The sequence below is a fragment of the Loxodonta africana genome, chromosome 1, assembly GCF_030014295.1.
Source record: "Loxodonta africana isolate mLoxAfr1 chromosome 1, mLoxAfr1.hap2, whole genome shotgun sequence".
Taxonomy (NCBI): domain Eukaryota; kingdom Metazoa; phylum Chordata; class Mammalia; order Proboscidea; family Elephantidae; genus Loxodonta; species Loxodonta africana.
Window position 1 is genome coordinate 142,751,433 of NC_087342.1, and position 72,089 is coordinate 142,823,521.

The following is a 72,089-nucleotide window of genomic DNA, read 5'->3' on the forward strand; positions in this document are numbered from 1 at the left end:
GCTTCTATAACATTTTGCCCCTCAAACCCACTGCCGAAACCCACTGCCGTCGAGTCAATTCCGACTCATAGCGACCCTATAGGACAGAGTAGAACTGCCCTGTAGAGCTTCCAAGGAGCACCTGGTGGATTTGAACTGCTGACCCTTTGGTTAGCAGCCGTAGCACTTAACCACTACGCCACCACGGTTTCCATTTTGCCCCTATATTTATTAAATTAGCTTTGTGTAACTTTTCTTTTTTTTTCTCACATTTATTTCTTCCATTAGTGCTTTTGTAAACTACTGTTTCAAATATTCTGTTGTCTGTAAAAACAAACAGCTAATCTTGCTGGAAATGTGATCAAAGAAAAGGTAATACACGTTGATTAAAAGCAAAAGAACTGGGTATGAACACAGTAGGTGAGATTTAGTGCTCGATATGTCTGTCTCTTTTTTTGACCCTTCTGATGTCTCAGAAATTGTTCTGTATATGAAACTGAATTTTATTCAACAATCATTTGTTGTTGTTATTGTTGTCAGGTGCTGTCTAGTCAGTTCCAACTCATAGCGAACCTATGTAAAACAAAACAAAACACTGCCTGGTCCTGAGCCATCCTTACAATTGTTGTTATGCTTGAGTCCGTTGTTGCAGCCACTGTGTCAGTCCATCTCATCCAGGGTCTTCTTCTCTTTTGCTGACTGTACTGTACCAAACATGATGTGCTTCTCCAGGGGCTGGTCCCTCTTGATAACATATCCAAAGTATGTGATACACAGTCTCTCAATCCTTGCCTCTAATGAGCATTCTGGCTGTATTTCCTCCAAGACAGATTTGTTCGTTCTGCAGTCCGTGGTATATTTAATATTCTTTACCAACACCACAATTCAAAGGCATTGATATTTCTTTGGTCTTCCTTATTCATTGTCCAGTTTTCACACGTATATGAGGTGTTTGAAAACACCATGGCCTGAGTCAGGTGCATCTTAGTCCTCAGCGTGACATCTTTGATTTTTAACGCTTTAAAGAGTCCTTTTGTAGTAGATTTTCCCAATGTAATGCATCGTTTGGTTTCTTGACTGCTTCTTCCATAAGACACTTTTTGGCGAAGCATTATGTTAGGCACCATGAATGATGGAAATGTGACAAAAGCAATCACACAAAAGGCTTATGATGAGGAGAGAGACAAGCTTTCTTTTCAATAGAACATTTACGGAGTTACTGTAATGTGTAATACCTTCTCTCAGAGGTCACAATCTAAAGACAGAAATGTCTTTTATCCGCAATACAGAAATATTATAATAGACATAAAATACTGTTAGTATGAGAGGGGAGGTAAGTCGGAAGATAAGCAAGTGAGAATTCAAGATATTTAGTCATTTCTAAATTCAAAATGAAAAGCAAGGATATTTTTAGTTAGAAGGATTAATTAAAAAATTCATAAAAACTGTCTAATCAATGTGCAATTGAGCTTTTTAGGGGTGTTTATACCGTCTCTAAAGACTACAACTTGGCCATCTTTTTTACAAACCTTAGACTATTCTGTAAGTCTGTTTTTGTTATGGAGATTAACTCACTCCTATTCATTATAATTATTCCACCTAATGTAATATTTTATTTATTATAAATTATTTCATACTTTATTCATTTCTTATATTGTTTGAGCAAGTTTCTTTCTATTACTTGTATATCTACTGATTTGGAAATTCTATCATATACTTCCATTTGTATACTATCATGCTATCTTTAATTGAATATTTAAATCTATATCTCTCTACTATTATATTAAATTCAAAGATTTAGTTCACCTCCATATTATGTTTTATTTGCCTTCTTTCCTCTCTTTTCACTGTTGAGATGAAACCTTCTACGGTTTTAATTCTCCTAGTGCTGCTTAATTATAAGAAATTTAGAGTTTTTGTTCTAAGCTATCTTTCTTCTCTTACCTTAGTATATGTGTGTATGTATAATCTTTAACGCATTTTACCAGTCCCCAGTTGTGTTATCATTGTTATATTCATAGAGATTAAATTATTACAATATTTACTAATCACTTTCTATTATGATCTTCTGTCTTGAGAATTTGTTCTGATCTACTTTTAATTTTATTAGGGTAGTTTTTCAAAGAATTTCCTCATATAGACTTTATAGACAGCATACATTCTGAATCCTTTTAGGTTGAAAATATTTTTCTTTAGCACTTGCATAGGACTACTTTGGGTATAGAATACTTGGCTCACACTATTTTTCTTCATTAAGGCCTATAATTTTTATTCTTTTAGTTTCTAGTGTTGCAGGTGATAAGTTAAAACACTGGTTTAACTTTCTTAAATAAAATATTCTTTCTCCATGGAAGTGATATGTATCAGTTACAATAAGGCTCAGCTTTAAGGAGTATAATACTAAAAATTAGTGGCTTAAATAAGGAAGAAGCTCATCTTTTCCTCATATAAAGGAAGTTCAGGGATAAAGAGTCCAGGGTTACTTTGGGGGATTCATGTAATTGTCAGGGACAGAGATCCTTCATGTATTGCTCCAATATCCCCTAAGGGACAGAACTTCTCCTCATGATCCAAGATAGCTGTTAGAGTTCCAGTTATCACATTCCCATTCCAAGAAGCAAATGGAGAAAGAAGAAGGAAATGGTACTTCCTTTCCCTTTTTAAAATCAAATTTGTTAAGGTATAATTTACATAAAACACAATGCACCCATTTTAAGTTTTCAGGTCAATGAAATTTGATATATGTATTTACTTGTATATGGGTTCCCTGGGAAGCACAAATGATTAAGCACTTGACTACTAGCTGAAAGGTTGGTAGTTGGAACCCACCCAGGGGAACCTCGGCACAGGCTTGGCAATTTTCTTATGAAAGGTTACATCTCATTGGCCAGAACTTAAACACATGGCTATACCTATGAAAAAATGAGTCAAGGACATAGAATAATATATGCAGGTCATAACGTACCCAGTTTAAATACAGAGTTCTATCTCTTAAAGAAGTAGGAATAAGTGGAAATTAGGAGGAAACCAGAAGTCGCAATTATAGGAAACCTATATGATTTTCCCTTTATTTTTGATAATATATAACAGAAATATTGTCAGGAAAAAATACATATACCATTGAGGAAATGGAGAGACAAATCACAGAAGAGGCAAATTGGTGATATGCAAATAAAAGAAAGCTCAACTTCCTTAGTAATCAGGTAAATGAAATTAAAACTGCATCCATAAAAGGGCAAATATTAAAAATTCTAGCAATAAAAATGTTGGCAAGGATATGAAGCATTGTAAACTTTTATAAACTGCTAGTTCAAGTTCAAATTAGTACAACCACTTTGAAATGCAATTTAGAAATATGTAGTACAGATGAAGATATATATAATATATACCTAACCATTTCATTTCTAGACCTTTACCTTGGGGAAACTTCCACAGGAACACAAGGAGGCCTATGTAAGGATGTTAAGAGAAACATTCTTTGTTAATAGTAAAAAATTGCAAACAAAGTGTGCAAAAATAGGTATAGAAATTTTGGTACATTTATGCAATGAAATGTTTCTTAGCAGTGAAAATGATCTTACATAGAACATAAATCTTTCTGGTAACTCGTGTTAGTGCATGAGGGACCTCTCAACATGGAAATCTAACTGTTGGTGTCTCTTGGGTGTTAGGTTGGTAGAAATTGTGATAAAACTTTCTTCTCCAGAGGCCCAAAGATGACTGGTTTAGCAAGTTGTATTAAGGCTGCCCTGCTCTCAAGTTCAATAAGTGTGGGTTGTTTTTACGCAGGTAGGGTAATTCTGCTCCAGTGCTTCCATTTCTGCTAAAAGCTAGCAAAGCTACAGAAGTAACATCCCATCCATGTTCCAAATATATTTTCACACTGATCAGCTCATTCCTTTCCCATTCAACATTGACATAATGGCTTCGTGTATAACCTTTGCCTCAGACTCCACTGGCAGTACGAGACTTTTTGTCAAGTATCAGAGGTTTTTCTAGGTTCTATCTAAAAAAACAAACAATGAACAAACAAAAAAATATCGCCATCAAGTCAATTCCTACTTACAGCAATCCTTTGAGTTCTGGACAGAGTAGAACTCCCCCATAGGTTTCTAAGGCTGTAAATATTTACGGAAGCAGACTGCCACATCTTTCTCTCAGACAGTAGCTTGTGGTTTGAACCACCAACGATTCAGTTAGCAGCCCAGCACTTAACCACCACAGCTCCTAGGTTCTAGCTACTGAGGCCTTAATTAAAGGCAACTCTACTTTGAAGGGAAACCCTGGTGGTGTAGTGGTTAAGTCCTATGGCTGTTAACCAAAGGGTCAGCAGTTGGAATCCACCAGGTGCTCCTTGGAAACTCTATGGGGCAGTTCTACTCTGTCCCGTAGGGTCACTATGAGTCGGAATTGACTCAACGGCACTGGGTTTGGTTTTGGTTGGTTTCTACTTTGAAGATCTCAGCTATATGCAAGCTCTCCTTCAGGCTCCAACAATCAAACATGGTTATTTCATTGTATGAGTAGCAGAGAATGGTAAGGGACAGGACAGGCTCTTGTTGAGGTGGGTACCCTTCCAATGCTTACAGATTTATAACTCTTAATCTACTTTGAAGTCTAGATATCATACCAAAAAAGTAAACTATTAAGGTATTACAATGAGGAATTATTATTTTGAAAGTATTGATGGTATTCATTTAAGATTTAGACCTTCCTAAGAACCTATTTGGAAACCCTGGTGGTGTAGTGGTTAAGTGCTATAGCTGCTAACCAAAGGGTCAGCAGTTCAAATCCACCAGGCGCTCCTTAGAAACCCTATGGGGTAGTTCTACTCTGTCCTATAGGGTTGCTATGAGTCAGAATCAACTCGACGGCACTAAGTCTGGTTTTGGTTTTTGGAAGAACCTATTGGAAACCCTGGTGGTGTAGCGGTTAAGTGCTACGGCTGCTAACCAAAAGGTTGGCAGCTTGAATCCACCAGGCACTCCTTGGAAACTGTGGAGTAGTTCTGCTCTGTCCTATAGGGTCACTATGAGTCAGAATTGACTCGACGGCAACGGGTTTGGTTTTTTGGTTTGGAAGAACCTCTTACTCAGTGGCAAAGGGTTTATGGGTAAGAACCCATTAAACTGACGACATACTCTCACTTTATTGTTGTGTATTCTCGGTCATACCCACTGCCAAGTGACATCAAAGTCCCTCTTTGTCCAAGTAATTGTACACACAGAGCCTTCAATGATCATCTAATTATTGCTGTTTTCTCAATTTAATCTGCCATGCTTAATCATTCAAAATTATAATTTAATGTTGAGAGTGAGATATATTTTCATCAACAGTGGATTACATAGTTCATCCAAATCACTACATTCTTTGCAGGCTCAATACAGAGTTTCCTGAACAAAACAAATCAAAATAAAATAAAACAGAATTTCTGAGATTACGAATAACTTCCCCAAAACAATTCCAAACATAGACAGCAAGACTTTTTGTTACCTACGTACTGAAAATGATCATTAGAGAGAACAATTGAAAATTTTCTGTTTTGCCCATTACTGAACAATACTGGAATTGTTAAAAAAAAAAATTAAGCTGAAATATTTTTTTGAAAAAGAATGTTTATTGGCATTAGCTTACCTGAATCAACCCTTGAAATTTCAAATCAAGCAAGCAAAAATAATAATGCAGATGAATTGGCAATAGAAATTACGTAGTAAGTCTGTTTTTAACATTGACAGCTCCCGATACTTCTATTTTTCTGAATAATTTAGATCACAAATGTGCTAACAAGGTAAAACAAAATTAACAATGCCGTATATGTAGACAAAATAGACTTAGGAAGGAATGGTGAGTTGTGTCTCCATATCTGGGGCAATAATTGAGTCCAATAAGTTTGACATATTGCATTCTGAAAGCTTCCTTTTTAGAGGTCTTGGAATAGCTATATCTTACTTTCATATTTCTCATGTATAATTATTATAAAATAGTAACATATGTAAGAAACATTCCTTACTAAAGTGGCTCCAGACTTTACTGCACGTTAATACCACCTGAGGAGGTTTAAAAATTCCAATACCCATGTTGTAACTCATACTAATTCAATCAGAATATCTGGAAGGGGATCCAGGTATCAGGAGTTTTCAAAGATTCCCCAGGTGTTTCCAATGTACTGTAAAATTTGGGAACCCTGGCCTTAGTGTCCTATCATGTAGTATTTTGTATAACTATTATTTTATTTACTTTAAGTACACATTGTTGAAGCTTTGGTGACACAGTGTTAAGAGCTATGGCTGCTAACCAAAAGATTCACAGTGGAAATTCACCAGCTCTCCTTGGAAACCCCATGGGGCCATTCTGTCATATAGGGTCACTATGAGTCAGAATTGACTCAATGGCAACAGGTCTTTTTTAACGCATTGTTACTCTAACAATGTTTCCAGGAATGAAAGAATTGTTCTGAGGCAGAGTCCAGATATCTGTATTCTTTCAAAGCCCCCCAAAGTAGTCTGATTTTTCAAAACTGGGCTCAAGAACCACTAGCCTAATGGCCAGCAATGTGCTCAATAATACCTTCTAAGTCTACTTGAATGACCAGATACAACTAAATGACCAGATAAAACTCATTTGTAATTTGCCGTGTTATTTTCATACAGCTAGTATACTAAATTAATTTCAAATATTGTCTCCCTCAAAATGTCTCCTGAAATATTGTTAATGTTATCAAATACTTATATGGTTTCATCATCAGTGGTAATACAAAGAAATTTCAATTCAGCACAAGATAGATTATCACAAGTAAAAAGTGAAGATTGTATTGAGAGAAATATGGAGTGAAATATTGTTTATAACTGCTTAGCTTTCTTTAACTTTTATACCATCTCCTCTTTCTGTCTGGTGGAATTTAAATGCTAATATCTAAACAGTAAGACAAAAATGCAAAGATTACTAATCTGAGCGTGGAATTTTGTGGTTAAAAGTTTGAAATCAGTTAAAACACTGAGTTTTCAGCCTTTGACTAAAAATTCCCCTATAACGTTGGGTTAAAGTAGCATAACAAATGAAAATTACCTTTTTTATACTGAAAGAAAATCTGGATACGGCATCTAAGAAGATCTGCCTTAATTTCAAATGCATTTTCTGTCAAAAAATTTAAAAATTACATGACTGTTTATAGATTAGTAATTTGAAATCCTAAGTTTTGTAAGCAAAGAAATCAAAGCCCTGAAGATATGATTAATCTGAGAGCACAAATTTTATTCATGGCAAAGTTGGGTCTGGAGCCCTGACTCTATGACTCCCCACATGACAGTACATTTGTAGGCCAGACAACGGACAGTTATAAGTATGACACAATCTAAGAGAAAATGGTGTCCTCCACCACTAAGGTTTACCGTAGAATGGCAAGAATTTGCGAGGCCTTGTGGAAACAAATATGTAGAAATAATTAAAGATTAAAGAAGTAAGCTTTCAAACGTGTGAAATATTTAAGCAAAAAAAAAAAAAAAAGGGAGCTTATGAGCTGTTTATATATTTTTTTTATTGTGGCAAATATATATATAATACATTGTTTGCCAGCTTGCATTATTTTTATGATGAGGTTAAAAAGTAATCCCATTTGATAACACAGGATGCTAGAACACATCCAAGCTTTTACATCTCAACATACAATATTAGTGGTGTCTGAAAGTCTGTGAAATATAATAAAGTATTCTGACCCTGAATAATTACACTTGCAAATATATTATATAATAGAACATTTATGTGCCTTGAATGAATTTCTGTTTTATTACAAAGCTAGTTCACTCTATTGTTCATTACTCAGAAATTTTACTTTGACTTTACAGTCAGGTTGATTGTTACAGATTGATTATTCTACACAATGAATGGTTGATGAAACATTTTTAAGATCAGAAGAATTTAAAACAATAATTTAGTATTGTTCAACAAAGTCCCAAGCTAATCAGGAGTAAATGGGAGCTCTCTAACTTGACTTCTTTCTATAATGTTATAATATTATTTGCCATGATATAATTAAATGACTTTAGTGTGACACTTTGAGGAAAAATGTGAGATCACAATTGGCACTGATAAATATTTACAGATATTGAAGGTTAAAGAAGGATCAGCGTAGTTCAACTGATAAGAAATTTTGAGCTTTACAAGGATTTTTCCACACTGCAGTGATGTTGCAGTGTTTTCAGGTTGTATCCTTTGATTTTTAGATCAATCAATCAGTGCCTTACTATGACTAAGTGAAAACAGACTTAAATTTGTTGTTTAATTGACTTTAGAGTAATATGTAGTAAATATGTGCTCCATGAAATGCCTCTTGATTCCAATACCCTTGTGACTTAAAGGGCCTCCAGTCATCTGATCCTCTATTTATTGTTCATTTGATGACTTGTTCTTAATGCAGACTTTTATTTGTGAAGTTCAATCAGTTGAATTAAACTAAAATGAGAATAAAATGATACCCATGGTAAGAATGATGTTCACAAATACAGAGCTGATGATGATGAGTGGGAAGATTAAACAGGGATTATCTAGAAGTCTCAGTGGGAATTGTAAAACACATGTTGAACCTACTCATAATTTGGATTTTCCAGAAGCAATAGTGGACTGTTTCAGCAAATTTGTGACAGATTTCATCTGTTAATCTATCCAGCAAGATACTGAAATGGGTGATGAGACAGTGACAAATCATACATAGAAAAAAGCAGTATTTTCCATTCAAGTTCACTTCAATTAAGCCCTCCTTTCAGATGAAATGTGTAATTTTTAAAATGAAAAACCTCAGATTGAACTATCTTGTTGGGCAGCTAGAAAATGTGTGCTTTTTGCCAATCTGAAACACAAGAACTAAAAAAACTCAGAATTTGTCCAAGTGATGTACTTCCCAAATTCTCAAACATCACCACATGCTTCAAGATCCATGGTAGCATTCCAAGCAAGGTCAAGGTAGGATATTAACTGGAAGAGAAAATGGAGTGATGCCATCCCTAGTAGAGGGAATGACACAGAGAAAAGCCAAGCCCAGAGATAGGAAAATGCAAAGTGCTTTTGAAAAATGAGGTGCAATTCAGTAGGGTAGGGTTCTTGTGGTAAGACATAACGCAAGAGCAATTTTTATATTAACAGACATGCAAGCCTTGCATGTGAGGCTTAGGAATTTAGAGTTTATTTTCTGGGAAATCTGAAGTTACTGAAGGTTTTTTTTTTTTTTTTTTCTCTTAAATAAAGTAAGGGAGCAACTCTGAACAAAGCAGTGCTCTATAGAATGATCAGATTGGCTTGAACATGCATGAAAGATCAAAGGAAGAATCTTATATATTACTTTTGTTAAAATTTTGGAAAAAGTTTGAAGCACTGAATAAATGTACAGCAAAAGCATTACCTCCAGTGGGAGGATATGGCCCATCTTTACTCAATCTTTCACATTCAGAATCACTATGTACAAGTGGGCTCTGGAAAAGAGTGATTAAAAAAAATTCCAGTTTAGTATCAACTTAAGGTTAATCCTAATACTGAACACAACTGTGTCCTTTCAGATTTGTGACTCTAATAGCAGAAACTAATTAAAGAATTTCTAAGACAACTTGATTTATAAAACTGTTGTTATTCAGAGGCACTTCAAAATATATTTTCTTCTTCTTTTTCCCACATAAGAAATTGTCATTTCTGGAATGGAGAGAGGAAAACAACAACAACAACAATAACAACAAAAATCAAACATCTTTGGACTTTGAAAATTGGGAATAAGTGATTATATCTTGAAAAACAAAAACATAAAAACTCCATTTTCATGCAATTTTGCATCCAAAGATGCCTCTTAACCAAATTTTATTTTTATTTATTTATTTTTACTTCTTAAAGAGTGAAAACATTGATAATGTCTAATACATATGGGCCTAAGTTTTAAGATTAGGTAATATTTCTGTGACCTCTGAGTAACTGGTCAATTTAGTAGAAACCTTAAAAGAAAATATTATGATAAGTCTGTGCTCTGCAAATTCAGTGATGTTGATTTGATTTCAAAGAAACTGACACCCATTGCCAAAAGTTACTGGCCTTTTTGAGGAGGCAATGTGATTTGAAGTCCTAAGACTCAAAATTAATATTGCCACATTTACTAACAAATGCTTCTTTCTTGGTTAAAGGACAGTTGTTAATATCCTACTTTACCAACAAAGTGTTGAGAGGATAAAATGCCTTATTTAATATGAAAGTGATATTTCAAGTGTTATATATTTTTTGTAAATATTAGGGCAAAAAAGAAGGATCAGTAGTTGGAAAATATGGCCTTGCTGATAAAAATAATGCTGGAGATTGCATGATAAAATTTTGCAAAACCAACAATCTACTCATTGGAAATACCTTTTTATTAACAGTATCAGTGGCAACTATACATGTGGATACGGCCAGATGGAATTCACAGGTATCTAATCAACTACATCTGTGGAAAAAGATGATGGAGAAGCTCCATAACATCAACCAGAATAAGGTCAGAGGCTGACTGCAGAACAGACCATCAATTGCTCCAATGCAAGTATAAACTGAAGCTGAAGAAAATTAAAACAAGTTCATGAGAGCTAAAGTATGACCTTGAGTATATCCCATCTGAATTTAGAGACCATAACAAGAACAGATTTAACACACTGAACACTAATGATCAAAGATCAGATGAGTTGCAGGATGATATCAAGAACATCATACATGAAGAAAGCAAAAGGTCATTAAAAGGACAGTAAAGAAAGAAAGATGAAAATGGATGTCAGAAGAAACTCTAAAACTTGCTTATGAAAGTAAAGCAAAAGGAAGAAATGATGAAGTAAAAGAGCTGAACGGGAGATTATAAAGGGAGGCTAGAGAAGACAAAGCAAAGTATTGTAATGAGATGTGCAAAGACCTGGAGTTAGAAAAGCAAAAGGAAAGAACGCATTTGGCATTTCTCAAGCTGAAGGAATTGAACAAAAAAATTCAAGCCACAGGTTGCAATATTGAAGGATTATGTAGACAAAAAATGAATGACCCAGAAAGTATCAAAGATGGAAGGAATACAAAGAATCACTGTACCAAAAAGAATTATTCAACATTCAAGCACTTCGGAAAGTTGCATATAATCAAGAAGGTACCGAAGGAAGAAGTCCAAGCTTCACTGAAGGCACTGGTGAAAAACAAGGCTCCAGGAATTGACGGAATACCTATTGGGATGTTTCAACAAATGGATGCAACACTGGAAGTGCTCGCTTGTGTATGCCAAGAAATTTGGAAGACAGCTACCTGGCCAATCGACTAGAAGAGATTCATATTTGTGCCCATTCCAAAGAAAGGTGATCCTACGGAATGCAGAAATTATCGAATAATACCATTAATATCACATGCAAGTAAAATTTTCCCGAAGATCATTAAAAAATGGTTGCAGTGGTACATTGACAAAGAACTGCCAGAAAGTTAAGGTGGATTCAGAAGAGGATATGGAATGAGGGATATCACTGCTGTTGTCAGATGGATCCTGGCTGAAAGCAGAGAATACCAGAAAGTTGTTTACCTGTGTTTTAATGACTATGCAAAGAAATTTGACTGTGTAGATCATAACAAATTATGGATAACATTGTGAAGAATGGGAATTCTAGAACCCTTAATTGTGCTCATGCACTGCCTGTACGTAGACCAAGAGGCAGTCATTCTAAAAGAACAAGGGAATACTGTGTGGTTTAAAGTCAAGAATGGTGTACATCAGGGTTGTATGTACCCTTTCACCATATTAATTCAATCTGTACACTGAGCAAATAATCCAAGAAGCTGTACTGTATACGTCAGAAAAACATAGTATCAGAATTGGAGGAAGACTCAGTAACAAGTTGCAATATGCAGGTGACACAACCTTGCTTGCTGAAAGTGAAGAGGACTTGAAGCACTTATTGAAGAAGATCAGACTACGACTTCAGTATGGATTACACCTCAACGTAAAACAAAATCCTCACAGCTGGACCAATAAGCATCATCATGATAAACAGAGAAAATATTGAAGTTGTCAAGGATTTCATTTTACTTGGATCCACAATCAACACCCATGGAAGCATCAGTCAAGAAATCAAATGACATACTACCTTGGGCAGATCTTGTGCAAAAGGCCTCTTTAAAGCTTTAGTTAGAAAGCAAGGATGTCATTTTAAGGACTAAGGTGTGCCTGTCCCAGGCTGTGGTATTTTCAGTCGCCTCATATGCATGCAAAAGCTGGACAATTTATACGGAAAACAAAAGAAGGATTGATGTGTTTGAATTATGGTGTTGGCAAAGAATATTGAGGATACCATGGAGTGCAAATAGAGGGAACAATTCTTTCTTGGGAGAAGTACAGCCAGAATGCTCCTTAGAAGAATGGATAGCAAGACTTTGTCTTACATTCTTTGGACATGTTATCAGGAGGGACAAGTCCTTGGAGAAAGAAATCATGCTTGTTGAAGTGGAAGGTCAGTGAGAAAAAGGAAGACCCTCAACGAGATGGACTGACACAGTGGCTGCAACAATGGGCTCAAACATAACAAAGATTGTGAGGTTGGTGCAGGACTGGGCAGTGGTTCTTTGTGTTGGACACAGAATCACTGTGAGTTGGAACTGATTAGATGGTACTTAACAACAACAACAACACATTTTTTATTGTAAATTAACGCTATTCTGTAAAATATCCAAAAAGAAAATAATATTACTAGTGTTAATAATGTTTTTGTTGGGTGCTGTGGATTTGATTCCAACTCATAGCGGCCTCATGTGACAAAGTAGAACTGCTGCATATGGTTTCCTAGACTGTCATCTTTACAGAAGCAGATCTCCAGGTCTTTCTCCTGTGGGTCCTCTGGGTGAATTCGAACCACCAACCTTTTGGTTAGCTGCCAAGTGCTTAACCGTTGCACTACCAGGGGTCCTTAATAACAGACATAAAGTATATGCTACATAAAATCCATTATGTATTGAGTGCCTGTATTATGGCAGTATCAACTAAAAATATATATATATCATTGTTATAATTCTCAGAGTAATTAGTTAGGTCTTATTATCCTCACCCCATTTTACAAATGAAGACTAGGAGTTTCAGAAACTGAAATTAGGTTGCCCACCCTCACATGGTTATTCAGTAGTAGAGTCGAGCTTCTACTCCAAGTCAATCTCCAAAGCCTTCACTATAGTGACTTAGCTGTATTGCTTCTTTCTAATGAATATAGGGATGGTCTCTTCTGACCTCTTCTGATATGTGGCCTGCAAAGAAAGCATAATATTTTTGTTTTTCTTTTTAATTTAAAAGAAATATGAGGAAAGCAAGTATGTACATTTGTAGGATGGTGGCTTACCAAATATGTGACTGACTCAAATCTAGGAAGAAGATCTAGTTTGTCAGTGCTGGAATATTCACAGCTCTTGCCAGGTTGAAATGACGGGACCCCTTAAAACAATGTAACTTATCAGTATTGTGCTGCTATCCTGACCGAGGTCCTATACACAACCTTACAAATAAGGGATTGGGAAAATACCATTTGGTTACAAACTGTGTTAACAAATCATTAAATCATGTATCACGTCAGCTAAAACTGGATTATTCCTCTCCTGCCACTGCTTAAACATGTACATATTCAGATCTATTCACAATTTGCACTCCATTTGCCTTTGTATTCTCACTATTTTCTATATCCCTCCAGCCTTACTAAATTAACATGACCAATCCCTCCTTTCTCAGAAAGGTATGCCTTTTCATTCTATGTTCTTTCCTTTTGTTAGTCTGCCAGCCAGAAGGTATATTTCTCTTCATTCTGTGCTTTAAAATATTTATTTTCCAAGGCCTAACTCAAAGGCAAGCTCTGTCCTTTCTGATTAACCCATGCTATTGGTGACTTTCTATCATTTATATCATTGTGCTTTTTTAAAATAATAAGCAATTTGCAAACTATACCACTCTCTGCTCAATGTCTAGTATAGTCACTTGTTTCTTTCTCTGCCTGCAATAATGTTTGTTTTACATAACCAAATATTTTCTAGAACAAATTGATGATCCCAATTTTGTCAGGTCAATTCACGCCTACATTTGCTTTTGAGTATAATATCTTACTACAAAAGTTGATATGAAGATCCAGAAGCAGAGAAACTGGTAGACCAAGGGATTTAAAAAAGAAAATAAATAAATAAAAAATTGTTGAAAAAATTGTTAAAAGAAATTGAATATTGTTAGGATGGAAGAAAATAAAGAGATCAAATGGTTTGGTTTGTTCTATCCAGTTTCCAGAATACTGAGAAATAGACATGAATCACAATTACAGGGGGCAATGATACAAAAGGATATTCTAAAATAAGTAGTGTCCAAATTGGAATGGGCAGGATCATTCAGTAGAGAGTGTTCCAGCCACAGTGGTTTTAGCATGTGTTGAGGTATTGTAGAGGGAATTTCTATATTTAGCAGGCATTTTTGAAAAGTGGGGAGGGGTAAATACAGATGTTTTAAAAGACTTTTTAGACAGATATTGCATTGCATTTCATTCTTTTCTCAAATAATCAAGAATGTTCACAGTTTCAAACATCATCAACACCAATATCTATACCACCTTCAGAATCTTGACTTCAGATAACCTTCATACTCTTGAAGTTTATTTAAATGCTTTTTATGATTCATCGAGTACCTTATAAGTGGTCAACTTTAACAATTTTGTTTCCTGGCGGTCTGCTTCTGTAAAGATTACGGTCTCGGAAACCCTCTGGGACAGTTCTACTTTGTCCCATAGGGTCACTATGAGTTGGAATCGACTCAACAATTCAACACACAAAAAATGTTTCCCGAAGAGGAAATCAAGGGAGAAAAAGTAGAGCAAAATGTTTTTCTACCTTTACCACATAAAAAAGTGGCAATACTCCAGGCTTAGAAAAGTTCATAAATTAAACAACAAACAACCCAAAATAGATAAATAAAAACCCAATTGCCTTTGAGTTGATGCTGACTCAGGGCAGTCCCATCTGTTTCAGAGTAGAACTGTGCTTCGTAGGTTTTTTCATGACTATGATCTTTGAAAAGTAAATCCCCAGGCTATTCTTCCGAGCCACCTCTGGGTGGATTCAAGCCTCCAACCTTTCAGTTAGCAGCTGAGTGCTTAACTGCTTACGCCACCCAGAGACTCCTAAAGATAGGCTTTTTATTTGTTTTCTCTTTTTTTTTTTTTTTTTGAGTTTTTGGTGAAATTTTACACAGCAAATTAGGTTCTCATTTAACAACTTCTACACATATTGTTTAGTGGCATTTGTTACATTTTCCACATTGTGTCAACATCCTCATTATTTCCATTCTGGTTGTTCTGTTTCCATTATTCTTGAAGTCCTCCCCTTCCCCTCAACCTTCTCATCTTTGCTTTAGGGCAAATATTAACCGTTTGGGCTCAAATAACTGATTGTTTTGTTTGTTTGATATGAAAGGAGAACAGCACTCATGGTGAGATTGTTCATTTTATGGGATGATCTGCTATTTAGTTCAAATGTGACCTTTGGGAGAAGTTTCAGTTAAAAGTTTAAAGCATACCTCAAAGCAATAGTCTTGGGGGTTCCCCAGCTCTCTGTCATCCAGTAAGTCTGGCCTTTTGTTTTTTTTTAAGACTTTGAGTTTTGTTCTGCTATTTTTTCCCTTTCTGTCTGGAACCATCTATCGTGGCCCCAGTCACAAAAGTCTGTAGTGGGGGCTGGGCATCATCTAGTTCTCCTGGTTTCTAGATAGGTAAGGCCATGGTTCATGTAGGCAATCGGTCCTGTAGACTGGTTTCTTCTTTGAGTCTTTGGTTTCTTTCTCTTTTTCTCCAGATGAGTAGAGACCAGTTGTTGTAACTTAGATGGTTATCACAAGCTTTTAAGACCCCAGATAATACTTACCAGGATGTAGAACATAAACTTTATAAACTATGTTGTGCCAATTGACTAAGCTGCCGCACAAGAGTATGGTCCTAAGCCAGCAAACCCAGTAAAACAATCCTGTGAGGTGTTTGGTTATATCTGGGAAGTATCTGTGACTGTGCCCTCTATGTGCTTTATTATATGTTTGAATATATATGGAACTCACAAATATATATCTATATATATGCTTACAGATATACCTGCATATATGAGCCCTGGTTTTGCAACGGTTAAGAGCTCAGCTGCTAACCAAATGTTGACAATTTGAATCCACCAGCCACTTCCCGGAAACCCTGTGAGGCAGTTCTACTCTGTCCTTTATGATCAAAATGAGTCGCAATCTATATAACCACTCACATATTTTTTGATTGTTACCATTGTTATTGCCAAATTGTGTATGTTATAGCATTTACCAGTAATGTCCCTTATTTGTGTGTATTTCCTAGTGTCATCCTTTACCTTGGTTAAGCTGTGCTCACTTCACTGACATTTGGTGTTGCCTTTCCCACTACGAAAACTAACAACTGTCTACTGTCTAGACAGTGATTCTTCCTTCCTCCCCTTCCCATCCCTGGTAACCAGCAAAGAATGTTGATTTCTATATGTATACCTATTTTTGTCCTTTTATAAACCTGGAATAATACAATATTTGTCCTTTTGTAGCTGACATATTTCACTCAGCATAATGTCCTCTAGATTCATTCATGTTATGTTTCAGAGACTCATCAATTATTCTTTACCTGCTGCATACTATTCCATTGTATGCATATACCACATTTGTTTATCCATTTATTCATTAATGGGCACTTAGGTTATTTTCATTTTTTGCTATTGTAAATAATGCTGCAATGAACATAGGCGTGCACATGTCTATCAGTGTCACTGCTATTAGATCTCTAAGGTATATAGATTATACGGTATATCTAATTTTAGCTTTTTGAGGAAGCACCATACCATTTTCTATAGTGGTTGTACCATTTTACATTCCCACCAGCAGCTGATAAGGGTTTCAAACTCCTCACAATCTAGCCAGTATTTGTTGCTTTCTGTTTTTTTGGTCAGTACCATTATTGCAGGGGTGAGACTATACCTCATTTTAGTTTTGATTTGCATCTCTCTGATGGCTAATGATCAATAGCATCTTTTTATGTGTTTGCTGCTTGAATGTCCTCTTTGGCTAAGTGTCTGTTCATGTACTTTGTCCATTTTTAAATTGGATTGTTTGTCTTTTTGTTATTGAGTCGAAGTTTTCAAATATTTTAGAGATCAGATCCTTATCAAATATATCATTCCCAAAGATATTTTCCCAATCTGTAGGTTCTCTTTTTACTCTTTTGATAAACTTTTTCATGAGCATAAGTATTTGATTTTTTGGAGGTCGCAGTTATCTAATTTGTCTTCTATTGCTTATATATTTGTAGTTGTGAAGATAGACTTTTGTCATGATTACTTTTTATGTTGTTAAAGGCTTCACCAAAATGGTAGACAATTGTAACTACATTCAGGTAGTTTAAATCAAGAAATTAAAGATTTCAACATATTTAATTGTAATTACTGATACATTTTAATTTCTGTATATATTTATTTTAATTATTGTGGTGAAACACTTATAATCTTTTCTCAAACATTTTGGAAAAGAGACTTTGCTCAACAAACTATTATTGTATATAATCTCTGATAAGTGTTGGATCTTCAGATGTGTGTACAGAGATCAGAAAATTGGATAAGAGATTTAATAAAACATTTGCAAAGTTGAATTTGATAAGTATCTGCTTTTAATCACTTTTTTTATGTTTAACATGGATAACTTCAACTTAAGACATGAAAAATATCCATCACTGCTGCTGTCTTGAGTTTAAATGCTGTCTCCATACAAATAAACAGGCATATAATAAGTTCTTAAAAATGATAGCTGTATTTATTATTAGTTTTCATCATGTGAAAGTGAACTAACAGTTTTGTGAGAATTTTTATGAATATACCTAAATTATTATACTGTGCACCTATTTAAATTTATATACTAAAATTCCTTTTTGAAGACTTTCTGGTGTTAAATGTAAAGATGGTAATATATTTGCACACTTGATATATGTATACTACATTTTTAATGATTAAAAGACAAGATCATTTCTATAATATGTAGTTTAATTTTTAAAAAGAGATCAAAATACCTCGTACATAGAATTTTAAGTAAAAACAATTTTTTAGAACTCAGTCTCCATTTTTCCTTTTTGAAAAAAACTAGATCATTTTAAAGCGTTTTTGGGAATTAATGAAACAAATATTTATTGAGCTTTCATGTTATATTAAGTTCTTTACTAAGTAACTGTAAGTAATTTGAGTCCATTTATAATTAATATCTTAAAGAAAATTCAACTACACTAAAAAAAATAACTCTGTTGTAACCGTGCACATAAGGGAACAGACCACTCCCCCATTGTTTCTCAGCACTTCGTGGAAGTTACCACTGTTATATCTTCCAGACTTAGTCTAGAAATCCTGGGACAAATCTAAGAAGGGTAGAGAAGGTACGTGGAAAAAAAAAAAAAATTGGATTAAGTTGTTGCAAGCGTAAGAATTATAGATTACTTCTTTCTTGTACTTTTTTCTCTATAAATTTTCTCTAATAGTTCAAATTAGAAGAAATAAGAAACTTCTCCAATTTCCTTTCCTCTTTCCTCCCTTTCATCACACCTTTGTCATCACATACTCTTATTTATTTCATTATTTTACCTTATTTGCAATTCAAAGAAGGAATGCTTTGTATAACCATCACAGTTCTAACTAAGATCTAAATGAAAACCATTTCTAAAGTGCCTTAGTAATCATCTGAAGTTAAAAAATTCTGGACAAGTGGTAATCACAGTTCTAATAACATGAAGTCTATGTGTGTAAGTATAGACTTACAATCTGCTAAATCAGAAACAGAATCCTCTGACTTTATCTTGTAATTTTTCACAAGATAGGCAAAAGAAATGCTTTACTAAGTAGGCTTATATTCTAAAGAAAAGTAGTATATATTCAGAGTCACTGTCTATTCAGATCAGTAATGGTTAGTATTCATTTTAAGCCTAAAGCAAAAAGAAAACTAATCCTCTCTGCCCACTCACACCCCAATAAACCATAGTGGAATTAGGCATTTATGTAATTTCTGGGTTGCCACATTAAATTATGTGCATTCAAAATCAGATTATATTAAATCCCATGTACCAAAGACCTTAGGGGGCTGAAAGTAATTGATCTATTTAGAAAGCAGAATGTAGTATTAGATCTTTCATTCCTACTGCATTAGGGCTGAGGTTGCACCAACTTGCTGTAATTTAAAGTCATTATTAAAATCCTTATACCATGAAATAACTCCTTTTGCATCTTTTAGAACTTCAGAATAGAGCAGCTTATGTCCAAGGACTTTTTCAAAATGACATAGTAGTGCACATAATGTGTAGCCCAGGAAACATGTTCTATTGTTGTTCAGTGCTTATCAAATAGCTAAAATGACCAAATTTTGCTATAAATTAGACATGAGGACTGCTGAGTAGGACTATCAAACCTAATAAAAAGACAAAACAAACTTAATCTGGTGGGAGTTTCTGTACTTCATAGCAGCGTCTCTCTTTAATGAAAGGGAACTTCATAATAATTTCATAATAACAGTTTACAAATTTCATAATCAGTTCATAAATTTTCTTGAAAAGCCTCTTATAGTAATAAGAAGTTGAAACTCTATCTGAAGCTACTAAATTCCATTTTCTATCCTAGTTCACATGCTATGAAATGTTTATCACTTTCTTAATGAAGAAAGAGCTCCCTCTAAATAACATTTATCAGGCACATAGGACAGACCACAAAATACTAGGGTTAGTACAGTTTTATATGATTTGAATCACACATCATATCAGTCAGGATCCTAATTAGAAACAGATGGTGCATTTAAAATAGAATAAGTTGAAGAGTACTCACAAATGATTTGTTTATAAATAAGAGAAATTAGTAAAACATAAGAAGTGCAGTAACCTAGTGATAGTTTCTAAGGTCTTAATACTTTTAAGGCCCAAAGGCACAAGAAAAGGGCAGAGTTCTTGGGACCTTGAAGAAGATAGTCATGTAGATGCAGTAGCCTCAGGAGCTGCACTGGCTTTTAGTGGAGGGACTTTATCTTGTCCCTCCAGTGCACATGGTTAAGGGGGAAGCCAAAGGCTTGAACTCATTCTTCTCTGTTTCTTCAGTCTCCTGCTGCCTCTCCAGAAACCTGAGTACATGGGAGGCTTTTAGTTATGATTCACAAAGATGAGTCTTTCAGGGCAGAAAATAAGACGAAGGCAGATGGAAAGAGGATCTGAAAAGGCACATACACATGAAGAATGTTTTTTGTTTGTTTGTTTGTTTTCGTTTTAAATTAACTATTTCCCTGCATACAAAATGAAACATGTTGCCTATATAAAATTTGGAAAATAAAATACACCATTGGTGTAGAATATCCCTTTTTATAAGTTACTGCTCTTGGAAAAACAATAGCAAACACAATAAACAACAATAAACAAAAACTTCAAGCACACTTAAACAAAAAAGGGGGCTTATGGCATATATGGAGTCCCTAGGTGGCACAAGCATTTAAGTGCTCGACTACTAACTGAAAGATTGGCAGTTAGAACTGTGTGTGAGCACTCTAAAAATGAGGTGCTTGGCGTGATTAAAAATGACTGACTGAAACCTGAATCAAAACTCCATTTTGAAGTAAATCTTAGCTTGTTTTAAGTCCTTATTTTTGCTTTCCTAAAAATATAACCTGTGATTTAGAGTCTACCCAGACCCGCCACCCGTGACATGTAATTTCTTGCAAAACTTTAACTGCCATGTATTATCCTGGGTTATCTAAAGAAGCAAAACCAGTAAAGCATGTAAATGTATATAGACAGAGATTTATATCAAGGAAATGGCTCATGCAGGTGTAGAGTCTGGGACACTCCAAGTCCGTGGGTCAGAATAGAGGCTTTTCCTGATTCACATAGCTGCAGGGGCTGGCAAACCCATGATTGGGCAGGTCAGAGAGCAGGACTGTTGCTCATAGGCTGCAAAGAGTGGTGAATCTCAAGATCAGCAATAAGACCACAGGTAAGCTGCTAGCTCAAGTCCCAAGAATCAGAGGTCAGACAAACAGGAGCCAGCTGTAAGATCTACAGCAAGCAAAATCTCCTAGCCTTGCCAGAATGTCTGCTCATATTTGATGCAGGTCACATGCTGAAGAAAACTCCCTTTCAATTGATTTTCTACACACAGCATATCCCATCATGGAGGTGATCATTTTATATCAAATCTCATCATGGAAGTGATCACATCATATGACTCTCAAACCACTGTGAATCATGACCTAGCCAAGCTGATATACAAACTTAACCATTACACACCCTCAGCAAACAATGACAGGATCAAGAACATAATTTGTGAAGAAATGTTCATCAGGAAATGTTTGTCAAGAGGGTATTGGGAGAGTCCTTTCATGGCATGCCCCAGGAAGAATGTATATGTAGATATTTCAGAAAGTTGCTTGCTAGTTTGGCTCCAGGTAGTCTATGTCAGAAAATAGATCAGCTGACCTTGTAAAATTTTAACTTGCAATAGTCTTGAAGCCATGCATAACCCCAAATCCCCATGATTAGAGTCGTGTATTACCTTCCCCTTTTTCCTGTATAAAAATCTCACCTCTCCTTCAGAATGTGGAAACACTCTGTGACTCCACACTGTGTTGTCCAGCTACAGCTGTTTCTATTCCTCAATAAAACTCCTTTTTATTCACTTCTAACACAGTATGAGGTTTTCTACTTTGACAGAACCCATCCAGAGGCACTTAGAAAGACAGGCCTAGGGATCTGCTACTGAAAGTTTGCAGCCTTGAAAACTCTATGTGGCATTTCTGCTCTGCACACATGGGGTTGCCATGTCATAATTAACTTGATGGCAACCAACAACAACAACCACATTAGCATATATAACTAGAGAGTCTAGAATTAGGGCAGTCTTTGAGGTCGGTTTGATTTTGTGACTCAATAATGAGGAATCAATTTGACGGCAATGGGTTTGGTTTCTTTTTAGAATGATCTTAAAGACCCAGTTTCTCTTTGTCTTTCTACTCTGCTTGTCTTCGTGTCAATGTTGACCTAAGGCTGCACATACATGGTAGCTAAATGGCTGGTATTTTCAGGGTTTCATATCTCCATATCAAAACATTGTCGAAGAAGAATACTGAGACCAGTCTCTGTACTCAGAAGACATTATGCAGGTTTGTTTAGAATGAGGTCATCTGAACCAGTAACTCTGACAGAGAAATGGGATTACCATCCTTCAAACTAATGGCAGAGTAAACATCTCTCCAAGGGCATTGTGGCTCCACTTACGAATGGGCAGAATGAATATTGAGAAAAAAAAAATCAGTATCCAATATTAATTCCCTACAACCACTTTATAGATGAGGAAATTGAGGCTTAACCAGGTCAAGAATATTTTTTGATGGCATTTAGCTACAAATACCAGGGCTGGAATTCTATCCTGCATTTTCTATTCTGAAAGTCTATATTCCTCAGCCAATATAAATTGCTATAAAAAGTAATTTTCTGGTATCCCTTCTGAGTAAGGGCTTCTGGAATAAAGCACAGCATCCAAAGCATAGCTGTTGCTGTTACGTTGTTGTTAGGTGCCGTCGAGTCAGTTCCGACTTATAGCAACCCTATGCACAACAGAATGAAACACTGCCTGGTCCTGAGCCATCCTTACAATCGTTGTTATGCTTGAGTTCATTGTTGCAGTCACTGTGTCAATCCACCTCGCTGAGGGTCTTCCTCTTTTCCACTGACCCTGTACTCTGCCAAACATGATGTCCTTCTCCAGCAACTGATCCCTCCTGACAACATGTCCAAAGTATGTAAGACGCAGTCTTGCCATCCTTGCTTCTAAGGAGCATTCTGGATGTACTTCTTCCAAGATGGATTTGTTTATTCTTTTGGAAGTCCATGCTATATTCAATATTCTTTGCCAACACCACAATTCAAAGGTCTCAATTCATTTTCGGTCTTCCTTATTCATTGTCCAGCTTTCACATGCATATAATGCAAGTGAAAACACCACAGCTTGGGTCAGGCACAGCTTAGTCTTCAGGGTGACATCTTTGCTCTTCAACGCTTTAAACAAGTCCTTTGCAGCAGATTTACCCAATGCAGTGTGTCTTTTGATTTCTTGACTGCTGCTTCCATGGCTGTTGATTGTGGATCCAAGTAAAATGAAATCCTTGACAACTTCAATCTTTCCTCCGTTTATCATGATGTTGCTCATTGGTCCAGTTGTGACAATTTTTGTTTTCTTTATGTTGACGTGTAATCCATACTGAAGGCTGTGGTCTTTGATCTTCATTAGTAAGTGCTTCAAGTCCTCTTCACTTTCAGCAAGCAAAGTTGTGTCATTTGCATAACGCAGGTTGTTAATGAGTCTTCCTCCAATCCTGATGCCCTGTTCTTCTTCGTATAGTCCAGCTTCTCGTATTATTTACTCAGCATACAGATTGAATAGGTATGGTGAAAGAATACAACCCTGATGCACACCTTTCCTGACTTTAAACCAATCAGTATCCCCTTGTTCTGTCCGAACAACTGCCTCTTGATCTATGTAAAGTTTCCTCATGAGCGCAATTAAGTGTTCTGGAATTCCCATTCTTCGCAATGTTATCCATAGTTTGTTATGATCCACACTGTTGAATGCCTTTGCATAGTCAATAAAACACAGGTAAACATCCTTCTGGTATTCTTTGCTTTCAACCAGGATCCACCTGACATCACCAATGATATCCTTGGTTCCATGTTCTCTTCTGAAACCGGCCTGAATTTCTGGCAGTTTGCTGTCAATATACTGCTGCAGCTGTTTTTGAATGGTTTTCAGCAAAATTTTGCTTGTGTGTGATATTAATGATATTGTTCTATAATTCCCACATTTGGTTGGATCATCTTTCTTGGGAATAGGAATAAATATGGATCTCTTCCAGTCAGTTGGCCAGGAAGCTGTCTTCCATACTTCTTGGCACAGATGAGTGAGCACCTCCAGTGCTGCATCTGTTTGTTGAAACATCTCAATTGATATTCCATCAATTCCTGAAGCCTTGTTTTTTTGCCAATGCCTTCAGAGCAGTTTGGACTTCTTCCTTCAGTACATCGGTCCCTGATCATATGTCACCTCTTGAAATGGTTGAATATCGACTAATTCTTTCATCAAACATTAGTGACCAAAGACCAGATGAGTTGTGGAATGACATCAAAGACATCATCCATGAAGAAAGCAAGAGGTCATTGAAAAGACAGAAAAGAAAGAAAAGACCAAGATGGATGTCAGAGGAGACTCTGAAAGTTGCTCTCAAAAGTAGAACAGCTAAAGCAAAAGAAAGAATTGATGAAGTAAAAGAACTGAACAGAAGATTTCAAAGGGCTGCTCAAGAAGACAAGGTAAAGTATTAAAATGACATGTGCAAAGAGCTGGAGATGGAAAACCAAAAGGGAAGAACACGCTTGGCGTTTTCCAAGCTGAAAGAACTGAAGAAAAAATTCAAGCCTCAAGTTGCAGTAGTGAAGGATTCTATGGGGAAAATATTAAACAATACAGGAAGCAACAAAAGAAGATGGAAGGAATACACAGAGTGATTGCACCAAAAGAATTAGTTGATGTTCAACCATTTCAACAGGTGGCAAAAAGCATACATGGAACGAGTAATTTAAGTAAACATACTTTAAGAAAATATATCATTTAAAGTAGAGGCTTTAATTAGTTTTATAATAAATTAATAATTAAGCTTCACTAACACATTATCAGAAACAAAATTTGGAACAACCAGAAAAACTCAGAACAAGAACTACTACTTTCCAATTGATAAAACATATATTGGAAACCCCGGTGGCATACTGGTTAAGTGCTACCAAAGAGCATCGGCAGTTCAAATCCACAGGGCAGTCCTTAGAAACTCTATGGGACAGTTCTACTCTGTCCTATAGGGTTGCTATGAGTCAGAATCGACTCGAGGGCAATGGGTAAAACATATACAAATATTTGACTATTGTAAACATAAAATTAACATATCTGTCAATTAAAAACAATAACTAGAATAAAAGCATATAAGGAGAAGTGAAAGAAAAATGAAAAACTAAACTCGTTTCCATTGAATCTATCCTGACTCATAAGTTTTCCTAGAATGTAAATCTCTATGGAAGCAGACTGTCACATCTTTCTTCTGCGGAGCGTGGGTGGATTTGAACTGCTGAACTTTCAGCTGATCTCTTTAACCATTGCACAACCAGGGCTTCTTGAAATACCTGTGAATCAAAAACAATAGCTAGGTTAAAATATATAAAGAGAAGTGAAACAAGTATGGTCAAATACTAAGTATTTAATATGTACTGAAAATTGCACATTTGCACAACTCGAAGAACGTAATCAATGTCACTAAATTGTACATGTAGAAACTGTTGAATTGATATATGTTTTGCTGGGTATATTTTTCTCAAGAACAACAGTAAAATAAATAAAATTTAGAGAAAAAATTGCATGTATAATTTTGATCACCTGAAATCCATTACTTGCGTAATTTATCATTATCCTAAAAGTATTTTCTCTCTTTTTTGTGTGTGTCTTTGAACTTTTATTCATGGCAGATAGCAGTTTTATGCCTAATAAAGTACATAAAATACTTTACCTCTAATATGTTTAAGGAAACCCTGGTAGCGTAGTGGTTAAGAGCGACAGCTGCTAACTAAGAGGTCAACAGTTCAAATCCAGCAGGGGCTCCTTGGAAACGCTATGGGGCAGTTCTACTCTGTCCTTTAGGGTTGCTGTGAGTCAGAATTGACTCGATGGCAATGGCATTGGTTTTTGGTTTTAATACACTTAAATGTATGTATTTCTACTTATATCCTGTTACTATTAGACAAGATAATAAATCTGGGTGTTCATACTTACTGTCTCCTTGGAGCTTTTTGAACTACATAAGCATTAAGTCCTAAGAATAAAAACTGAATTTCATTCCCCTAAAGACCCTGTTTCTTCTGTAGAAAGCAAAGAGATCAAAGAAAAAACTTGCAGTTGAGAGGTCAGATCTTATACATGCAGAAACAGTTTCTCCCACACTGAGAAATTTTATCCATCTTTGTCATGCACCGCATAGTAAAATAAAGTTGAAGAAACATCACATAGATGAAGCGTTTGGTTCAATTTCACGCTCCATAGGAGTGTTTAATGAAGGTTTAGAAGCCATTTATAAGCCTCAGATGCCATACACAATGGGTTTATTCAGAAATATAGAATAAATAACATGGTTGGAGAGAGGGGACAAAATCTATTGATACAACGTTAGCGCTCTTTATCAGGTGTCAATTGGAATTTTTCTTTGATTTTTTAGTATGTTTTTATATGCAATTGTCACACTTTACAAGATGGCAGAGAATAGAAACCTAAATTATGTTGTGCATTTTATGTTACTGATTAGGTACTACAATGATTCCTGACCTTTTCAGCAGTTAAAAAAGCGGTTGTTACTTCATTGGAAGTTGGGATAACATGTGACATAATATAGGGAAGACAGAAATTGTGATGCTCCCCCCAAGATACTGTTTACTGTGATCAAACCGTAGTTACAAAGCACTTCTTCTCACTTGTGGATATTGCATTTCCAAGGTTTTCCTTACAACTAGCAGGAAAATTTAACTGCTGACATACGGACATTACATTTGGTGTCATATATTGATAAAACCAAGAAATTCACTAAACCGTGTTTCAAAAATATGGTTTAGACTTCAGGTTCATCATGCATTCATATTTACTAAAACTAAGCACCCAATACATTCTACCTCTTTGCTAATGCCTTCCCGAGTGGGCATAAGGTAACATACATGTTAAATAAGTTACATGAGTACCTATGCTGTATATATCCCCTAGTTCATGGAATGAAAGCTTTATTGGGCTGTTGAGATGGCTCACAGACCTTTCCCCTTCCACTTGATTTAGGAAATAATATTGGAGTGATTATTTCCTGTCCTTGAGCATAGAGAATGTTACCCAGCTGGAGCTGGACTCACAAGGACACATCGACTGGGCCCCGAGGTATAAGGACGATAGCTAGGATAATCTTGGAAAATATCTTTTACGGAACCCTTCAGGTAAGCCAATCAACCAGAACACAAAAGAGTTTCTACTCTTATCTTTTTCTATTAGTATTTAGTGAATAGAAAATTTGTTGGACAAGGCTGGCATTAATTAAAAAAAAAAAAACAAGATAATAAATGTTGGAGAGGTTGTAGAGAGACTGAAACACTTATATACTGCTGGTGGGAATGAAAACTGGTACAACCACTTTGGAAATAGATTTGGCACTACCTTAAAAAGCTAGAAATAGAACTACCATATGATCTAGCAATACCACTATTTGGAACATATCCTAGAGAAATAAGAGACCTCACATGAACAGATATATGCACACCCACGTTCATTCCAGCATTGTTTACAATAGTAAAAAGATGGAAGCAGCCAAAGTGTCCATCGACAGATGAATGGATAAATAAATTACGGTATATTCACATAATGGAATACTATGCAATGATTAAAAACAACAATGAATCTGTGAAGCATCTCAACATGGAGGAACCTGGAAGGCATTATGTTGAGGGAAATTAGTTGCAAATGGAGAAATATTGTATGAGACCACTATTATAAGAACTCAAGAAAAAGATTAAACACAGAAGAAAATATTCTTTGATGGTTATGAGGGTGGAGAGTGGGGGGGTAGTCATTAAATAGACAGCAGACAAGAAATAATTTAGATATAGGGAAAGACAACACACAATACAGGAGAGGTCAGCACAGCTGGACTAAACCAATAGCTAAGAAGTTTCTTGTGCACAATCAAATGCTTCGAAGGCCAGAGTAGCAGGGACAGGGTTCTGGGGACCATGGTTTCAGGGGACATCTAGGTCAATTGGCATAATAAAATGTATTAAGAAAATATTCTGCATCCCACTTTGGTGAGTGGCAACTTGGGTCTTAAATGCTAGCAAGTGGCCATCTAAGATGCATCAATTGGTCTCAACTCACCTGGAGCAAAGGAGAATGAAGAACACCAAAGTCACAAGGTAAATAGGAGCCCAAGAGACAGAAAGGACTGCATAAACCAGAGGCTCCATCAGACTGACCAGAAGAACTAGATGGTGCCTGGCTACCACCCATGACTGCCCTTACAGGGAACACAACAGAGAAGCACTGACGGAACAGGAGAACAGTGGGATGCAGACCTCAAATTCTCATAAAAAACCAGACTTAATGGTCTTACTGAGGCTGGAGGGACCCCATAGGTCATGGCACCTGCAACCTCTGTTAGCCCAAAACTGGAACCATTCCTGAAGCCAGTTCTTCAGACAGGGTTTGGACTGGATTATAAGACAGAAAATAATACTGGTGAGGAGTGAGTTTCTTGGCTCAAGTAGACACATGAGACTATGTGGGCAGCTTCTGCCTGGAGGTGAGATAAGAAGACAGAGGGGGACAAGAACTGGTTGAATGGACACAGGGATGACACGGTGGAGTCTAGAAGTGTGCTGTCACATTAGAGGGAGAGCAGCTAGTGTTACATAACAAGGTGCATATAAGTTTTTGTATGAAAGACTGACTTGAATTGTAAGCTTTCACTTAAAACACAATAAATTAAGAAACAATAGCAATTAAAAAAAATTTTCTTGGGCCAATGAAGACCATCTTGACTGTGGATACTGAAACCTGTACCAATGATTGTGAAGAAAGACAAATCAAAATGTAGGATCACAGTTTCTAGCTAACCCTTGAAAAGGTGACGCTTTCAATGGTTTTGCCCATTTTCTAATGTTAATATATACTGGTCATTCTGTAATAGTTCCTTGGACTCAGACAGACGTGGCTGTGGCAGCATGCTTGTCCATTTTCCCATTCTTGCCTATTCAGTAATATTTCTTTGGACTCAGACAGACATGGCTATAGCAGAATGGTTGCTCATTTTCCCACTTTTGCCTCTTTGAACATATGCCACATAAAACTTTCTTTTTGCTTTACTAAACTATGATGTTTTTACCCTACGACACCCCTCATCTGCTCCTTGTTTAAGACGTTAGTACAGATATGATGGAGAATCAACTAACTAGGTGAGATAAGAATGGCAGAAGGAGTTGGCAGAATCGATATCAGGGTTAGTTTTTCTTAAAGCCTTTGATTCGGTTGGCATTGTGTCCCCAATAAAGTTGACATTTGTGTTGTCTTCAGAGCAAGCTGAAATCGACTTCCATCATAACGGGCATATTCCTGCCAAGGAGCGGAGCAGACCCCAAAGCTTTGCAGTACAGATAGCTGTCAGAGAAACAGAAAAGAGTTTAAGAATGTAAACAAGGTTTGCCTATGAGAGTTCTGGAGCCTTGGTGGAGCAGTGGTTAAGAGCTCAGGCTGCTAACCAAAGAGTCAGCAGTTCCAATTCACCAGCTGCTCCTTGGAAACTCTACAGGGCATTCCTACTCTGTCTTATAGGGTCCCTATGAGACAGAATCAATTCAAGGTAATGGGTTTGGGTTTGGAGTATGAGAGTTCTAACACTGAGTGAAAAGTAGCTCTCTGGAAATAGAGAGATCCAGGTGCATTTTGCCCTCAGGCTTCACTTTAAGGCTCCCAGTGTCTTCTCAGAAATTTACTGTTCTTTGTTTTTTTTGTTTTACTAAATTTATGTTTTAGCAACAATTTTTTTTTTTTAAATGAAAATCCCATGACTTAAACCTTGAGGCATGTTTAGTCTGTTAAACCTTTTGCATAATTAAACAGAGATAGAGAAGGAGTAAGTAAATTAACATTCATTGAGGAACTACTGTCCCTTGTTGACAAAATGTTAAGCATTTAAATTCATGGAGGAAGTGCCTGAGGAGAGGATCAGTGAACTAATTATAATTCATTCCAGATCGATCCCTGGAAGATAGACTAGAAAACTAATTGACAGAGGAAAATGTATGAGATAATGATAACTGCACAAAACAATATAATCTCTCTTTATTTTAAAATATTTAATAGTAAGTTAAATAGTAATTATCTTACCAGACACATGGTATTAAGATATAATCATAATTTAGATTAACTCCATTCTAGGGTCATAAAAGAAGGATTGTCATGCTCATTAGTAATCTGTTTTTCGATGCCTTTCATGATTTATTATTGCTAGAAATGTTTATTATAGACAAGTAAAATTATTTCAGGATTGTGGATATGTGCTAAAGTGTATCTCGCGAGGTCAGTTTTTTGACTAAGTTCCTTTCTCAAAATGATATGCTTAAATTACTTGTTTTAAACCTTGGGATTTGTCTTACTTCTGCACTTGTAAACTAGGCTTCTGCTTATCAATTATAATAACTATTTAATAATTTAGTTTAATCAAGAAACAACTATAAAAAAGATAAACAATTTAAACATAAGAAAATCAACCTCCCATTTTAAGAAGCACAGCCAGAATGCTCCTTACACGTAAGGATGGTGAGACTTTGTCTCACGAACTTTCAACACATTATCGGGAGGGACCAATCCCTGGAGAAAGACATCACTCTTGGTGTCTTAGTCATCTAGTGCTGCTATAACAGAAGTACCACAAGTGGATGGCTTTAACAAACTGAAATTTATTTCTTCACAGTAAAGTAGGCTAAAAGTCCAAATTCAGGGCATTAGCTCCAGAGGAAGGTTTCATCTCTCTGTTGGTTCTGGAGGAAGGTCTTTCTCGTCAATCTTCCCCTGGACTAGGAGCTTCTGTGCACAGGAACTCCGGGCCCAAAGGACACACTCTGCTTCTGGCACTGCTTTCTTGGTGGTACAGGTTACCCCTTTTCTGCTCACTTCCTTTTCCTTTTTATCTCTTGTAAGATAAAAAGTGGTGTAAGCTACACCTCAGGGAAACTCCCTTTACACTGGATCAGGGATGTGACCTAGTAAGGGTGTTACAATCCCACCCTAATCCTCTTTAACACAAAATTACAATCACAAAATGGAGGACAACCACAGAATTCTGGGAATCATGGCCCAACCAAACTGATACACACATTTTTTGGGGGACATAATTCAATCCATGACACTTGGTAAAGTAGAGGGTCAGTGAAAAAGAGGAAGTGTTTCGTTCTGTTGTATATAGGGTTGCTATGAGTAGGAACCGACTCAACAGCACCTACGACAACAATCTTTACAGAAGCAAATCACCAGGTCATTCTGCCAAAGTGCCTTGGACAGGCTCAAACTGCCAATCATCAGGTTAGTAATTGAGTATAAACGATTTGTGCTACCAGGAACCTTTTTATATGGATAGCTCATTTTAATAAAGCTCACTATTCCTCAGGAAATATTTCCATTTGATATGAATTTGAGTTCTTAGTACACTGCTAAGGAGCCCTTGTGGTGCAATGATTAAGCGCAAGGCTGCTAAATGAAAGTCTGGCAGTTTGAACACACCCAGTGGCTCCGTGGGAAGAAGGCCTGGTGATCCACTTCCATGAAGATGACAGTCTAAAAAACTCTGTGTCACGTGGGGTCATTATGAGTCAGATCAACTTGACCGCACCCAACAATAAAAACAGTACATTGCTATATTTTTTAACCCTTTTAAATACTATCTAGGCCCATTTCTTATTCTGCCCCCTGGTATATCTCAACTTCATATGCATCTTCAGTTTTCAAATATATATGAATAACTCACAAATTCGTATTTTTGATCAGCCCTTTCTCCTGAGTTCTAGGCTACAACTTGCTACTAGAAATTCCTACCTGGATGTCTCCCAGGTAAATCAAACTTGATCTGTCCAAAATTAAACGGTGCTATTTCCTCCTCCTCTGTGTTCCCGCATCAGTGAATGATATTACCTTTCAATCTAGCCTAAGTCCCAGAATTTAGAGCTATTTTTAAGTCCTTCTACCTCATACCTGTCTACCTAATTAATCATCGAGTCCTTTTATCTGTATCTCCTAGGCCATCGTTATTAAAAATCACCTCTTTATCAGATTCACTGCCTACCATTTTGGCTCTCTAATTCCCTCTTTATATGTTATCAATATAATCTTCTTGAAATTGATGTATGGCCATGTCAGTTTTTTGTTTTAAATCCATAGGTTTCCTAAAAAACAAACAAACAAACAAAAAACCAAACCCAGTGCCGTCGAGTCGATTCCGACTCACTGCAACCCTATAGGACAGAGTAGAACTGCCCCATAGAGTTTCCAAGGAGTGCCTGGCAGATTCGAACTGCTGACCCTTTGGTTAGCAGCCATAGCACGAGTACCTAAAGTATATTCACAGGATTTATGAGATCTTTCGGTCCTGATCGGTGGCTTTCTCTTCATTCCGCACTCTTGTTAGTCCTCTCCATTCTACCAAGCTGCAGCCATAGGGAACTCACTTTAGCTCTTCTGCTATGCCAGGCTCTGTCTCACTGCCAAGTCTTCCAACATGCAATCCCTAATTATACCAAATATTGTTCCCCTTCTTCTTCCTTTCCATTCACTGGTCTAACTTCAAATCAAACATCTCTCTCTGTCTGTATGTCAATTCCCCTAAAAGGCCTCCTCTAACTTCTCTTTAGCCACAAGCCCCAAAATGAAGTAGCTGTCCCTTCATGTGCTTCCATTGAACACTGTATTTTCCTCTTATATTACCCATCATATTTTACTGAAATTGCTTATTCAGTTGCTTACAAAATTAATTGCTATTTTACTATATGCATCTCCCACTAGACTGTAATCTCTGTTAGGGACTTTGTCAATCTTAGTATTGTATCTCCTTTGCCTAAGACAATGGCCACATATAGATGCTTACTGAATATTTATTGAATAGATGAATGCATGAATGTTTGTATAAAAAATGAATTTGAATGTAATGTAACTGATAAATGATTTTTTGAGAAACAATTTACATTTGCTGTATTTTTCTCTATTTTAAAAAAAGTAATGACAAAATTGATTCAGAAATATTATACTTAAATACAGCATCAATTTGATATTATGACTAGAAATATATACCTAGGACTTGATTGAAAACTTATTATACAATGATAATAGATCTCTTGTCAAATTGGTCTAACATTTTTAATCTCCTTTATAATTAAAAATTTGTTCAACATAATGGCATATTCACTTTTCTTTTATTTAGAGTATATTTCTTAGTGCACTGAATTATTCCAAAGATGATTATTCTTTTCATATCAAGTTTGACTTGGGTGGGAGAGTCTTACCATTAATGGCATCATTAGCAAGAAAATGAATTATCCAGTTTGCTATTTTTCATGAAGCTCCAATTAGGAAAATTTGATTTTCCTGTTGTTAAAAGTATTTTTTTCTGAGAAGGAGCCATCATGGCACTATAGACAGAAGCACCAAGCCATCCCTCTACAGAAAAGAACAAAAAACCTAAGTAAAAACTCAAAAAATTAAGTAAAACTGATACAAACATCAATGCTGGAACCTTAAGCATCGAATGAAGGGGTAAAGAATTGATCAAGCACCAAATGGAATAAGAAACTGACAGAGAACAAGGAGAACTACAGAGTGGAGGTGACCTACTAACTAATGTGGCATGGATTCACTATCTTGGACCTCAGCCACCAAGAACAGCAGGTAGCTGGAGAGAACTGGAAGGTAACTTCACAGAGCTCCCAAAAGGAGACAGAACACCTGGAAACCAGGGACACGCTTTTCCACCCCCCACCTTTCTTCCCTCTACTCAGCCTCTGGCGCTTTCCAACAGACCATGGTCACTTGGCTAGAGAGACACCAGCTCACTGCTGCCCAGGTCTGCCCCACCCCCACTGGCCAATTCCTTCAGTGCCATTTTTTTTGTTTATTTTTGGCTTTTTTTCTGTTTCTTTTTTCTCTCATTTCCTTCCTTTCCTTTCTCCCACCCAGCTAGCCCCATGTGCCATCCCCACCACTTCTTGGTGGGCTCCACTTGGCTAGAGACCCACTGGCATAAGGCCTCTGTGGGTCCATGCCACCCCATCAGCAGGGTCCCTCAGTGCCATTTTTTTCTTTTCTTTTCTTCTCTCTCTCCCTCTTCCTTCCTTTCCTTTCTCCTATCCACCTAGCCCCGTGTGCCATCCAACCCCTTCCTAGCTGGCTGTGCCACACTGCTTGGCTACAGAGCTACTGGCACACAGCCTCCCCAGGTGCACTCACCAACAGGCTCCTTCAGTGCCATTTTGTTTGTTTCTTCTCTCTCTCTCTCCCTTCCTTTCTTCCTTTCTCCTGCCCAGCTAGTACCATGTGCCATCCCTGCCCCTTCTTGATGGGCTGTGCCATACCATTTGGCTTGAGAGCCACCGATGAATGGCCTTCCCAGGTTCACACAACCCCACTGGCAGGCTCTTTCAGCACCATTTTTTTTTTCAGTTTCTTCTTTCTCCCTTTCTTCTTTTCCTTTCTCCTGTCAAGCTAACCCAGTGTGCCATCTCTGCCCCGTCTTGATGGGATGTGCCACACTCCTTGGCTAGAGAGCCACTGGCACACAGCCTCCCCAAGTCTGTGCCATCTCCCATACCCGCAGGCTCCTTCTGCACCATTTTTTGGTCTTTTTTTTTTGTTTGTTTGTTTGTTTTAAATTGTTGTTGTTTCTTCTCTCTCCCTTCCTTCCTTTCCTTTCTCCCACCCACTTGGCCCCATGCACTGACCCCCCTCTTCTTGACTGGCTGTGCCATACAGCTTGGAAAGAGAGCCTCTGGCACACGGCTTCCTGGTTCTGCACCACTCCCACAAGCTGGTTCCCTCAGTGCCATATATATATATTTATTTTCTTTATCTTTTCTCTTCTCCCTTTTCCTTTTCCCTCCCATCTAGGCCCTACAGTGCCACCACCCCTTCCTGACAGGCTGTGCTTTGGTTCTCTCTATCTCATCCACTTAACTCCACACATCACATCCTTTCCCTTCTCTCCTGCCTATCTACATGGCAAGCTGAACACCGTGCATTCAAGTGGCACTGGCACAGACCACTAGATCCCACCCTACACTGCCCACTGGCTCCGCCCATTGGCCCCATACCTGAGCGACTGGCTCTGCCCACCTGGACAGAGTGGTTAGAAGTATCATGCCCATAGACGAGCAAGCAACAAAGTATGCCCAGCCCGCCTGCCCAGACACAACCAAACAAAACAAAAAAGCAGGATGAAACAAACAAATCTACAATCTGTAAGTAAAGAAAATAATTCCTGAATGTCTCAAAGACAAACAAAAATATCAAAATATATAAAAGAAAGTAAAAGATGGCTCCAGAAAGTAAACAAAATAAAACACAAGATGTCCTTCCAATAGAAGAAGAAGCAGGAACTACCTGATAGGGAATTCACAACTGTAGTATTTAGAGCTCTCCAAGAGATGAAGGAAAATGCAGAGAAAAAATAAGGAAAAAATAGGCAAAATGAAAAATACAGACAAAATTAGGGAAAATAGACAAACAGCGATGGAAGAATTCAAGAAAACAATATATGAACAATATGTCACAAAAACACAAACAACTACAAAAACAGCAATTAGAAATCCAAAAGATAAACAAGATTTCAGAAATGGGTACTGTGATAGAAGGCCCTAGAGGCAAATGTGAAACAATGGAAGACAGGATCAGTGAAACTGAAGACAAATCACCCTGAAGATTAAGGTGCACCTGACCCAATCCAGGGTATTTTCAATTGCATCATATCCATGTGAAAGCTGCATAATGAATAAGGAAGACCAAAGAAGAGTTAACACCATTGAATTGTGGTGTTGGCGAAGAATATTGAATATACCATGGACTGCCAAAAGAACAAACAAATCTGTCTTGGAAGAAGTGCGGCCAGAATGCTCCTTAGAGGCAAGGATGGCAAGACTGCGTCTTACATACTTTAGAAATGTTGTCAGGAGGGATCAGTTCCTGGAGAAGGACATCATGCTTGGCAAAGGACAGGGTCAGTGTAAAAGAGGAAGACCCTCAATGAGGTGGATTGACACAGTGGCTGCAACAATGAGCTCAAGCATAAGAATGATTGTAAGGATGGCGCAGGACCAGGCAGTGTTCCGTTCTGTTGTGCATAGGGTCGCTATGAGTCTGAACCGACTCAATGGCACCTAACAACAACAACAACAACAACAACAACCTTGTTGGCGGAAAACTCAAATTTAAAAATTGAATAAAAATGAAGAAACCCTGAGACTGATGTAGGACACAATCGAAAGAAAAAGTTTTGCATGTGATTGGAGTTTCAGAACTGGGGAGAAAATAGAAAATACAGAAAGGATCACTGAAGATTTGCTGACAGAAAATTTCCCTAATATCATGAAAGACGAGAGGCTGGCCATTCAAGAAGATCAACGAACTTCATATAGGATAGGCCCCAAAAGAAAATCACCAACACATATCATAATCACACTTGCTAAAACTAAAGACAAAGAAAGAATCCTGAGAGCAGCTCCAGACAGACAAAAAGTTGCATACAAGGGGGAAACAATAAGACTAACCTCTGATTACTCGGCTGAAACCATACAGGCAAGAAAGAAATGGGATGACATATATAAAACCTTGAAAGAAAAAAAATCACCAGCCAAGCATAATATATCCTGCAAAATTCTCATTCAAATATTATAGGAAAATTGGGACATCTCCAGATAAGCAAAAATTAAGGGAATATGTACAAACCAAACCAAACTTTAAAGAATTATTAAAGGAAGTCCTGTGGTTAGAGAACCAACAACATCAGACAGCAACCCGAATCTAGGGCACAGGATGGCATCAGCCAGATACCAACCTCGGTAATGAACTCTCAAGGATAAAACAAACTAAAAAAAATATAAGACAGGGAACCAGAGAGGTCAATCTGTAAATGACAACAACATCAGAATAATAAAAGAGGGAATAAATGGTGTAGGTATATGTCATGGATTGAATTATGTCCCCCCAAAAATGTGTGTATCAACTTGGTTAGACCATGATTCCCAGTATTGTGTGGTTGTCCTCCATTTTGTGATTATATTTTTATGTTAAGAGGATTAGGGTGGGATTGTAACACCACCCTTGCTCACCCTTACTGATCCAATGAAAAGGGACTTTCCCTGGGGTGTGGCCTGCACCACCTTTTATCTCTAAGTTGTTGTTGTCGTTAGGTGCTGTCGAGCTGGTTCCAACTCATAGCGACCCTGCGCGCAACAGAACGAAACACTGCCTGGTCCTGCGCCATCCTCACAGTCGTTGTTATGCCTGATGTCATTGTTGCAGCCACTGTCTCAATCCACCTCGTTGAAGGTCTTCCTCCTTTCCACTGACCCTGTACTCTGCCAAGCATGATGTCCTTCTCCAGGAACTGATCCCTCCTGACAACATCTCCAAAGTAGGTAAGAGGCAGTCTCGCCATCCTTGCCTCTAAGGAGCATTCTGGCCGCACTTCTTCCAAGACAGATTTGTTTGTTCTTTTGGCAGTCCATGGTATATTCAATATTCTTCGCCAACACCACAATTCAAAGGCGTCAACTCTTCTTCAGTCTTCCTTATTTATTATCCAGCTTTCACATGCATATGACATGATTGAAAATACCATGGTTTGGGTCAGACGCACCTTAGTCTTCAGGGTGACATCTTTGCTCTTCAGCACTTTGAAGAGGTCCTTTGCAGCAGATTTGCCCAATGCAACACAACCTTACTTGCTGAAAGTGAAGAGGACTTGAAGCACTTACTAATGAAGATCAGAGACCACAGCCTTCAGTACGGATTGGTCCTCAACATAAAGAAAACAAAAATCCTCACAACTGGACCAATAAGCAACATCATGATAAATGGAGAAAAGATTGAAGTTGTGAAGGATTTCATTTTACTTGGATCCACAATCAACAGCCATGGAAGCAGCAGTCAAGAAATCAAAAGACGCATTGCATTGGGCAAATCTGTTGTGAAGGACTTTTATCTCCAACAGGTAAAAGAAAAAGGAAGCAAATAGAGAATTGGGGACCTCATACCACCAAGAAAGCAGTGCCAAAAGCAGAGCTCATCCTTTGGGCGTGGGGTCCCTGAGCAGAGAAGCTCCTAGTCTGGGAGAAGATTGGGGAGAAGGCCGACAGAGAAAGAAAGCCTTCCCCTGGAGCTGACACCCTGAATTTGGACTTCTAGCCTACTTTACTGTGAGAAAATAAACTTCTCTTTGTTAAAACCATCCACTTGTGGTATTTCTGCGATAGCAGCACTAGACGACTAAGACAGTATAGAACTTTCAAATGGAGAGGAGATCAAGGCAATATCAAGCAAAACAAGATGGTTTTAAAGTAAGGAAGACAGGGGTAAATATCAAGTTAACAAAACTATTCATCAAAATAAAGAAGAACAGAGAGTCTAAGAAACACAAAATCTACACACACAAAAAAAAAGATATGGAAAAAAAAGCCCGACACACACAAAAAAGTAACTAGGCACAGGAGAGTAAGAGGAACAAAGAAAACATCAACACCACCAATAAATAAATACATAAAATAATCTACAAAACGATAGCAATAAACTCATGTTGTTGTTGTTAGGTGCTGTCGAGTCAGTTCCAACTCATTGCGACCCTATGCAGAACAGAACGAAACATTGCCCTGTCCTGAGCCATCCTTACTATCATTATGCTTGAGCTCATTGTTGCAGCCGCTGTGTCAATCCACCTCCTTGAGGGCCTTCCTCTTTTCTGCTGACCCTGTACTTTGCCAAGCACAATGTCCTTCTCCAGGGACTGATCCCTTCTGACAACATGTCCAAAGTATGTAAGATGAAGTCTCGCCATCCTTGCTTCTAAGGAGCACCCGGGTTGCACTTCTTCCGAGACAAATTTCTTTGTTCTTTTGGCAGTCTATGGTATATTTAATATTCTTCACCAAAGACGTCAATTCTTCTTTGGATTTCCTTATTCATTGTCCAGCTTTCACATGCATATGATGCAATTGAAAATACCGTAGCTTGGGTCAGGTGCACCTTAGTTTTCAAGGTGACATCTTTGCTTTTCAACACTATAAAGAGGTCCTTTGCAGGAGATTGACCCAATGCAATGGGTAGTTTGATTTCTTGACTGCTTCCATGGCTGTTGATTGTGGATCCAAGTAAAATGAAATCCTTGACAACTTCAATCTTTTCTCCGTTTATTATGATGTTGCTAATTGGTCCAGTTGTGAGGATTTTTGTTTTCTTTATGTTGAGGAGCAATCCATACTGAAGGCTGTGGTCTCTGAACTTCATTAGTAAGTGCTTCAAGTGTTTCTCACATTCAGCAAGCAGGGTGGTGTCATGTACATAATGCAGGTTGTTAATAAACTTACTCCAATACTGGTGCCCCGTTCTTCCTCATATAGTCCAGTTTCTCGTATTATTTGCTCAACATACAGGTTGAATAGGTATGGTGAAAGGATACCACTCTGATGCACACCTTTCCTGACTTTAAACCAATCAGCATCCCCTTGTTCTGTCCGAACAACTGCCTCTTGATCTATGTAAAGGTTCCTCATGAGCACAATTAAGTATTCTGGAATTCCCATTCTTCCCAGTGTTATCCATAATTTGTTATGATTCACAAAGTTGAAGGCCTTTGCATAGCCAATAAAACAAAGGTAAACATCTTTCCGGTATTCTCTGCTTTCAGCCAGGATCTGTTTGACATCAGCAATGATATCCCTGGTTCCACGTCCTCTTCTGAATACGACCTGAATTTCTGGCAGTTCCCTGTCGATACACTGCTGCAGCCATTTTTGAATGATCTTCAGCAAAATTTTGCTTGCGTGTGATATTAATGATATTGTTCTATAATTTTCGCATTTGACTGGATCACCTTTCTTGGGAATAGGTGTAAATATGGATCTCTTCCAGTCAGTTGGCCAAGAAGCTGTCTTCCATATTTCTTGGCATAGATGAGTGAGCACCTCTGGCGCTGCATCTGTTTGTTGAAACATCTCAATTGATATTCCGTCAATGCCTGGAGCCTTGTTTTTCGCCAATGCCTTCAGAGCAGTTTGGACTTCTTCCTTCAGTACTATTAGTTCCTGATCATATGGTACCTCTTCAAATGGTTGAACAGCGACTAACTGTTTTGGGTATAATGACTCTGTCTATTCCTTCCATCCTCTTTTGATACTTCCTGAGTCGTTTAATATTTTCCCCATAGAATTCTTCACTATTGCAACTCAAGGTTTGAATTTTTTCCTCAGTTCTTTTACCTTGAGAAATTCGAGCATGTTCTTACCTTTTGGTTTTCTATCTCCAGCTCTTTGCACATGTCATTATAATACTTTACTTTGTCTTCTTGAGCTGCCCTTTGAAATCTGTTCAGTTCTTTTACTTCATCATTTCTCCTTTTGCTTTAGCTGCTTGATGTTCATAAACAAGTTTTAGAGTCTCCTCTGAGATCCATCTTGGTCTTTTCTTTCCTTCCTGTCTTTTCATTGACCTCTTGCTTTCTTCATGTATGACGTCCTTGATGTCATTCCACAACTCGCCTGGTCTTTGGTTCAATGCGTCAAATCTATTTTTGAGATGGTCTCTAAATTCAGGTGGGATATACTCAAGGTCATATTTTGGCTCTCGTGGACTTGGTCTGATTTTCTTCCGTTTCAGCTTGAACTTGCATACGAGCAATTGATGGTCTGTTCCACAGTCAGCCCCTGGTCTTGTTCTGACTGATAATATTGAGCTTTTTCGTCATCTCTTTCCATAGATGTAGTCAATTTGCTTCCTATGTGTTCCATTTGGTGAGGTCCATGTGTATAGTCACCGTTTATGTTGGTGAAAGAAGGTATTTACAACGAAGAAGTCATTGGTTGGTCGCGCAAAATTCTATCATTTGATCTCCGGCATTGTTTGTATCACCAAGGCCATTTTTCCAACCGTCGATCCTTCTTCTTTGTTTCCAATTTTCGCATTCTAATCACCACTAATTACCAATGCGTACTTATTGCATGTTTGGTCAATTTCAGACTGGTGCAGCTGATAAAAATCTTCTATTTCTTCATCTTCGGCCTTAGTGTTTGGTGCATAAATTTGTATAATAGTGGTATTAACTGGTCTTCCTTGTAGGTGTATGGAAATTAACCTATCACTGACAGCATTGTACTTCAGAATAGATCTTGAAATGTGCTTTTTGACTATGAATGCAACACCATTCATTTTCAAGTTTTCATTCCCAGTATAGTAGACTCTATTATTCTTTGATTCAAAATGGCCATTTCAGCTCACTAATGCCTAGGATATTGATGTTTATGCATTCCATTTCATTTTTGATGATTTCCATTTTTCCTAGATTCATACTTCGTACATTCCAGGTTCCGATTATTAATGGATGTTGCAGATGTTTCTTCTCATTTTGAGTCGTGCCACATCAGCAAATGAAGGTCCCGAAAGCTTGACTCCATCCACATCACTAAGTTCGACTCTACTTTGAGGAAGCAGCTCTTCCCCAGTTGTCTTTTGAGTGCCTTCCAACCTGGGGGGCTCATCTTCCAGCACCATATCAGACAATGTCCTGCTGCTACTCATAAGGTTTTCACTGGCTAATGCTTTTCAAAAGTAGACTGCTGGGTCATTCTTCCTAGTCTGTCTTAGTCTGGAAGCGCAGCTAAAACCTATCCTCCATGTGTGACCCTGCTGGTATCTGAATACTGGTGGCATAGCTTCCAGCATCATAGCAACACGCAAGCCCCCACAGTAAGACAAACTGACATACATGTCAGGGAGAGATGGGTTAGCACAGATTAAAAATAAATTAGATTCATATAAACAACTTTATGCCGGTAAATTTGAAAACTTAATTCAAGTGGGTATATTTCTCTCAAAATATCACTTACCAAAAGTGATTCAAGAAGAAGTAACGTGCTACATAGGAATAAACAAAACACAGCAGGTGTATGTGGAAAAATTATAAAACTTTAGTGAAAGACATTAGAGATAATGTCTTCATAGGTAAGAAGATTCTGGACCATAAACATGCCATTTTCTCCAAATTAAGGCATAGATTTAATATTTCCAACAAGATAGTTTGAGAACTAATAACACAGAAACTCATTAAAAAGATAAGTAAAACAAGTTAATTAAGGGCACATAAAATTTTTTTTTTTAACATTGACTCAGGGATAGACAAGTACCAGGAACAGATGAGAGACATTAGAAAGACCAGAACTTGACTTACGAGAAAGCTGGCTTTGAAGAACACTTGGGAATGGATGGAGTAGTAAATAAATGATGACGGGCCTCACACCATGCATCAAAATTACTTCTTTGTGGGTTAAAGATTTTAATATAAATGGTAAAATAGAAAATTGAAAAAAAAGAAAGCAAAAGACATGAAAGAGCACTTTATAGAAGAGGAAATAGGAATGGCCCATTCACCTAGGAAAGACATAAAACTTCACTAGGAATCAGTAAAATATTAATAAAGACCACATTATAATATTAGTTGACATATGCTAGCTAGTTGGGCAAAACTTAAGAAGTCTGATAATTTCAAATACTGAATCAATAGGAATTCTTATGCAATGCTGATGAAAGTATATTTTGGTATTAAACTGGAAACAATTTGGCACTAGCATCTTGAAAACGTGAACCTTCCCATAATCTATAGAAATTCCACTACAATGTGTGTACAAGAAATTTTGGAAGATACATTAAGGCACGTATACAAGAATGTCTACTGCTATACTAAAAAAAAAAAAAATACTATTCTAGTAAAATGTGAAAATGGCTCATAGTTTCCATTACATGAGAAAGGATAAACAAAATTTTTTTTTTTAAGAATTGGATATTACAGAACAGTGAAAGTATGTATGAACCTATTGTAAAACTATTGAAGAAGGATAGGGAAAAGGAGAAATAAGAGAAGGAGGAAATAAAGAGAATAAAAAAGACAAATTTGAATAGTAGTTACCTCCTGGAAGGAGGGAGGAAGGATGGGAATGGAAATGAACACATAGATTCAGTGGTTTTGATGATAATCTAGTTCTTGGGTTAGGTGGTGGGTTCATAGGTGTGAAAAAAAATTGTTACGGACTTCATAGCTTGCAAATATATACTACACATTTTCCTTTGAATAAATTGATATTATGCATGGTATTATGCAATGTAAACAATTTAAAAATCAAGCAAAATGTAATGTACCTTCATATTTCCAACCCATAAACAATACCAACAGAGTAGATCCTTCATACATATTTGATAAACTAAAGGACGATGATTAAAAGCGCATTTAGATATTTTCAGTGGAAGGAGATTTTATATGCATGAAAAGAAGAAGGGCAAAATAATGTAGAACAAGAAAGCATTTTTATGGACAACAAAGCCCAAGTTAGGAAATAAAAGAAAGTCTGTGACTGAGAAGCATGTCTTAAACTTCTGAATTCACTTAACCAGATGTCGTTTCACATTCAGTACAGAGAGCTGTGGAGCTCTTTGTATTCATAATCTTAAAATCTCCTCTCAAGTGCCAGAAGACTAAGGCCAAGCAGAACTAAGCATCATCACAATCTAAGAGGCAGAACTTATTTGTAAAATGTGGAACAGGAAATTCAATTCATAAAACAACTTTTTCAAACAGGGGCCATCAGAATTTTAGTTCTTTACAATTATTAAGTACCTTTTCAAGTTACTAAAGAAAAGTGCTAAACTTGCTTTTAGGTAGACTGAAATTCTCAATACCAAGGTATCAGTTACTCCATTTTTATTTTAGGTTGACAAAGGGAAATTAAAAGTAATTACTGTGTTTATATGAGTGCTACAGGTTGCTGAAGGCTTGTAAATGAAAAATGCTCAACTGATAATTCAGAGGAAAAAAGCCTTTATCAAATGGGTGTATTTCTTTTGGGTGGCTTAGCAAATGTGTGACTGTTTTGCGGTAAAACTCTTGGCTAGGCTACAGAATAAACTATACTGTAGTCTGAAATATGCCTCTCACACTAACCACATAATATGGCAAAGTTTTTTCATTGCCACCCAACAAGCCTATACTACATAATTTATTTGTTAAGAGAATTTCTCTTGAACCAGGAGATCTCAGCCCAAAATCTGGCTTTAAAAGAACTAGCTGTGTGGCTTTTCACAAGTTACTTAATTTCTCCTGTGCCTTAGCTTTCTCATTTAAAAGTGGAAAAAGATCATAACACTTGATTCATAAAGTTATAGTGAGAATTCATCTCCAACACATAGTAGAAAATCAATAAATAACCGTGCCTCAAATAGTCTCAAGATGTTATAATAAACAAAGTATAATTTGCCAAATAGCATAAAATATTACCTTTAATAGAGTATTTACTAATATATTAATATTGCCGGACACAGGGCTTGGTGTATAATGGGCACACAGTAGAGTTACAGAATAAATATATTTGGGATTATTGTTCATCAATTTTCTGATAAAAGTCTTTTTTTTCTCTTTTTTTTTTTTTAATTGTGATTGATTATCAAAACCAAAAGCCAAACCCAGCACTGTAGAGTCGATTCCGACTCATAGCGACCCTATAAAGTAGAACTGCTCGGTAGAGTTTCTAAGGAGTACTTGGCAGATTCGAACTGCCAACGCTTATAGCACTTAACCACTATGCTACCAGGGTTACCTGATTATATATATGTAAAAAAATGTGTGTATATATATATAATATACATATATTTGTTGCTGCGTGCCATCGAGTCAATTCCGTCTCATAGTGACCCCACTTGACAGAGTAAAACTGCCTCATAGGGTTTTCTAGGCTGGTGGCACAGCGGTTAAGAGCTCAGCTGCTAACCAAAGGTTGGCAGTTTGAATCCAGTGGCTCTTTGATTTTTTGTTATACGGTCGCTACGAGGCAGAATCTACTCGTTAGCCATGGGTAATCATTACTGGAGCAGATCTCCAAGAGTTTCTCCTGCAGAGTCCCTGGGTGGGTACAAATCGCCAGCGTTTCTGTTAGCAGCATTGCACCACCAGGGCTCTTGCTCTCTCTCTCCCTCCCCTCCCTCTCACCCCACCACTCTTCCTCTCCCGATATACATATAGTTACACACACATACACACACACAGCAAAATATTCGCCTTTTCAGCATTTTTTACATACACAGTTAATTTGAAAATGGATTGTGGTGATGTTTGCACAACATGACGAACGTAATTCACGTCACTGAATTGTACAGGTAAAAGTCTTTCTTGAGGACCTCAAAACCTCGGCCTATTAGCACGGACTGTAAAGTAAAAACTGCGCTAAGAAAAGGCTAGGGCTAGTAGGATGGAGTTTAAGGCTTGTAGTAGAAATGTTGCAGGTGTCCTCTCCTTTCAACCATACTGTCATCTCTATACTTCATACCAATAAAAGCTAATAGGCTGTTAAGAATTCCTTAACAATCTTGGTTCATTCAAACAACAGCTAAGGAGAACGTTTCAGACACCAGACACTGCATTGTGGTGTGATCACTAAGCAAAACATTGCACTTCTTGTGGAGTTGTTGCAGAGACCACTGGGCACACAAGCAATTAGTTCCAGTGGTATCATTTTTTTTTTTTCTTAACTTTCCTAAAAAATCTAATTTTAAAGATCAACTATAAGCTGGAAAGCAGCTGAGTATTTTCTACTTTGTTACTTGCTAGCTGTGCAGAAAAAGAAAATTTCTTTGTGCCAAAGAAGTTTTGTGGTGGAGAGTAAAATGGAAAATCCCTTCCCTTAGAGCTCTGGACAGCTACCTATAGAATGGAGGAAAGTAACTCTTACTGCAAACATTTAGTATTTTTCTGATAAAAAAAGTAATTCTTTAGTTTTTTTCTCCTTTTTTTCCAATTATTGGTTATTATCAATTGTTAGAATTTAGCGTTTCTGTCCGTGGGTGGTGCAAACTGTTAAGGCCTTGGCTGCTAACTGAAAGATTGGCGGTTCGTGTCCACCCAGAGGCACCTCAAAGAAAGTCCTGGCTATCTACTTCCAAAAAATCAGCCATTGAAAACCTACGGACCACAGTTCTACTCTGACACACATGGAGTCTTCAGGAGTCGTGGAGTCAACTGCACGGCAACGGTTAGAGTGTTTCTAGAACTGTGGTATCTAATACACCTTCATGAATAATAGTTTATTGTTAGAATCTTGGTGAGAATTAGAAGTCACATAAACTCACCCTTTCTGCCACTTAGCACATACTATATGAAATGTGTACAAAATTAAACTTATATGGTATTAAAAATGAGTATGTGTGTACATGCCCACAATGTACGGCTATTCATGGTGTTGACTTCAATGGTATAGCTGCCTGGGTTAAATATTAGTACAAATTGAATCTAATAGCTGTGCTTGTTCATACTATTTCCTGAGGTTAAACTAGTTCCTTTTGAAAGGGTTTGGACATTGCAGGTATTGAATTCTATGTTTGTTCACTTTTTATTGAGATTTTATTATGCAGCCTTTAAAAAGCTATTCCGCATCAAAATACCACTCCCCTCTCCCATGTCTATATCCACCAACCCAGGAAAAGAGGGATTTAAAGCAGTTTTCAGAAAACACACAAAATATTATGGTACAAAATGATCTGGCTTTCACATCTTAGTAAACTGAAACGTGCCTTTGCTAACTTGCAGCAGGCCATGAAATAATTATGTCAGTTGCTAAATGGCACTTTTCACTTTTGATTTGTGCTTCACCACTCAGTTTTCAGTAGATCATTTAGAGAGGATCGGCATTCTTTGGAAACTAAAAACACGCCAGAAGTCAGGGCAGCACGGCCTGATGGGAAAAGAATGCCGCCGACAAAGGTGGTCTTTGTAAGACGTGACGACATGCTAGTGTCTGTTGCTGAATTGGCAGGCTCACCTCTTCCCCTAGTGTCTGCTCCTGAAATACTAAACTCATCTGTGTTGCAAGGCACGACTCAAGGAAACAAGTAGGCTTTTAAGGTACCCAAACTTTCAGGTCCAGAACAAGGATTAATTTCACACATTTAGGTGAAATCTCTCCAGTAAAGGAGCTTGATGTTATACAGTGGGTTTTGGTGAGGACTCACTCAGTTTGTTGACTTATTATTATTTTTTTTAATGGAACTAATAACTCTTAAGGTGGAAAATATTAATTAGCATAATAGGAATAGTGACATTTTCTAGAAAATTTTGAGTGCTCTTATTGCATTATTCTTTTCAATGAGTTTCAAGCTGTTTCTTCGACAAAAAAAATTACAGCGTTTTATGTGTCGTATTCATTTCTTCAAGTGTATTTTGAAACTCAATCATTTTGAAGTGACATTAAAAGCGAATTTATTAATATTTGAAATATTTTCTACTTGAAAAACATTTTAGAGATTTACACCATATCTAATTACCACACTGACTTATCTTTTCCACCTCCAACCCATAGAGTAGGCAATCTCTCAGCTTTAACATTGAACGTTCGGTAATCTAAGCTGTCATGTATTATTTTAAAATAAGAGCTTAATTTCAATAACTAGATAACTTGGCATTCTGGTTCTTTCTTTATATAATTCAATGCTTATGGTGCCATCTGAATTCTGTCATTTTCAAATACTTTTATTTTTCTCTCAATTTATAATTATCACATTCTTCAAAAGTGGTGGATGTTATAGGAGTGTTCAGTGCTAGAATTACAAGGCAACAAATATTTTTAGAACCTTAGGTATTTTTGCTATAATTCAAAATATTTTAAAGCGTTGAATTATTTCTGCCATCACTGCAAGAAAGAGAAGTGCTAGGTATTATTCTCTTTCATGGGGAATAAAAGAGTGAATAAAAGTTGTCTGTAACTTCATGGTTAATTGGAGCCAATATACATCACTCTGCCCTATAATTCTCAAGATATTTTTGGCATTTCCAGAAAGTATCCCACTTCTTTTATTTTTTTCTCCTTCTTGGATCATTACATGTGTAATTTTAACTGGTTTTTATTTATATGTGTGCCCACACTCTTACATATAATATTTTACTGTTTTTCTTTTTTGCTCTTTACAGCCAGTCTATGTATAGATTTTATACTTTACAAGTACTTTGAAGTGAATTATCACATTTTTCTCCTTACTGTTCCCCTAGGATGTGAATGATTTACCCACTAAGGTCATATAACTCTTATTGGGTAGAGTGGAGGCACAGAGTCTGGGTTTCTGATTTTAAAGTCCCCCGCCATTTTATGTATATGGCTTCCTTTCATATTCGGTAATTACATAATATTACTTTTCTTGTGTATATTTTCTCATCTTTAAGAATGTAGTAAATTAACTATTGAATGCCAACTGGAAGAATATCTAAATCTTTCTTCACAGTGGCACATCTGCCTACAAAGAGCAAACTTTTCTGCTTTTAGTCATGAAGGCGTTAATCTACAAAATCAATTGCAAATAGGTGTTTACCAACCCTTGTAAAAGGAATATAATTTTAGGTAGAACAAGGCAATTGGAAATCCCCAAATTGAGAAAAACTGATGCAAATCTCAGTGAATAACTGACAGTGGAAAAACTTTAATAGTGGTTGTGATAAAAAGAAATCCTGACTTTTAACTTAGAAATGCTTAGCTTAACGGTTCAGAGAACTTAGAAAATGCTACCTTGCCACTAGCTGAAAGTTGTTCTCTAATACTAATATCTTATGCCTTTATCTCTATATGAGTAGACTACATTCCATGTTTTCTGAAATATTATCCTCTTGTCTTCCACAAAACCAAAAATACCAAACCCATTGCCGTTGATTGATTCCGACACATAGCAACCCTATAGAACAGAGCAGAACTGCTCCGTAGGGTTTCCAATGAGAGGTTGGTGGATTCAAACTGCTGAGTTTTTGGTTAGAAGCCAAGCTCTTGGCCACTGTGCCACCAAGGCTCCTGTATTCCAGAATGAATTATACATTAGAATTAAAAAAAAAAAGGAAAGTATAAATGGATATCATAAGTCACTTCTAATTCCACTGTCCTACTATTATTTCTGGAGCCCTTGTGGTTGCTATTTATAAGGTTTTCACTAGCCAATTTTTTTCAGAAGTAGACCGCCAGGTCTTTCTTCCTAGTCTGTCTTAGTCTGGAAGCTCACCTGAAACCTGTCCACTGAGGGTGACCTTGCTGGTATTTGAAATACCTGTGGCAGCACTTCCAGTATCACAGCTATACTTAAGCCACCACAGTATGATAAACTGACAGACACATGGGGGAACAAGAATGATCAAAGATCAGAAGAGTCATGGAATGACATCAAGGATGTCATAAATGAAGAAAAGCAAGAGGTCATAAAAAAGACAGGAAAGAAAGAAAAGACCAAAATGGATGTCAGAAGAGACTCTGAAAGTTGCTCTTGAACGTAGAGTAGCTAAAGCAAAAGGAAGAAATGATGAAGTCAAAGAGCTGAGTAGAAGATTTTAAAGGCCAGCTACAGAAGACAAAGTAAAATATTATAATGAAATGTACAAAGACCTAGAGATAGAAAATTAAAAAGGAAGAACGTGTTTGGCATTTCTTAAGCTGAAAGAACCGAAGAAAAAATTCAAGCCTCCAGTTGCAATTTTGAAGGAACCTATGGAGAAAATATTAAGCATCAGAAGAAGATGGAAGGAATACACAGAGTCACTGCACCAAAAAGAGTTGGTCGACATTCAACATTTCAGGAGGTAACATATGAGCAAGAACCGATGGTACTGAATGAAGAGGTCCAAGCTGCACTGAAGGCACTAGCAAAAAATAAGGCTCCAGGAATTGACTGAATACCAACTGAAATCTTTCAACAAATGGATGCAGTGCTGGGAGTGCTCATTCTTCTACGCTAAGAAATTTGAAGGACAGCTACCTGGCCAACTGACTGGAAGGGATCCATGTTTATGCCTATTCCAAAGAAACGTGACCCAAAGAATGTGGAAATTATCAAACATCGTCATTAATATCACACATAATTAAAATTCTGCTGAAGAGCATTCAAAAGTGGTTATAACAGTACATCAACAGGAAACTGCCAGAAATTCAACCCAGATTCGGAAGAGAACATGGAACAAGGGATATCACTGCTGATGTCAGATGAATCATGGCTGAAAGCAGAGAATACCAGTAAGATGTTTACCTGTGTTTTACTGAGTATGCAAAGGCATTTGACTGCGTGAATCATAACAAATTATGGATAGCACTGGGAAGAATGTCAATTCAAGAATACTTAATTGTGCTCATGAGGAACCTTTACATAGATCAAGAGGCCATTGTTCAAACAGAACAAAGGGATACTGAATGTTTTAAAGCCAGGAAAATGTGCGTCAGGGTTGTATCCTCTCACCATACTTATTCAACCTGTATGCTGAGCAAATAATCGGAGAAGCTGGACTATATGAAGAAGAACGTGGCATCAGGATTGGAGGAAGACTCATTAACAACCTGCTATATGCAGATGACACAACCTCGTTTGCTGAAAATGAAGAGAAGTTGAAGCACTTATTGATGAAGATCAAAGACCACAGCTTTCAACATGAATTACACCTCAACAAACAATAATCCTCACAGCTAGACCAATAAGCAACATCACGATAAACAGAAAAAGGATTTGAAGTTGTCGAGGATTTCTATTTACTGGGACCTACAATCAACGCCCATGGAAACAGCAGTCAAGAAATCAGACGACGCGTTGCACTGGGCAAATCTGCTGCAAAAGATCTCTTTAAAGTGTTAAAAAGCAAAGAGGTCATGTTGAAGACTAAAATGAGCCTGACCCAAGCCATGGTGTTTTCAATTGCCTCATATGCATGTTAAATCTGGGCTATGAATAAAGAAGCCTGAAGAAGAATTGATGCCTTTGAATGATGATGTTGGTGAAGAATATTGAATATACTATAGACTGTCAGAAGAACAAACAAATCTGTCTTGGAAGTAGTACAGCCTGAATGCTCATTAGAAGAAAGTATGGCAAGATCTGTCTCACATACTTTGGACATGTTATCAGGAGGGACCTGTCTTTGGAGAAGGGTATCATTCTTGGTAAAACAGAGTCATCAAAAAAGAGGATGACCCTCAACAAGATGGATTGACACAGTGGCTGCAACAGTCGTCTCAAACATTACAGAAATCGTGAGGATGGCACAGTACCGGGCAGTGTTTTGTTCTCTTGTGCATAGGGCTGCTATGAGTTGGAATCAACTCGATGATGTCTAACGACAACAATATATTTAACTACTTTACATCAAGTCCAATCATCTTTTTCACATGGCATGCAATTTGTTTTTACATTTATTTTTTGCTATACCTGTTGCAGGAGCCCTGGTGATGCAGTGGTTAATCTCTTGGCTATTAATGTAAAGGTAATTGGTTTTAACCCACCAGGTGCTTCACTGGAGAAAGATGTGGCAGTCTGCTTCTGTAAAAAAAAAAAAACATTTACAGCCTTGGAAACTCTGTGTGGCAGTTCTACTCTGTCCTACAGGGATTCTATGCATCAGAATTGACTCAACGCCAATGTATATACCAGTTTTTGTTGAGCTAACTCCGAGTAATGGAGACCCCACGTGTGTCAGAGTAGAACTGTGCTCCACAGGTGTTCAATGGTTAATTTAATGAAAGTAGATTACCAGGGCTTTCTTCTGAGGTGCCATTGGGTGAACTTGAACTTCCAACCTTTCACTTAGCAGCTGAGTGCATTAACCATTTGCACCACCCAGAGACTTCTAATTGTTTGCTATATACCAAAAAAAAAAAAAAAAAAATTATAATAAAAAACCCATTGCGAATGAGTCAATTCTGACTCATAGTGACCCTGTAGGACAGAGTAGAACTGCCCCGTAGGGTTTCGAAGGAGCAGCTGGTGGATTTGAACCTTTTGGTTAGCAGGGGCAGCTCTTAACCACTGTGCCACCAGAGTTCAGTTTGCTATATGGGGGATTAAAAGTAAAATCTCATTATTTTAGTATCCTGGCACCCTAGCCCCAGCTTCTGCAGAGACCAACATTCTGTGGTAATACCTGTCTTTTATTCTATCTTGTTGGAGGATGAAATGGATGCTGCTCGTCATTGGAAGCTGTTATAGATTGAATTGTGTTCCTCCAAAATATATGTTGTAAATCCTAACCCCTATACCTGTGGTGGAAACCCTGGTGGTGTAGTGGTTAAGTGCTACAGCTGCTAACCAAGAGATCGGCAGTTCGAATCCACCAGGTGCTCCTTGGAAACTCTATTGGGCAGTTCTTCTCTACCCTATGGTGTCCCTATGAGTTGGAATTGACTTGACAGCAGTGGGCTTGGTTTTTTTTGGATACCTGTGATAGCGACCTGGTTGTACAGTGGTTAGAAGATTTACAGCCTTGGAAACCCTATGAGGCAGTTCTCTGTCCTATAGGGTTGCTGTGAGTAGGAATTGACTGGATGACAAGGGGTGTACCTATGGTTGAATCCATTTAGGAGTGCATTTTTTTGTTATGTTAATGAGACAGTATTAGTGTAGAGTATGTCTTAAATCAGTCTCTTTTGAGACATAAAAGAGCAGATTAAACAAGCAAGCAGGCATGGGGGAAGATAGATGCCATGCCGAGGAACAGAAGCTGAAAAGAGACAAGAACCTTCCTCTAGAGATGACAGAGAAAGAAAGACTTCCCCTAGAGCTAGCACATTGAATTCTGACTTCTAGCCACCTAAACTGTGAGAAAGGAGTCCTGGTGGTGCAATGGTTAAACTCAGCTGCTAACTGAAAGGTTGGTGGTTTCAACCCACCAGTAGCTCCACTGGAGAAAGATGTTGCAATCTGCTCCTTAAAGACTGCAGCCAAGGAAATCCTATGAGGCAGTTCTACTCCATCCTGCAGGGTTCCTAAAAGTCAGAATGGATTTGACAGGACACAACAACAACAAATAAACTGTAAGAAAATAAATTTATTTGTTAAAGCCATTCACTTGTAGTATTTCATTTTTTTTCTCTTTTTTTATAATGCTTTAAGTGAAAGTTCACAATTCGAGTCAGTTTCTCATACAAAAACTTATACACACATTGTTATGTGACCCTACAATGTGACAGCATGCTCCTTCTCCCCACCCTGTATTTCCCATGTCCATTCAATCAGCTCCTGTCCCCCCCTCCCCCTTCTCATCTCGCCTCCAGTCAGGAGCTGGCCACATAGTCTCATGTTTCTACTTGAGCTAAGAAGCACACTCCTTGCCACTATCATTTTATGTCTCATAGTTCAGTCTAATCTTTGTCTGAAGAGTTGACTTCGGGAATGGTTTTAGTTCTGGGCTAACAGAGTGTCCAGGGGCCATGTCCTCTGGGGTCCCCTTCAGTCTCAGTCAGACCATTAAGTCTGGTCTTTTCACTAAAATTTGAGTTCTGTATCCCACTTTTCTCCTGCACCCTCAGGGATTCTCTGTTGTGTTCCCTGTCAGGGCAGTCATTGGTGGTAGTCAGGCACCATCAAGTGCTTCTTGTCTCAGGCTGATGGAGTCTCTGGTTTATGTGGCCCTTTCTGTCTCTTGGGCTCATATTTTCTTGTATCTTTTGTGTTCTTCATTCTCCTTTGCTCCAGGTGGGTTGAGACCAACTGATGTATCTTAGATGACTGCTTGCTAGCTTTTAAGACCCCAGATGCCACTCACAAAAGTGGGATGCAGAACATTTTCTTAATAAACTTTGTTATGTCAGTTGACCTAGATGTCCCCTGAAACCATGGTTCCCAGACCCCTGTCCCTCAAAGTGTTTGGTCGTCTTCAGGAAACTTCTTAGCTTTTGGTTTAGTCTAGTTGTGCTGACTTCCCCTGTATTGTGTGTTGTCTTGTCCTTCGCCTAAGGTAATTCTTGTCTACCACCTAGTTACTGAATTCCGCTCTCCCACCCTCCCCACTCTCGTAACCATCAAAGAATGTTTTCCTCTGTGTTTAAACCTTTTCTTGCATTCCTATAATAGTGGTCTCATACAATATTTGTCCTTTTGCAACTGACTAATTTCACTCAGCATAATGCCTTCCAGGTTCATCCATATTATGAGATGTTTCATGGATTCATCATTCTTTATCATTGCATAGTATTCCATTGTGTAAATATACCATAATTTGTTTATTCATTCATCCATTGGTGGGCACCTTTCTTGTTTCCATCTTTCTACTATTGTAAGCAATGCTGCAATGAACATAGGTGTGCAAATATCTGTTTATGTGAAGGCTCTTATTTCTCTAGGATATATTCTAAGGAGTGGGATTGCTGGATCGTATGGTAGTTATAGTTCTAGCATTTTAAGGAAGCACCAAATCGATTTCCAAAGTGGTTGTATCATTTTACATTCCCACCAGCAGTGTACAAGTGATCCAGTCTATTGCAACCTCTCCAACATTTATTATTTTGTGTTTTTTGGATGAACGCTAGCTTTGTTGGGGTGAGATGGTATTTGATTGTAGTTTTGATTTGCATTTCTCTAATGATCATGAGCATTTCCTCATGTTATCTGTTAGCCTCCTGAATGTCTCCTTTGGAGAAGTGCATGTTCATATCCTTTGCCCATTTCTTTTTTGCTAGGTTCTTTGTCTTTTTGTTGTTGAGGATTTGCAGTATCTTATAGAGATGGGATTTGTCATAGCCAATTTTTTTTTCCCAGTCTGTAGGTTGTCTTTTTACTCTTTTGATGAAGTCTTTGGATGAGCATGAGTGTTTGATTTTTAGGAGCTCCCAGGTATCTAGTTTCTCTTCTGATGTTTGTGATTGTTAGTACTGTTTTGTATATGTTTATGGTATGCATTAGGGCTCCTAGCGTTGTTCCTATTTTTTCTTCCATGATATTTTTTGTTTTAGATTTTATATTTTGGTGTTTGATCCATTTTGAGTTAGTTTTTGTGCATGGTGTGAGGTATGGACCTTGTTTCATTTTTCTGCATATGGATATCCAGTTATGCCAGCACCATTTGTTAAAAACACTGTCCTTGCTGGTGAGGAGTGAGCTTCTTGGATCAGGTGGACACTTGAGACTATGTTGCCATCTCCTTCCTGGAGGGGAGATGAGAGGGTGGAGGGGGTTAGAAGCTGGAGAAATGGACATGAAAAGAGAGGGTGGAGGGAGAGAGCAGGCTGTATCATTAGGGGGAGAGTAATTGGGAGTGTGTAGCAAGGTGAATATGGGTTTTTGTGTGAGAGACTGACTTGATTTGTAAACTTTCACTTAAAGCACACTAAAAATTAAATAAATAAGTAAATAAAAACACTGTCTTTTCCCCAATTAATGGAATTTGGGCCTTTGTCAAATATCAACTGCTCAGAAGTGGATGAATTTACGTCTGGATTCTCAATTCTGTTCCATCGGTCTACCTATCTGTTGTACCAATACTAGACTGTTTCGAGTATTGTGGCGGTATGATAGCCTCTAAAATCATGTAGTGTAAGGCATCCCACTTTGTTCTTCTTCAGTAATGTTTTACTTATATGGGGACTCTTCCCTTTCCATATGAAGTTGGTGATTTGTTTCTCCATCTCATTAAAAAATGTCGTTGGAATTTGGATTGGAATTGCATTGTATATATAGATGGTTTTTGATAGAATAGACATTTTTACAACGTTAAGTCTTCTTATTAATGAGCAAGGTATGTTTTTACACTTATGTGGGTTCCTTTTGTTTTCTCGCAGTAGTCCCTTGTAGTTTTCTTTGTATAGGTCTTTTACATCCCTGGTTAGATTTATTTCTAAGTATTTCATCTTCTTGGGGGCTACTGTAAATGGTATTGATTTGGTGATTTCCTCTTCAATGTTCTTTTTGTTGGTGTAGAGGAATCCAACTAATTTTTGTATGTTTATCTTGTATCTTGATAATCTGCTGAACTCTTCTATTAGTTTCAGTAGTTTTTCTGAGGATTCTTTAGGGTTTTCTGTGTAAAAGATCATGTCATCTGCAAACAGAGATACTTTTACTTCTTCCTTATCAGTCTGGATGCCCTTTATTTCTTTATCTAGCCTAATTGCTCTGGCTAGGACCTCCTGCGCAATGTTGAATAAGAGTGGTGATAAGGGGCATCCTTATCTGGTTCCCGTTCTCAAGGGGAATGCTTTCAGAATCTCTCCATTACGGATGATATTGGCTGTTGGCTTTGTATAAATGCCCTTTATTATGTTAAGGCATTTTCCTTCTATTCCTATTTTGCCAAGAGTTTTTATCATGGATGGGTGTTGGACTTTGTCAAATGCCTTTTCTGCATCAATCAATAAAATTATGTTGTTCTTACCTTTTGTTTTATTTATATGGTGGATTACATTAATTGTTTTTCTAGTATTAAACCATTACCTGGTATAAATCCCACTTGGTCATGGTGAATTATATTTTTGATATGTTGTTGAATTCTATTGGCTAGAATTTTGTTGAGGATTTTTGCATCTATGTTCATGAGGGATATAGATCTGTAATTTTCTTTTTTGTGGTGTCTTTAGCTGGTTTTGGTATCAGGGATATGCTGGCTTCATAGAATGAGTTAGGGAGTATTCCATCCTTTTCTATGCTTTGAAATACCTTTAGTAGTAGTGGTGTTAACTCTTTGAAAGGTTGGTAGAACTCTGCAGTGAAGCCATCTGGGCCAGGGCTTTTTTTTGTTGGGAGTTTTTTGATTACCTTTTCAATCTCTTTTTTTCTTATGGATCCATTTAGTTCTACTTCTGTTTGTGTTAGTTTTGGTAGGTAGTGTGTTTCCAGGAATTCATCCATTTCTTCTAGGTTTTCCCAAATTTGTTAGAGTAAAATTTTTCATAGTAATCTGATATGATTCTTTTAATTTCAGTTGGGTCTGTTGTGATATGGCCCATCTCATTTGTAATTTGGGTTATTTGTTTCCTTTCCTGTATTTCTTTAGTCAGTCTGCCCATTGTTTTATCAATATTGTTAATTTTTTCAAAGAACAAGCTTTTGGCCTTGTTAACTGTTTCAATTGTTTTTCTTTTCTCTAATTCATTTAATTCTGCCCTAATTTTTATTATTTGTTTTCTTCTGGTGCCTGATGCTTTCTTTTGTTTCTCTCTTTCTATTTGTTCAGGTTGTAGGGACAGTTCTCTGATTTTGGCTCTTTTTGCTTTTTGTATGTGTGCATTTATTGATATAAATTGACCTCTGAGCACTGCTTTCGCTGTGTCATAAAGGTTCTGATAGGAAGTGTTTTCAGTCTCATTGCATTGTATGAATTTCTTTATTCCCTCCTTAATGTCTTCTATAACCCATTCTTTTTTGAGCAGAGCATTGTTCAGTTTCCAAGTATTTGATTTCTTTTCCCTGGTTTTTCTGTTATTGGTTTCTACTTTTATGGTCTTATGGTCTGAGAAGATGGTTTGTAATATTTCGATGTTTTGGATTCTGCAAAGCGTTGCTTTATGACCTGATATGTGGTCTATTCTAGAGAATATTCCATGTGCACTAGAAAAGAAAGTATACTTTGCAGCTGTTGGTGGAGTTTTCTGTATAAGTCTATGAGGTCAAGTTGGTTGATTGTAGCAATTAGATCTTCCATGCCTGTATTGAGCTTCTTACTGGATGTCCTGTCCTTCACCAGAAGTGGTGTGTTGAGGTCTCCTACTGCAATTGTGGAGGTGTCTATCTCACTTTTCAATTCTGTTAGAGTTTGTTTTATGTATATTGCAGCCCTGTTATTGGGTGCATAAATATTTAACTTGGTTATATCTTCCTGGTAAATTGTCCCTTTAATCACTATGTAGTGTCCTTCTTTATCCTTTGTGGTGGATTTAACTTTAAAGTCTGTTTTGTCAGAAATTTATATTTCCACTCCTGCTTTTTTTTTGCTTGTTGTTTGGCCGATATATTTTTTTCCATCCTTTGAGTTTTAGTTTTTTTGTGGCTCTAAGTCTAAGGTGTGTGGTGTGTCTGCTGTAGGAAGCATATAGACGGATTGCATTTTTTTATCCAGTCTGCAACTCTGTCTCTTTATTGGTGCATTTCATCCATTTACATTCAGTGTAATTGTAGACAAGAATGAGTTTAGTGCTGTGATTTTGATGCCTTTTTTGTGTGTTGTTGACAATTTCATTTTTCCACTTACTTTTTTGTGCTGAGTTTTTCCTTGTAAATTGTGTGTTCCTCATTTTCATCGAAGTTGAATTTATTTTTGCTGAGTCGTTATGTTTATCTTGGTTTTTATTTTGAAGTATGGAATTGTTAGACCTCTTTGTGGTTACCTTAATATTTACCCCTATTTTTCTAAGTAAAAACCTAACTTGTAATACCCTATATCACCTTGGTTTCCTCTCCATATGGAACATCTATGCCTCCTGTATTTAGTCCCTCTTTTTTGATTATTGTAATCTTTTACATAATGGCATCAATGATTCCCTGTTTTGAGCATTTTTTTTTTAATCAGTCTTATTTTATTTTTGTGATTTCCCTATCTGAGTTGATATTAGGGTGTTCTGTTCTGTGGGCTTGTGCTGGTATCTGATATTATTGATTTTCTGATCAAAGAATTTCCTTTAGTAATTCTTGTAGCTTTGGTTTGGTTTTTGCAAATTCTCTAAGCTTGTGTTTATCTGTAAATGTCTGAATTTCACCTTCATATTTGAGAGAGAGTTTTGCTGGATATGTGATTCTTGGGTAGCAGTTTTTCTCCTTCAGTGCTCTATGTATGACATCCCATTGCCTTCTTGCCTCCATGGTTTCTGCAGAGTAGGCTGAACTTATTCTTATTGCTTCTCCTTTGTAGGTGACTTTTCATTTATCCCTGGCTGCTTTTAAAATTTTCTCTTTGGTTTTGGTGAGTTTGATGATAATGTCTTGGTGGTTTTCTTTGGGGCTCTATCTTGTGTGGGGTTCGATGAGCATCTTGGATAGTTATCCTTTCATCTTTCACAATGCCAGGGAAGTTTTCTGCCAGCAGGTCTTCAACTATTCTCTGTGTATTTTCTGTTATCCTTCCCTCTTCTGGAACTCCAATCACACACAAGTTATTCTTCTTGATAAAGTCCCACATGATTCTTAGGGTTTCTTCATTTTTTTTTAATTCTTTTATCTGATTTTTCTTCAAATATATTGGTGCCAATTGCCTTATCCTCCATCTCCCCAACTCTGCATTCCAATTCCTTGATTTTGCTCCTCTGACTTCCTATTGATTTGTCTAATTCTGTAATTTTACTGTTAATCTTTTGAATTTCTGAATGCTGCCTCTCTATGGATTCTTGCAGCTTGTTAAATTTTTCAGTATGTTCTTGAATAATCTTTTTGATTTCTTCAACTGCTTTATCTGTGTGTTCCTTGGCTTTTTCTGCAGATTGCCTTATTTCATTTCTGAGGTCATCCCTGATGTCTTGAAGCATTCTGTATATTAGTTTTTTATATTCTATATCTGGCAATTCGAGGAATGTACCTTCATCTGGGAAAGATTTTGATTCTCTGATTTGGGGGTTTGTAGAAGCAATCATGGCCTGCTTCTTTGTGTGATTTGGTATCAACTGCTGTCTCTGAGCCATCTATAAGATATTGTAATGATTTATTTTATATTTGCTCACTGAGTCTTCTTGTTTTGTTTCATTTCAATACACCCAGATGGGCTACTAAAGTGTGCTAACTTGATTGTTGTAGCCTTTGAATCACTTTTGTGCTGTTACCAGCTGGTTTGAGCTGTTACCAGGTATGTGAGCCTATGAGCCCATTCACTATTCTTGAATAGAATCAGCTCAGGTGTCCTGATAGTGGGTCACCTAGTGTGTGGTGTAGGCTCTCATCTATTATCTTAGAGGAGTAGAGGTGATGGTTGTATGTGCTGGTTTCTAGTAGCGGCAGGTGGTCACACTCCAAGGAGGGCAGGATCCTGACAGCCTTCCCCCAAGTGCCAGTGATGTAGGAGTGTCTCTATTCTCTAGAGCACTCTGGTGGGTGGGCTCTGCAGCTGTACCTTAGGCACACTATGCTTGTACCTCTAAAGATTGGTAGGTGTCACTATCCTCAGAGCCCTTTAGCTGGTGGCTAGGTGGTGTGGATGGAGCCTCAGCCCTCAGTTCCCCGCTGTGGATCAGTGAGGGCTCTGTTTAATAGGTAGAGAGGTATCAGACCTCCAAAACTTGTCTTTCCAGTGCTCAGCTATAACAATGACAGTCATATCTCTATCAGAATTGCCTTTGCATTATAATAGCCACCTGGTTCCCTGTAGGGGTGAAAGCCAAAGACTATGGATCTCTTATGCCTGGATGGAGCTGGTTCTGTTTTGTTATTCCAGTTTAGGGAAGTCAGGAAAGGATTTTTCCTCTGATTGTTAATTGCTGCTTTTCTCAGGCCAGGAGAATGGGTTAGAAAAAAAAACCCACAGAGCACTTCACTCTCTGGCCCAGGGAATTCCAATGTTAATGAAGCTGCCTGGCTCAGGGGGGTGAGGGATTAGATAGATAGGAGAGAGTAGTGTGGCAAAATAGACAGAATTACTTATCTTGTTTGGTGAGGACTGTTTTATCTGAGATTCCAGAGGGGTGTGTAGCCTGTGTGCACTGGCTGGGTCCCTGCTGAGATTGCCCCAGAGGGTTAGGGCTGCATACCATGCTTCCTTTGTCTCAGGAAGCCACCATCAGCCCTGCGGCACTTTTTCCAAGGGCCAGCACCTAGGGATCAGGGCTTGGTGGCTGCTTGTTTGTGGACTCTCGGTCCCCATCACTCAGGTTGATTTGTAGCCTGTGTGCACTGGCTGTGTCCCCATGGTGATTGCCCCTGGGGGTTAGGGCTGTGTCCCGTGCTTGCCCCTTCTTGGTAAGCCACTATCAGCCCCATCGCACTTAATCTAAAGCCCAGCACTGAGGTCTCCTGGGTGGGACACTGTGCTCCAGGTTCTGAAACCAGTTGCTGCTTCCCCGTGGTTTCTTATTCCCCTGTCAGCCATGTTGGTGTGCAGCCTGTGTGCCCTGGCTGGGTCCCTGCCGAGATTGCTCCAGGGGGTTAGGGGTGCGCCCCGTGCTTGCCCTGTCTCAGGAATCCGTGATCAGCCCCGCCACACTTAGTCCGAAGCCCAGCACCAAGGTCTCCTGGCTGGGATGCTGCACTCCAGGCTCTGAAACCAGTTGCTCCTTCCCTGCAGTTTCTCGTTCCCCTGTCAGGCACATGGGTGTGTAGCCTGCGTCCACTGGCTTGGTCCCTGCCAAGGTTGCCCCAGGGGGTTAGGGTTGCATCCCATGCTTGCCTTGTCTCAGGAAGCCGTGATGAGCCCCACCACTCTGGCACCAAGGAACCGCAAGGGCGCAGGGCTCCGGAAGTGGATGCTGCTTCAGCACGCGGCTTTTTGCTCCCCTGGCACTCAGGTCAACTCCTTAGTTCTGTGTTTGATGGACAGAGTTTGTTGATTGTCATGTATGTAATTGATTCACTTGTTCTTTCAAGTCTTTGTTGCAAGAGGGATCAGTGGAAGCTTCTGCCTAGTGAGCCATCTTGGTCCCACCTCCCACAAAGGTGTGTTTTTTGATCCACAGGGTAGATTAGACACACATACTTATCTTTTGCTAATTGAGCGTCGCCTTTCTCTGACTCTGGAGGTGTGAATGAAGTCTCCGCCACTTGGTCTCTCCTGATGTGGAAAATGCAGCCCAAACACCATTGCTTGCCTCACTATGCTTGCACCAGCAGATCTGGCTTGCAGGGGCACCGATTCCCACCAGATCAGGTCTGGCAACTCCTTGCTGCTTCTGAATTTTCTCTCCCTCCCCCGGGCACTCAGTCCAACTCCTCAGCTTTGCCCTTGACGTTCAGGGCTGCCAGACTGTCATATATAATTTATTCATGTGATTTTTCAGGTCTTTGTTGTAAAAGAGACAATAGGAAGCATCTGAATACTCTGCCATCTTGGCCCTGCCCCTTCTCTGATATTTCTTAATTGGTTCTGTTATTTCTGTTATAACATCACTAGATAACTAAGGCAGAAGCCCACAGATTTCAAGTAGAGTGACTATATAATTTATCCTTTCTACGGGTATACTTTCAAGAGTGAAAAGGGACACTATTAATAATTAATTCTGGACATTAAATTGGAGACCTGGTAATGTAGTGGTTAAGAGATCTGCTACTAAACAAAAGGTCAGCAGTTTGAATCCAGCAGCCACTCCGGAAACCCTATGGGAAGTTCTACTCTGTCCTATAGAGTCGCTATGATTGGAAATTGACTTGAGGGCAGTGGGTTTTTTGGCTTGGGCATTAAATTTAACTATTATTTTCTTGGGATAACTGGGATATATGGTTACGCTAGTTTTAATAGTTTCACAATATTCTCTTATTTTTTAAGTTATTCAGTTAGCCAAAGAAGGACACAAGAAATCATCTTGTTTACCTATTTAGGACAAACAGTGCCACGCTATCAGTGCTATCAGAGAGGAAGCACTGATCATTTGGTGGGTTAGTGTGTAAGCTTGGTCTTATTAAACAGACATCAAGTAAAAGGAATGCAAAATAAAATTTCTGTGTAAAATGTTTCATTCTTCTTTTGTAAATAACTGTTAAAACAATTATATAGTAGATATAGACATTCATCTAGCCCTTGATTTTTGTTGTTAAAGTGTCTGTTCAAATCTCTTACCCATTCTTTACTGGGTTTTTTTCTTTTTTATTACGCAGTTTGAGAGTTCTTTATAAATTGTGGATACACATCCTTTATCTGATATTTGCTTTGCAAAAATTTTCTCACATCCTGTGGCTTGTCTTTCTGTTCTCTTAACAGTACATTTTGAATAGAAGATGTTTTCAATGTGATGAAGCCCAATTTACCAATTTTTCCTTTATGAATTGTTTTTAATATCATATTTAAGAAACATTTACCTAACCCAAAGTCACAAGCATTTTGTCTTCTCTTTCTTCCTCTTCTTCTCCTCCTCCTCTTTCTCCTCCTTCTGCTACTGCTTTTGCTGATGCTGCTTTATAGTTTTCGGCTTTTATATTTAGGTCTATGGTTGTTTTCAGTTCAATTTTTGTATATGTTACAAAGTGTGGATTGGAATTAATTTTTTTTTATGTAAACATCCAATTTTGAAAATGGCTGGCACCATTTGTTGATATCTTTTCTCAACTGAATTGCCTTTGCAATAAATGGAGAGAGATACCTTGTTTATGAGTCAGAAGACTCAATATTGTTAAAATGTCAACTCTTTTTAACCAGACTATAGATTCAGCACAATCGTATTAAAATCTCAGAAGGTTTTCTTGTAGAAACTGGCACACTTAGTCTAAAATTTATATGGAAATACAAAGAACCTTGAATAAATAAAGGAATTTTGAAAAAGAAGAACGAAGCTGGAAGGCTAACAGTATAATATTGACATAAATATAGACAAATAGATCAATGGAATAAAGAGCACAGATGTAGACTCAGGTTCTTTTTTTTTTTCAGTGTTAGTATAGCCTTGCATTTCTGAGAGAAACCCCACTTGTTGATGATGTCTTAGCCTTTTTATGTATTGTCGAACTTGACTGACTACAGTTTTGTTTTAAATTTTTACATCTTTGTTCATGAGATATGTTGGTCTAGAATTTTCTTTCTTGAAATATCTCTGTATGGTTTTTGGTTCAGTATTCCTGTCCTCATTGAATAAGCTGGGAAACATCCCCTCCTCTAAATTTCTAGAAGATTTTGTATAAAGCTAAATATAATGTCTATTCCTTAAACATTTGCTACAATTCAAACATTTTTAATTTTTTTTTTGTGTGTGTGTGTGTGGAGCTTTTTAACTACAAGTTCAATGTCTTTAGTAGATATAGGATAATCTATGCTATCTTTTTCCTCTCGAGTTTGCTTTGGTAGTTGGTAATATCAAGGAATTTGTTCATTTTGGATCATTTAAACCTATATAATCTTTCATACAGCTGATTCTTATTGTTAACATAGTTGCATTCTAAACATTTTCTGGGAACACCGAATTGACAAACACTGTCCATTGCTCCCAGAGGAAATACAGGATTAGGTCCCTGTGAATCTCTGACCATAACATTTTCATAAACCAATCAATGCATATTTTTTTATTTGTGTTCGTGGTTAAAGAAATTTTATTTAATATATATTGTTGAGTCATTAACATTGAATTCACAGCCAATAGCACTACAATTTATGCCTGATAAGACTTATTTAACAAATATTAAACAAGATAGAGTTTCATTGCAACGATTGTTGTTTTTTGTGTCCTCAAGTTGCTTCTGACTCACATCTTACCCATTGCTATGTAGAACTACCCTGTAGGTCTTCCTAGGCTGTAATCTGTACAGGAGCAGATTGCCAGGTCTTTTCTCTCATAGAGACTCTCCATGTGTTGAAACTGTGGACCTTTCCATTAGCATCCAATCACTTAATCATTTCGCCACCAGGGCTCTGAGTACCCACCTTTTAAACAGCGAAATCACCACCACCAACAACAAAAACACACAAAATGTGGAAAAATATGGCACTAAATAGAACGCAGAAAGACAGTATGAGAGCTGAAACAAGAAGGTAGAGCATCGTCGCCTTATTCAACCTCACCCGGGAATCTTTGAGTCAAGCGACTTACATATTTTGCTGCCCTGGGCGTGTCCACAGGTCCACAAAGGCCATGAAAGCACTGTGAATATTGATTTTGTGGTTACAAATGAATATTAGCAGTAGGCAATTTCACAAATACAGAATATGTGCATAATGAAATATGTGAATAATGAGGATCAACTGTACTTGTTCTGACCTTTTGTTTTCTCTTTGGGAATTGCTCTTTGTGAATTTTTTTTTAAGTTGATCTCCTCTTTGCCACTTTCCCTTCCTGCTCTTCTTCCTCCTTCTTGTGCTCGTATTTATTTATTTATTTAGGATCCTCCTCCCCATTTTCAATGTCTAGTATGGCGTTGGAGCCTTGGTGGTGCAGTGGTTAAGAGCTTGGCTGGTAACCAAAAGGTCAGCAGTTTGAATCTACCAGCTGCTCCTTGGAAACCTTACAGGGCTCACTATGAGTTGGAATCAATTGGAGGACGATGGGTTTAGTATGGTGTTATTCATGACACATATTTACTCTTATGTACTTTCTAATTGAGTTTTTGTTTTGGAAATTATTCTTTTCCTTTTTATTTTTTTTCCTGAAATCTATACGCTCCTTTTTACAAACCTACTTTTAGTTCAATGATCTCATTCCTAAGTTTTCTGCCTCTTACTTATGTTCTTCTTTCACAGCTTATATAATCATCTTAACTTTTTTTTAGCATCTTCAAAAAAAAAAAAGTGAGATTATAGTGTCCCTCTGTTTTGTGGACATGTCTTTCTGACAAGCCTTCATTTTTTGAAGAGACAGTATGAAAACAATTCTACTTTTTGTTATAATAACTTTATATGTGATATAAATTGTAATCCTATGTTGCTAATATTTAAGATGTATTTTCTTGTACTCTCAGGGAAGAGGATGGGGAGCTTTTCTAGCTACAGGGTTCTAAGGTTGCTTTTTCTTTTAGACCTATTTTTTTAAATTTTGTCTTTATTGTTTCTTTCTCTTTCACCTGGACCTTCTCTTTCTCTTTTCTCTAGTGTCTCCTCTAGCTCAATTGCAAGTCTATTCTCAGCAGTTTCTTCTCTGTGGGACTTTGTTCTGAAAGAGACTTTGATTATTTTCTGGTGTTCATTTGGCTCAGAATTGTCTGAACTTCCAGAGGTCTCCTTGTGGACTTCAGTGCTATTCTAATATTGTCCCACCAGATTCTTTTCACAGAGTGAGGTCTCCTCCCTAAGGGAGGGAGTACCTGTTGGCAATATCTGGGCTCTCTGGTATTCAGGACTGGTAACCTTCCCTTTGCCTTCCCTCTGCATCTCACAGCAATTGCTGATACCACAGGCCTTGTGGCATCTGTGTGACTGCTCATAGTTTGAAGTTTGTAGTGGATCACCATTTAACCTACTTGTGCTGTAGGTGTTGTGTATGTGCTTGTGTTCTACCATCCTAGTTGCAGTGTGGTTTTCCTGGATTGAATCAGGGAACTTCAAGGAATATGCCACTATGGGGGATATATTTCCTTCTTCTGCTTGTAAATATACTAAGCACCAGTTTTTTCCTGTTCTTAGTGCCCAGGCAGCCATGAAAAAGACTAAGACTGCCCTCATGGGGATTACATACTAGGAGGGAAAAGAGAGGATTATTGGGCAAAAAATTAAATAATAGAATCTTGGGTACTGTTAAATACTATGAGGAAAAGTAAAGTAGGTTAAAAGAGCAGAGAAGGAGAAGGAGAGGTTATTCTGGATAGGGTAGTCAAGGAGGGCTTCTCTGAGGCAGTGACATGAGACTGAATGATGCAGAGATCTGGAGACAGAGCGTTTCAGCCATAGGGAGGATCTAGTGTTAGGTGGGGCTACATTTGGCCATAAGAAGTGCAGAGTGCCTGGAGCACAGAAAGGGAGACTGAGTTCCATTCTTTTCTGAGTTGGGTTCACATGGTCCAGGCCCTGGAAGACTATCTCAGAATGTACTGACCATATTAAGTTTCTAAATGTCTTAAGGAGAGGACTAAACCTTGGTGATACTCAATTAAAACATTATCCCTAGAAGATCCCGGCAAAGCAGTCAGCCAAACATCTGTAAACACATTCCTTCCTTGAGTTCATTTCAGGATGTAAAAGCAACAGTAATTTTTTTGTGAACTCTAAACTGTACATATAGACATGAGCCATGCTATAAAACACTAGCCCTGATGCATCCTAGAAGTCCCTTGGAAGAAATTATTGGCTTTCTATAGTGCGGATAGCCTGGAGCCAAAATTAAATAAGAATATTTTCCTTACAGATTATAACTTGGCTTGGATTTCTTGTGATAAGATGCCTCATCCTCAGAATGAAAAATTATTGGATATCTTGAATTCACCAGTCCACCGCACAAGAACCAGTGCTAATTCAAACCAAGTTTAAGTCCATTTTTCAAATACAGGACAGAGTGAAAAATCAGTGTATTTGTATAAAACTGCATTTGGAAGATAATTTTCTCTTCTTCTATTGTCCTCTTGATACAGCACATACACTTCCTCTCACACATATCTTTGTGGTTTTCCTGTATATTCTTTCTCAGGAAAAAAAAAATCAGGTTTCAACAAAATAAACAACTCAAATGAAAAATTCCTTTCCTAGTTCATCTATGAAAGAAAAGAAATACATTATCAGTATTGGCAAATCTTTTTGGCTTATCATTCATGACCTTTTCCCCTTGAAATGAGATAACAGAGAGAATTAAAAACATCTACTCAATGGAAACCTCACTTTACATGCCTGCTTAAGACTGCCTGTAAGAAAAACCAAAATAGTACTTGTGAAAATTTAAATACACTATACTGATGTGTAAACTTAAATCATTGTATTTAGATATGCTTTGAAAATTAATTCCTGGATAAAACACTTAAAACAGAAAATAATTTACACTGATTCTGCCAAGACAATTATATTTTACGAGACTGGAGAGACTATGATGGGATTAAAAAGTAATTTAAGCACTTGAGAAGTGAATGAGAATTGTGATTGCCTAACATGTAAAAATTGAGATGATATTTTCCTTTGCCAAAAGGAGACTAGTTAGTAAAACTTGATTTCCAGTATTTTGAATCTGGTAAGGTCACCCTGAGTCGAAATCAACTCAACAGCTATGGGTTTGGATTTTGGCTTTTATGGTAACTGAGAGATTTGTATATACATATTTTTTCTTTCCCCATGACCTCTCTGACTATAGATTGTAACTAGCCACCTAGGGAAGGCTGAAAGAAATTCAGGAGTACTTGTTCCAAGAGTTACTGATATAGGAATTTAAATTTTAATTATATATGAATTCCATCACTATTTTAGTAAAAGTATATCCAAGTGGATAGAGACCACCTTTATTTTCATCTCTCAAATAATTTCATATTTGATCCTAGAACAGAAGCTAGTTTTTTTTTTTTTGAAGGACTGATTGAGGGAAAACTCTCAAAGACTGAAGATTCAGTTGTTCTGTGGAGTAAACCAGGGGCAATAAATATCCTTATACATGGATGGACTTGCTGATTTTCAGGCTTAGACATTTTAATTATATATCAAAATTATATCTGTGGTTCCTAGACCTACAAAAATTGCAAGGCCAGTCCCATGCCTCCCTTCATTTTCAGTTCCCTCCGCACTGGTCTATTTGTACTTTCAGAGGAACGTCTTGTTCCCACCAAATGAGTCAGATCAGATGGGAACACTAATTTATTTTTAATGAATGTGTGTCAATCCAAAAATGAAGGGGTTCTATTATTCTGGAAGACATAACTCCTAGTAGGCTTAGTGTTTTGGCCAGAAGACCTCTGCCCTCAAATACTTCTGCTACTTAATTTATGATTATTAAATTATTTTTTTTAAAGACCAATGTCTTTAATCCACCATTAGAGACACAGTCTAAAATCCAAATATTCCTAGAACATTTAACACATTTGTTTTACATTATCAATATGATAGATATCCAAAACAACCAATGTTGATACTTTCCTTTAGCTCAGGTTTTACAAGGGTGAGAGAAGGGCATTCAGAATGTAGCTGACAGAGTCAGCGTGCTGAACGAGCGTTATGTTTCCTTTTTATCTTTAGCTTACAATTTTCCCAAACTTGGTTGTTTGGGCATAGAAGTGAATTTTGACTTCCTGCACTTCCTAAATAAAGGGAGTCCATGGGTTCCATTGAAAGTCCACATCAATGAAATCCCATGAAGAAAGCAATGTACACACACACACGCACACACAAAACCCATTGCCATCCAGTCAAGTCCAACAGAGTAGAACTGCCCCATAGGGTTTCCAAGGAGCAACTAGTAGATTCCAATTGCTGACCTTTTGGTTAGCAGCCATAACTCTTAACCACTGCACCACCAGAGAGCCAGAAAGCGTCTGTTCCCAACCCAGTGTCCTCCCCAACCAATATCCTAATACCATGGAGTCCCATAAGCTATCCATGTTCCTCGCCTATAGAATTAATCTTAATCCTAACATTCAGGCATGCAAACCAAAACAAAAGAGGGTCAACTTGCAGTTATCATTTGAAACTGCAAATGGCTTGCTGCCTATCAAATCTATGAGACCATTCCATTGAACTACTTTACCCATGGAGTGCATCACACATGCGTCCCATCTGCCAGGTTTGTGATGGAAAAAAAGATGAGATACACTTTCCTAGGAATGAAGAAGAAAGCACTAATGTTTGTACTTTGTTTTGCTTTGGTTTTTCCAACTGTCCCTGTGTGTTTCTCACATAAATATATTCTTCTAATTGACATTCCCTCTAATTTCAACTAAGCATGCACAATGTCAGTCCCTGTGTGTGCTATATCAATGTCCACCAAATATAGATATGAAGCTAGGAGGAAGTTTGGATGAAGTAATTTCTTTTTAAAAATACAATTATTTAGACATTTTAAATGCACAAGAGCGGTTGGAAAAAATTTCCCTTGGAAAGATTCTGTATCACTGAGAGGTTAAACTTGGATTTATCTTGGAAAACTGAATCCAAACTTAGTCCTGTGAACAGGATATAAAGAAGTCCATCTGGTCACTTTGGGAAAAATAAATAAATAAATAAAGCTGTTTGGAAGGGAATGAAGGAGAGACTGGACTTCAGGCTCCATCATACTTTGGAAAGACAGGGCCTTGATCTGAGCTTAGGGCCTTCAGCCTGCCAAGCAGTAAAATAAAGGAGAGAGCCAGATTTACTTAGATACGGTTCAGTTGGAGACAACTTGGCCTATTGTTTGTGTTAAAGCACAGAAGAGCAGAGGGGCATTCTAAACTGCTTCAGTCTGGAGAAAGCATTTAAAGTTTATTTTAAATGTTTGTTATTGATCTTAAATATATGATGGGTGCTTATGACGTAATCTAAGATATGAGAAAACCTAATTTTTGGAAGAGAAAGTGAAAAGGAAAAAGTGTAAGTCATCTTCAAAATATATTACACTTGTGAGGTTAGAGCTGAACCATAATTGAGCCTGTGGCCTAGTGGGTTGTGAGGAGTTCTTTATTTCATGTGCTTTTTAGTGGAGTCATTTGAATATGTGCCCCATTGATTCATAGAGAGGGGAAAAAAAAAATCAAAGTATAATAGACAGTTTCTGGGGAAATGTGGTTTGAGTGCTTGAGAAATGAGTCTTGTATTTTCCTCCAACTAAAAAAAGAACTAAAAAAAAAAAAAAAAAAAAGACCCAGGGTAACTGTATTGATTGTCTCTAATGCAGGCCACTCTTAATGCTTCCCCTCATAACTTGTAGGTCATCAAATTTTATACTATTTAAACAGGATGCTGCCAGACCCAAAGGCATTCAACTACAGGCTGGATAGGACATATAAAGTGGCCTGGTATAAGGACTCTACCCAAAGAGTATACTCTGCTGTGAATGGTGACTGATCAAGCCTATTAAGTTACATATCTCAAGATATGTCATTACTGAACAAATAAATACAAATGGATGAGTTTCCGATAAGCCATAGATACAGGGAGAAACCAACAAGCAGGAGTTATGATGTACTGGAAGTTGGAAGAGAATAGGAGCAATAAGTAAGAAGAAATCATGAAGTAAAGAGGAGAGAGCAGAAAGCTGCTACCAGTTGTTGTTTTTAGATGCCGTTGAATCAGTTCTGCATCATCCTTATGATTATTTTTATGCTTCAGCCCATTGTTGCAGCCACTGTGTAAATCCATCTCATTGAGGGTTTTCCTCTTTTTCTATTACCCCCTAATTTACCAAGCATGATGTCCTTCTCCAGGGACTGATCACTGCTGACAACATGTCCAAAGAATGTGAGTCAAAGTCTCACCATCTTTGTTTCTAATGAGCATTCCAGCTGTACTTCTTCCAAGATAGATTAGTTCATTTCTTTTGGCAGTACATGGTATAGTCAATACTCTTTGCCAACCCCGTAATTCAAAGGCATCAATTCTTCTTCGGTCTTCCTTATTCATTGCCCAGCTTTGGCATGCATATGAGGCAATTCAAAACACCATGGCTTGGGTCAGGTACATCTTAGTCCTTAAAGTGACATCTTTGCTTTTTAACACTTTAAAGAGGTCTTTTGCAGCAGATTTGCCCAATGCAATGCATCACTTGGTTTCTTGATTGCTGCTTTCATAGACGTTGATTGTGAATCCAAGTAAAATGAAATCCTTGACAACTTCAATCTTTTCTCCGTTAACCATGATGTTGCTTATTAGTCCAGTTGTGAGGATTTTTGTTTTATGTTGAGGTGTAATCCATACTGAAGGGTGTGGTCTTTGTTGTTCATCAGTAAGTGCTTCAAGTCCTCTTCACTTTCAGCAAGCAAGGTTGCTACCAGTAGGAGTAGTATTCTATTGACTGATATGAAATAGCTGTTTTTGTATGTCAAATACAGTGAAATAGCAACAAATTCATGGTTCAACCTTAAGCTATTTTTAACTATAAAGCAAGTGGATCAATGTAATTGTTAAAAATACTAGGAAGAGAGCTGCTAGAGTTGCCGAGGTACCACCAGAACTCCTGGTGCTGGGTTGGATCTGGTATATTATCCAAAACAGAGTAAGAATGAAATTATAACTCTTCATTAGAAATAGTAATGAGTGTCTTTGTTCCATGGCATCTAAAAAAAACTAACAGCGTCACCTGAAGTAAATATGGATGCAGTAATAGTGACATACCTCCACCATAATCAACAGAAAAGAAACATCTAAAAAGAAAAGCATGCCATTCTTTGAAGATAATAGCATAGCCCTCTAATATCCTGAGTGTGGTATAGGTAATATCCTAAATATAACAAGATTTTAAGAACCCAAGAAAAATATTAAAAAAATCTTAATTTAGAAAATAATCTCTAAACAATGAATGAAACGTGGATTGTATTAGGCGGTTTGTAATTCTCTCAGGTAAAATTTATTTGTCTTGAGAAAGCACAAATTCTCCTACTAAGGAACTACATGAGGACAACTTACTTTAACTAAAGGGAACACCACAGCAACAACCTATAAAGCCAGTGAGAGCAGTACCCCGAGAGAGAATAGACTATGGAAGTAGAAATGAGAGTTAAGGAGTAAAGGGAGACAACAGAAACCAAGAGACAAATAGGTTCTCATTTAAGATGTAAGGGATGTTATGGAACTTCGAGAGAGAAGGATGCTTGTGTACAAGTCTGTTTTATTTTTACCCACCTGTTGGGCACAAAAATATATTTTTTAACTTGAGTTGTGAATACTTGTACCTGGGGAAGCACCTCAATTTCAGTTAAATGTAAGAAATATATTTCCCATCATTCATTACTGCTGAGATTGTACTCTAGTGACTCGGTTATAG